Consider the following 68512-nt stretch of genomic DNA (forward strand, 5'->3'; position numbering starts at 1 on the left):
TACCGACCGCGCTTGCAGTCCTGGTCTGGGGCTATACAGGGGACAAAAGCTGAGGTACACAGCCTACAGTAGCATTTTCCTCCAACAAAGTACAGATCTGGGAGATGAATGAAACCTGTCTTAGGAGTAAAAAAGAGTTATAAAAAGACTAAAGAACAAGTTTCTAACATAGGTAAAATGCACCATTTATAGTAAATTCACACATAACAGAATCGTAGACTGATGAAGAAAGAACAAAACATAAAAAGTGTTGGGAAACATAAATATGACCTTAAGTGGATCCTAGAGGAGGAGGAAGAAATCACCACCACCAGACTCATCCCAGAGAAGGGCTCTCTCGCTGTTGCCTCACCATACCTGCTCCCCCCAGGCTGAAGCCATTGACCCAGAGGAGCAGCAGAAGGGTGAGTGGGACACCAGCGGCAAGGGGTAGAGCCTAGACAGCACACGAGTAAGAGTTTTGACTATTATTATTACTGAGGCTTTCCATAAATAATAATATCCCTAAATTTTTCCTCCCTGCTTACTGTTTTGAAAAACAAACAAAAAAAAATAATCTGCAGAATTATTTTTTTTATTAGACTGCTAAGACTTCAGTTACACTAACACTAACCCCTTGGCATCCCCTGCCTTCCCCCCATAAGAAGATATTGAACGTCACAAGGCTTGTACAAACATGGATGTGTTTAGGCAAAGAGTGGCAAGGGTTGCTAGACTCTGGCTATGAACTGGAGTCAGAGGTTGGTTTAAAGTTGGGTTCATAGTGCGGGTTTGAAGGGCTCTTCCAGAAAGCATAGAACTTGGGCTCCAGAAGGTCTGTCAGGTGGGGCTGAGCTACACCAATGTCATTCACTGCAATCCCTTCACATCTGTAGCTGTATTTTTGCAGGCATCCCTAACTCTAGCAAAAGCATCAATCCTTGTTCGGTGACCCTGTGCAAAGGCAGAGCTCAGCGACCCATGCAGGCACCAGCTGACAGTGTAACCTGCCACCACCTTTTTTAACCTATCAGTTGCCTTGGTGCATCCCAAATCCAAACTGTGGCCAGGCTGCAAGTGAGGATGATGGCTTGGGCTTGCACGCACGTGTGAACAGGAGTAGGCTGGAGGTGAGCCTACCTGATATTGCCAGCACTCCAGCAGCTTCACATCTCCTCTGTGGCTGTTGCCTAAGTCTGAGAGCTTGAAGCTTGCTTGGCAAAGGGTCATGCTGGGCCAACAGGCAGGGAAAAGGAAAGAGGCTGCCCATGGAGAGCCCAAATCAGTTCACTCTCCCCAGGACAGTCTCACCTTTCCCTTGCTTCCTGCTTTCTGGTGTCTCTGGACTTGTCTTGGTCTCAGGGAATGCATTACTTTGAATGTTTTTTCTTCCAGTTTGGATACTGGACCATGACAATGGTTCTTAGGAACCAGAAATAGTTAATTAAGCAGCGAACCTCTGAATGGAGTGTTCAGGCAACAGGATCAGTTTAACTCTTTTGCCTTGGACTCTGTCCCAGGACTGTTGCCTCCACACAGTCCAGAAGGACACAGTCAAAGTTCAAGTAAACAAAACATTATTGGTCTGCTTGGGCAACTGGGAGGAAGAGGAAAGATAAACTGCCTGGATAACCGTAAAAAGATTGATTGTTGCACGGCAAGGATAGAGACATGAAAAGAAGTTTATCCAAGTTTTGCACTGAAAAAAGAAAAGACATCAAGAGCAAAGCCTTTCCCACTTATGTTTTCATGAAAATTATTCATAGACACTGAGTTAAAAAAATTATTGAATGAGTAGGAAGGAAAAGCTTTTTATCATTTTTCCACTCTTTTAAAAGGAATCAAAACCAGATGTAAAGACTCTGCTTACTTGGAAAAAAATAATTAATCACCTTATATTCTTTTCTGTTCATACACAAATAATTTAAGACTAAGGCTAAAAACTATTTTAACCTATCAATACATTGGGGAAAAATAGATCTTAAGGGACTTTCCATCTTCTTTCATCTTTGGAAGTTTTAGTAAATGGTATTTTTTACTGCAGAAAAGACAATACTGCTGTCATTTAAGATGTCAGCTTCGTTACGTCTCTCCACTTAGGTCCACAGCCTGACATAACTATATTCCTCATCACCACAGAAGACCTTTTTGATGGTTAATCAACAAGATTACTGCAAGGATTCCAGCATATGCTGTTCCCTTAGCACGACTTTATGATGCCTTACTTCTAAGGTCGCTGAATTTCTTTTCATTAACATGAAGTTGCATAACACAGCTAATCCTGACACACCTTCAAAAGAAACACCCCAACAGCCTCTCACGGCCCCCCAGTTTGCTCTGAGAACTTGGCAATCTTCCAAGATACCTGTGAAAGCAGCCATACTAACAGAAGAAAAAGAATTATGGAAACACAATAGGCAGCCCTAAAACATCACCTTTATGGTCCAATCCTCCACAGCGAGGCATTTGTTTAAAACCCCTCAGCTGTAGCTAGTTAAACCCTTGGCCACCGAGGGAGTCAGTAAGTGCTTTACACCAACAAGCCAACACTGGCAAACATTGCAAAAACACACATGAATACAAAATCTCCTCTTCTGTGGTGGGTGTTCAGCATTTGTTCCTCCTCTGAACCTGGAGTGCTTAAAAATTAAACTCCACTAAGAATGAATGAATCATCCAAAAATCCCCTTGAGTGCAGACCAAGCCCCTCCACCTCCCAGAGCTGTTATTTCAGCAAGGTCAGTGGGAGTCAGCCTGAACTTACGGTCAAGCAGCATTTGGCCGAACTGTTTTTTTAAACACACTGAGATTTCTTCTGCCTCTGCCTAACTTTCAGTTAAAGGCATAGTAAAACTGGGGGAGTGGGACTGAGCAGGGTATTTATACCAATCCTCCAGCTGCCCCTGCCTGTGGCATGTTCTGCATCACCCACGCTGGGGAGGGAAAAAGCTTTGAAGGAAGAAAACACAGCAGCAGCACTTACAAAAGCCAGGTAACCCCATAAGGTACATATTTTTGTAACGTTATCTTGACAAAGGGAAAAATTAATAGCTCATCTCAACCTTTTTGAAAACCTTTTGTTCCTCACTGGTGGTGTCTGGCAGCAGAGCAGCTCTGTGTTTGGGCTGAGACCTGCGTCTCGGCTGGACTTTGGCACAGCTACAAAATCCAGACATGGGTTTTGCTCCACAGAAGTAGGCATTAAGGACTCAGGAGAGAAGGTGGAAGAGAGGTCTTCATTCTTAGGTAAAAATCTGAACATTAGTTTTCAGAAAGAAAAGGCGTTTTCAGTGTTCAGCTCTCATGGATGAGCAGATAAGCCTGAGAACTGATTATTTTTTTTAATGAGAGTTTTTCTTTTTCCAGTTGTTAACATATATCTACACATAAGCACCGAGATAAACAATAAGGAAGACATCTAGGTCCTTTCAGCAGCATGAAACTATAATCCAACTGGTTTTCAGCGTTAAGCAACATTAAGATTTACCTAGCTCAGTAAATCTGTTTACTTTGCTCAAGTGTTTCTACTAAATACCATGCCTCCATGGCTGTTCCTCTGAGCACAGCCACCTCAGCACTAGGTTGCAAGAGCCTCAGGGTATAGGTGGAACAAGTGGGTGAAGGTGGCCTTGTTTTACCAGCACGAGGCCTCCCATGAATGCAGCTTCACTGGTACAGAACAACTTTAAACTGAGGCAGTGGTACCCGTTTTAGAGGGATCAGCCTGGTCAATGCAACAAAGCACCACCAAAATGCTCTGGAGCACAGATGCCCTCTGACACCTGAGGATGCTTTGGCAGCTGGAACGTGGTGGTTAGCAGGGTACAGGAGCTGCAGCGTGTGAGGACTGGGGCAGGAAGACTGTCACGACCCAAAGATAACTCTGGAAATTCTCCTTTTGAAAATGGGCACCAGCAATGGGTTACAGGACACTCAGACGGTGGCATAAGACAAGTAACTCTTATTGAGAAGAATTTCTCAGAGTTTTCAAATCCATGTGCTTTGTCTTTGATGCCCAGTGCCTGGAGCAAACCTTACTTTTATTTTACCAATTAAAACTTGTTAGACTTGCACTTCCTTATTCTTTTCTACTGCCAGCAATTTAAGGGGACCTGATGGGTCCCATACACTATTTCAATTTTACTACAATACTTCTAATCTCTGAACTGCTTGGTGACATGGTGACTGACAATATCATTAGAAACTGGAGAAACTTTTGGATGCAAGCTTCAATATTTGAATTACTACAGTTAAAAAAATAAAAAGTAATATGCTTGCAAACTTTTCACTTGTCTTTTAGAGTGGAAATCAAATCAAGTTCTGACCTTGTGAAGTCATTGAATGTACCCTATGAAGTTTCTATTACTAGGGCAAAGATACGAAATGCCTGCACTCTGACTTGGCCACTAAGACTCAAACTGTTTCATGAAATGGAGAAATGAGGAGGAGGATGATAACCAGGGTACACAGCGTATCTTTTGCTAATGCCTTAGCCACTTAAAAAAAAGCCACTAAAACTTGTTTTTATGCTACCTTCTATTTATATGGTTTATAGTGCAACACATTGATCAAGATGATGCCTGTTTTGTTCTACTCATAGGAGACAAAATTTGTCAGATGCTGAGCAGCTACTCGAATGGATTTGTGGTCTACACAGAGCTGATTTATGCAACAAGATGCTAAAAAAATGTGTATGCCTAAGCAAACATGTTTCTGGAGAAAGGCCATCCTTATTTCAGAGCATTTTGGCAGCACTTTGTTGCATAGACTGGATTGATCCCTCTAAAATGAACAGTGTTGCCTCAGTTTATTTAAAGTTTTAAATTAAAAAAGAATTTTTATGATATAACAATCTACTTTCTGTGGAAATCCTGTTTTCTTCATGATATTCCTGGTCACTGATCTCCAAAGGTAACAAAGGTAACGTCACAGCCAGGGTACAATCTATGAACACTAGAACTTGTAACATTCATATGATGCTTTAAAAACATAGAACTTCTTTTTCATTGTGTTAATAAAGAAAAGTATTAAAGTGAATTTAGCCTTCTTCTAACAGCATTGTATGAATGGACACAGAATGAGATTATTAAGGGAAGGTTTACCCAAAAGGCAGGATGACTAGAGTGCAGAGTCTGCCAGCAGAAATAGCATACTGAGTGGCATAGCTACTCCCCTTGCTTGCTTTTAACTAACACTCCATAGCATGGCACACAGTCACAGTTCATCACAACATTCACACGTGGTGTTTCATTTTGTGATTAGTTTCAAGACAAAGTTTGTAGCCTTAATTCATTCCATACTTCAGATTTTTTAATTGTTCTCGTAGTTTACATAGTGAACAAAAAAATTTAACGCTGACATGTACAAATCTGTATTTATAAGGGAATTTAGACTCATCTGCTTGCCTGCAAGCCCTGTTACTGATACCCTTTTTGGCAGTGTTATTGGAACTACTGAGAACTCCAAACAACGTCAGAATCTGCTTGCACTAGAGATTTTACATGAGACTGAAGCCCCTGCACTAATAGGTTTAAAATATGTGGATTTTTTAAAGTACAAAAAGAATGTAGTTTGGTGACTTGTTAATAATGTTAAGCCTTTTTTTTTTTTTTTTTTTTTTTGAGTTCATATTAGCAGTTGGGAGCAAGAAGGCCAGCTATTTTTAAGCGATTCATAATGAGCTTGTGCCAACTTCAAGAACAAACCGATCGGTTCCCACGTGGAAGTGCACGACAAGTCTGGAGCTGCATGCTCGTGCTTCATGCAAACCAGTAGCAAGGCGCAGTGGAAACCAGTAAGGTTACGCCTACGGGAATGATGCAGACTCATCCAAGCTTGCTCTAAACTAGGCTAGAGTTCACCCAGGCTGTAAAACTTTGTCCCAAGAACCAGGGTAAATGTTCCAAGTTCATCTGTTCCAGTAGAAAAAACAACGCTGGATTCATAGCAGAGAGAAGAGAGTGAAACTCTCTGCAGCTTAGCAGTTAGGGCACAGAGCTCGGAAGGAAAATCCCGGGCGACAGTCCTTGCTTCACAAGCTATTTCTCTTTTCTTCAGTGACTGTTCCTACTCTCTCTCACCTGCTGACGCTTACTTGCAGACACCAACTTACTGTATGAGAAAGCGTAATTTGTTAAGAGTCTGATCCTGTTGATAGGTGTTATATGTGATCTAAGACACCAGCCTGGATCAAGAAGCTCAGGGGAACTTGAGGCAGGAAGGTCTTGTTTGGTCAGACTTGCACATCTACTAGACGTTGAGCGTCTCAGGCATGTGATCATATACCCTTCAGCAAAGATGCAATAAATTATCTTGCATGCAACCAAGACTAAGAGCCGCCCGCCACCAGGAGCTGCCTGGGAGTAGCTAGATAGGTTTAAATATACACACCCTACCTTGTATTCTAGCAACTTGTTTACCCCATATCCTCAGGCCTGAAGATCTCACCATGATAATGAAGCATATAATGACCTTTTTTACTCAAATGTCTTTGTTACTTGATAGGGTCAAAAAGTAGTTCTACAGAATCATAACAATAACAAGGTCTTCTTATTCTAATCCCTGAAGCCGTGACTGCTCAAATACCAACTTTCCTTTATTATTCATAAATTGCTTGTCCTCCTCTGACGGATGCAGAGAACATTACCGACTGACTACTACTCTGGAAATGGATCTGAATAAATATAAGTTGGGAAACTATTCTGTTTACAAATGAAAGGACATGCTTGTTTCCAGTTACCAGCCCACCAACCTGCAGACCTCTAAGCAGCAGGCTAAGCTCTGCTTTCATGTCCACCCTCAACACCTATGTAGACAACGTATTTCTTATGCTCTTAAGGATATATCTGCAAGTCATGTTAAGACCAGACAAGTGACACTAAAAGCATCAACTGGCCTCAGAAATCTGTGATAACTGAATGTGACAGAAGAATGACCTTTCCTTATTTTCAGTAAGTCATTTAGGAAAGCACTCCCCTTGCTTGGCTTACCTGTTTTTCTCTAACCACCCCTTCCTAGACCTTGAAGCAGTTTCCAGGGTCATTTTCCCACAGCTACCAGGTGAAAACCTTTTAATTTCAAACAATACAAGGCCACATTCATCCAGGACCTAAGCTGGTGGCACTCCACAGATAACAGTGGAGTGCTCTCACCCTGCAAGAGGATCCGTTGGTCAGTTTTAACCATAGACCAGGGCCTAAGGAAAAAAGCAAGGTGCTGTGGTAACTGTGCCACTGGGTCCAGTTCTTGGGCTCTGAGTGTCCAAGTGAGTTCTATCCAAAGATACCAAAAAACCTTCGCTAAGGTTTTCCTCTGTCTTGCCTGATAGTGCTACTTTCCCCTCACTGAACAGAACTGACAGCTCTTGGCAGTCTGCTCTCTGCCTAAGTGCAGCAAAGTGAAAGACACAGGGACAGAAATTATACTACACAGGGTAAAGGTAAAAATCTATTCCTTATACACGAGACTGCAGCACAGTCCAGTCTGTTCTACCAGCTATCCACATAGACCAGTAATTGCATTGTACATTCCCAGTTTTAGAAAGCTGGCAGAGAAAATGTCGAGGATTGTTTTATGCTCACTCTTCTCACTCTTACATGTAAGGAGATTAAGAACAAGTCTAACTAGTTTACACAAAAAGGAGAAAATCCAGCATTAACCATCTACCGAGATCCAATGTTCCAACATTTCTCATTAATTCATGTGCTTGTCTGCCCACCTATTTATAAACGAGGTCATTCAAAACTCAAAATGTTTCAACACATAATTAATTGATCATGACAAGGAATGTAATATAGTATGCAAAGAAAGTAAAACACAAATATATGATCCATTAGTTACTAGCTTCACCTCAGATCTGGTCAGGCACCAGAGCTCAGCATACAAGAGGATAAGCTTCCTGCCGCTCCTTGTTCCTTACATGCTGTTTCTGAAATCCTTTTCTACATTCAGGAGAAAATGCCGTAATACTGTTATGTTCTACGTGTTTTGTATGGCACTCTGAGCTTCAGTTAATAACCATCATTGTCAGTTTTGCAGAAAATACAGTAACAATTTTGCTCAAAATGGCAAAGAATTTATAAGCATTCATCTACCCTCGGTAGTCAAACATTCAGAAAATAAAAACAATAGCACCTTCCCATTTTTTTTGCCTCTGAAGAAAACTTATGATCAGCTTCCATTTCCCTAGCTTTTACCCCCTTGCCTGTTCCTCTCCAGCATTCTGCAAAATCCTGGCTGCAGCACAGCACTTGGAACAAGAGACAGGCATTGGACCAGTGTGCCAAAGCAAGTGAGCAAGAGAAATGGACAGCGCACAATTTTCTCCTCATCGTAGCCCAGGGATCAAGTGAACAAGTTGTGCTGGCTTTACTCCAGAGACACCACGAGGAAGCCAAGGCTGTCTCCATTTGAGGGAACTCTCTGCCACTATTGCATCCTTGTGAACAACAGAGGATAAGGAAATGAAGGCCAAAAATGTAGTGCTCAAATAATTTAAGGCAGTATAAGCACTGTGAGGTTGTACAAGTAGACATGACATCTGATTTAAAGCATTAACCACCAAAAGCAGCCTCTCCAAATAAAAATTAGTATTAAAGTTAATTGTCAGACAGTTAGGGCAAATGCCTTCAGATCAGATCTGGCCACAAAAGATTTTGTTCTAAGAAGAAAGCAAACTATTCTTTTCTTTTTTGCTGTCAGACTGTAAAAACATTGACTATCCTTAATTCACTTGACTCCTTTTTCAATAGCATACTCACTCGCTCCACACCCATATACCTTTTCTCTTCCTCTTATATTCATAATCAAAAGCTAGTCACACAAAAACTCGTCACACAAAAACTCCTGTGTGACCCCCTATGGAAAACAGCTCTAACCTTAGGGTATTAAAAAGGAAAATCATAAGCCTGATAACATTTTTAGTTTACAGTTTTATCAGTTTACATTCAAAAATCTGAAACAGCCACATCCATCTCTGAGGAGCAACTGACATCAGCACTGGTGAAGGGAATATCAACAGACCAGCCACAGGGAACGAGCAGTGTACATCTATCTACATCGGCATTTTAAGTTGCATGAGTTTTTGAAGCACGGCCTACTCATCCCCGCTCAGCGTGCTTTTGGCTCACACTGTGGAAGTTCCCTGCATGGGTCAGCTCAACTGCTTTTAGGTGGGACTGAGCTTGCACAGGTACTCCACGAGACTGCATAAACACCCAGTATGTGGGACCCAAACACACCTATACCATACTAAAACTCCCCAAATATACACATTGTAGAAAAAAGGCCTTTCGCAGCAAGTGTTTTCTCTTCATGACCCACTCTGATTGCACTGCCCTGTCCACTGCTAGGGTCATAATTATCAGTCTGACATTCTCGGGGTGAGGGGGGGTGGGCGTAGCAGGGGGAAGAAAGGTTAAACATTCTGAAGTTGCTGGGCTTTTCCCTTCACCTAGATATGTGAACACAGATGTTACTTTAAAAAGTAACAGAAAATTCCACACTTCAGACTTGATTTGTGAGTTTAAATACCAACTCAGAGTTAATATATACCTTTTAAAGGTTATCTGTAAAAAAAGAAAGTCAGCAAAACCTGAGTTTTTAAACTCTACTTCACCACATTCAGAGGAAAAGCTAGGGCTTTTCCTAGACACAATCGCAAATACCTCCATTTATACTGCAGGATAAAATTTCCAAGGTAAAGAAATTGATGGGATCTACTGTAAGTGTACATGTACCTTCTGTAAACCAAGTCTGACAGAACACATGAGTACAAGTGTAACAGAAACTAAACACTTTCACAGTTCAAACTATATGAGATGACCTTATTTGCTGTAACAGTAAAGGAATTCCCACAATTAACAAATTCTTAAAGAATTCCTGTATTGACATATTCCTACACATGCACAAGACAATCTCCTGAAGTCAGAGCACTCCTCCCCCCAGCCCCACTCCCCACCAAGTATTATTTTTTTTCCTTTTTTAAAGCTTATGTTTACTGTACACTATCTTTCAATTTGATTTGACGTGATACAGGACATGAACTACATACATCCTCCCTATTGCTGCCAAGAGGCACCCTTTAGAACAGTGTTTCAAGTCCTGATGAATGTCAGGGAGGCACAGACTCAGGGTCAAATCACTGCTAAAGTCACTAGTTGATGTTGAGATCACACTAATGAAAACATTTTTCTATGCTAACTGCTCCATTATACACTTTCTCCCTTGTTACATGCAACTTCCCTGCATAAAGGATTTTCAGCATGCACCAAAGAGGTACTTTGATAAGCATCCCAATATGCAATAGGATCCCTTCCAGAAAGTTTGAAATGAATGTGTTTGAGCCAGCAAGAATAAGCAATTAAACTTTTATTCATGATCATTTACATATGGCTAAAAATGTTCACCACAAAATGCAAACTTTCAGTTATCTTGTATTTAGCAGTGAAAATAGTCATCTCTTCATAGTAAAGCACCAAGGAGCACATCATAGAACAGTCAGAAACAGATTCCATGTTTTCCCCCCCCACAATGTACATGACAAAGGTGAAGATTTCGTAAAAGTCTAAAAGTTCCAGAAAAAATTTAGTCACCTGAGTGCTTGGCAGGAACAGTATTATTTCATAGCAGTTACTTTTTTCTGCCTTTTTTTTTTTGCAAAAAACAGCTACTCTTCACAAAACTGAGACAGACATAATTGAGCCAAACATTGGGTTTCATGTATCACCTGAAATTTTCAATGTGAGCCAAGAGAATGGTTTGCTAGTAGCAGCATCTACAACAACTATAAGAGAAGATGTCAAGAGGAAAGGGGGAAAAGAAAAAAGTCAGCTCATTATAGCCTGATTGGTAGGGACCAATCACTTATGGGCACCAGTACCTACTACTCCAACTCTGCTTTTTTTTTTTTAATTACATTTAATTAGCATTTCATTCAAACATAAAAATTATGTTTTCTTAAATGTAGTAAGTTAATTGAAGTTGTGTACATGGACAAATACATGTACACAGTTTTGGTAGTCATTTAAAGCTGTAAAATTTATAAGTAATGGGGTCCATAGGACTCTCTTTACAGGTTAAAGGGAAACACAATCAGAGTGTTACATACAAACCAATATTCTAACACAGAAACCCATACAGTAATCAAATAATTCAGTGGAGAATAAAATTGTTATACAAAAAGAAATGCTGCCTCTTTATCCCTTCAGAACAGCAAATAAGAAGGCAACATTAAGAAAAGTGCACAGCAGAAAAGAATTGTTCAGTTTTCTGAAAAAGTTGAATTTCTCTTCAGACATCAGGCTTTTGTCTGGGAACATACTGGGTTAGGATTGCTTATATTCTCTCCCAGATCAGTCTCTTCTTGCATTAGTTCTCTGTAAGGCGCTTACTCTGACATGTAGGAACGATACATCAGGGCCACAATAATTGCTGCTATTGCCGGGATCACCCAGTTGGACCATGAACTAGAAGGAAGTTTTTGAAACAGAAGTTTAGGAAACAACAACCAACAAGTTTAAAAAGTCATTATTTAAAGAAGTCCTTTCTCCCCACTCCAACAAATATTTCAAAGTTAGGGCAACAGAACACCTGGGCTGGCCAGTAATACCCTAGTCAAGTAAAAAAGCTTGTACCATTATAGTTTATACTAGACCTTACCAGAAGTTTGCTTACTAGAGAAGAGTAAGACTGCAGACAGGTTTAGAGTCATGGCGTGCTGCCAAAAACATCATTGATTCAAAAGCCATTTAAATGGCAGCATCAAATGATACTTTCAGGCACCTACGCTCCCCACCCAGAGAGGCATGGATGGAACAACCCCCCTGAGCTTACAGCAACAGACAGTTGTCAGCAGCATGTACCTATAAAAGGTTTGATTCAGTGGTATTCCAAAGTGGTCTCCCAGTTCTGACAGATTTTCCTCCTTACAGACAAACAATCCTCTTACTTCCCTTAGATGCAACAGTTACAACAAATTTTAAAGTGTTGTGTCCATGTCAGTAAAAAAAAGTTAGCAATGGCATCATATACCTTCTATTCATCTGGTAGCCTCCAGAAATAAAGGCTTGTGCAACAGAAACCATTTGGTAGATACTGATACACATCAATGAGGAGAAAAAATTAGCTTGTAAGCTAACATGCTCATAGAGATGCCAACATGGCCTTTACGTAGAACAGAATTTTCCTGCACCATCTTCTGACAGCAGGTAGAAGCTGTTCAGCTTTCTAAGCTTCAGAAACATAAACATAAGGAACTTCAAGTTTGACTTCAGGTGTCATACTATACCTGGAATTGGACTGAGTAGTGGTAATAAGAGTTTCCTGGAAAGCAAAGCACAAAAAGATACTTACATTAGGCAGACACCCCTTCTCCATCTTAACTAGCTCCTCAATTTCTCAAAACTCATTAAGTGGGACTAATGTAAAAACAACCCAGTACATTGCATTTGGAAAGCATTTTCTCAGAATTCCTGTAACTGCTGCTAGCTTCTAATACAGTAGCCTGTTTCTGTAGTCAACACCACATCAGAACTTAAAAAAAATATGATCACAAGGAATTTTGCTGCAAGTTTTTCATTAAGTTATTTCTTATATCAAACCTACATACAGAAAGCTACTAATTAATAACCCTTGTGGATATAAAATTCAGTATTTTAGCATGGTATTTCAAACCGCCCATGAATCAGTTACAGTTGTTTCTAATACTGATATGGACTTCTTGTTCAGTTTGCGTAGAAAAAGAAGCACTACAAGATCAAATCACAGCTGGGTACACATGCACAATTTACATGAAGACTTAATTAGTTTGAATACTACTAATTGCACATGTCCCTAAGTGCACTTAAAAGATCTAAGCATTAAAACTCTACTTAAGTTTAGTGATACAAGGTCCATCGTTCATAAATGAATTGCTTCAGTATCAGAATATTTGCAATTCATTTACAAAATGAAAGATTCCTAACATCCTCTCATAGGTTCAAACAGACTACAAGCACCCAAATCATCATAGATTTACCTGTGACAAATACCATGTTCACAAGAATAAGACTCGGTGATTACATCTACATGAGTTTTGTTAACATACCTATGAAAAACTAGTCCCAAACCTGACAGCACAGCACAGCTTGCACCCACATTATCAAGGCTAACACCTTCTACAACAGGCTCCCCACATCCAGCACCAGGGGATGGTTCCCCACATACCAAGACAGTAAGAGCAATACAGCCCAGGGCATCAAACCTGTTTTTAAACACTGTGCCACTGGACATGTACACTGAGGGTACTTTAAATACAGTGGAAGGACAAGAAGGACATTTGAAAGCACAAGGCCTCCCGACAGCTCCTCGAGAGCCAGGGCACAGGGCCTAACCTGTCATGTTACCCACCCAGACTGCAAAGTAAAGTGAAACTGTCTTATCAGCTGCACCCACATGTCCTGCTGGAGGAAAGTGCTCCAGCTTCCTTCTGGAATCACGGAACACATGCACGTCAGTGTAGATAATTATGACCAGCACTAAAACAAGGGAATAAACCAGATAGGAGTGTAGTAAAAAGTCATTTGGATACATCTTAACTCCCAATGGACCACGCTTTGGCCAAACTCGTATTAGAGTAAGTACTTCAGTTTAGTAAGTCCCTGTAAGCTTAATCGAGGGATTGTATACCGCAGCTTACACTGGGCTGTGTTCCTCGGTTGCATTTATGGCTGCTGCTCTTCCAACTTAAGCGTAAACTGTCCTGAATTTCAAAAGAAATCTGAACAGCAGATGTTATTCTTGGTGGGAAGAAGTTCTAAACTGGAGTAATGACTCTTAATGGTATACTAGTTCCAGTCCTTAATTAGTAATAAAATTCAGAATTGCTATATTGAACATTTCAGCATATATATTTAATTTTCTTTTCTTTAACCTATTCATATTATAAGATCTTACAAAAGTGATTGTTTAAGATAATCTCTTATAAGATCCTACTCCACTTCATTTAAAAATAATCTTCAACTATTTCCTAAGCACACTGCTGTACTGTTAAGCCAGCCCCAAACAAGCATCCTCTAGACACACAGCAGCAGCAGCTGTACATAGTAATCTCTGAAGCACTTGCTCCTTTTAAGGGGCATCTGAATTTTTTGAGTTTGATAGTCCAGTGCCAACACAACTTCATTCTACTAAAGACAGGAGAAAAAAAAACCTATAAAGTATGTGCAATCCTGCATTGACAGGACACTCAGCAAAATCTACCGAAACAGGAAGCAAACAGCATTTTCACCTTGAAAGGGTTCACAATTGCAAATCAACAGATATATAATACAGCAATCAAATGCCTCTACATTCTCTATCTGCTACTGTTACCAATATATTGTTCAGCACCACATTTTTTCCCTACAAACACTTATTTAATCCACTCTGTTAATAAATGGGTATTTTTTTCTTAAACTAAATATTAGAAAACCATTGACTGATTCTAGAGTCATGTTTCTGCTATAGTGTAATGCCTCACACTTAGTAAACTCTTGGTTCAAACCCACACAAATTAAAAAAACAAACAGCTAACAGGAAGAGTAATTCCAAGTCAGATCAACAGATTTAGGAGATTTATGACCTGAAACACCACTTAAATCAAGCTGAATTATTTTTGCCTCTGGGGATATACCATTTACAGGTGGACACTACCCCTCCTAATGCCCAGAAGAAACCACTGCATTTCAAGAAACGCACTTACTGTTGGTTTCTGAAGCTTCCCTCTATCATCCTGCAGGAAAACAAGAAAACAACATTCAGACGGAGTCCCAAGTCATTAAAAAAAACTACATACCACTAAATTCAGTTTGCAATTTATTCTGTTAATGTGTACCTATTTTTACCTCAGAAACAGACTCGCAAAAAGTAGATGTCAGTGTATGATTTTGAGCTACACAAGATCACTTCCTTAGATAATAACTTCCCAGTATACAATAAAGGGAAACCTGAGTCTCCAACATATTTCATTGTTTCTCATGTCCATGGTTTTGTATTTACTGATGTACTATATTTTCTAAGATTATTCACTGTCTCTGAACAGTACATAACCTTAGCTTATATACTGATTGCAGTTGTATCAGTTTACTTCTACCTAGTCTACTCATTTTAATCAGGCAAAGTCACCTAAATAGTTTTGGTCCAACATCCAGTGAAAATGTCCCAAATTCAAAACCTCATGTTTTACTTGAATAGTCACATTCATTACAAAAAAGCTCAACAGTATATTTTCTTGACAGTACTGTATTTGTACATTGAACTATCAAGCTGTTTGTTTCATATCCAATGAAAACACACTTGTCCAACAAGGAAGAAGACATAGCCATGTTAAGAATAACTTCACTGGCATCAGCTGCCATTTGAAATAGAAGACAAGCCTGCAAGGTTAAAAATGTGCATGAGAGATTAATTATTTAGTATTAGAAGCTACACTATTAATATTTATCATGAGAGGACCTAAGACAAACAAGGTCAGGAATCCTACTCTGAAACATACTACTCAAGACAGTGATGTTTATCCCAAATGTAAGACAAAACAGAAGAGGAAAAGAGAAGAGGCAGGGACAGGCAGTGAAGTAGAGCAGATTGGCGCGCTAGCAGCCTAAATCTAACAAGTGGTTTTCAAACATTAAGATGCAGGAGAGCTTAAATAGGGTTTATCTGAAGGAAGTCAAGGCATCAGCTCTGTAGCTAGAAATAAATCCTTTAAAACTTGAGGCAACAGGAAGGCGTTTGTTAAAAGTACAGAAAATGGTAAGGACAGTGAAGAAATGACAGATGATCCAGTGGGAAGAGATCATAAAGAACCCTGACAACTATGAGTAGGGAACACTGATACAGCTCAAAACAGGGAGAGCCAGACAAGGGGGGAAGACAGTATCAAACCAGAAGTAAACTGCTGTTTTCTAAACATACATATGAAGAGCCAGGATTATACTTTTAGATCCAGATGGAAGCCTGGCATATGTATTTACAATGATGAAAGCAGCTGTTAGCAATCACTTTGCATATTGACAAAGAAAAGGTCTAGACATTCTGACATAGGACCTTCAGGGGTTATAAAGTCTCATAGAGCTCACAGGGTACACTAGAAGTGGCATGATTCTGTATTCATCTTATTCAAGAACTATGCTGTAAAGTATTTCAAAGCAGCAAACTTTCAGATGTGACCATCCTGACACTACACTCATCAAATCTCTTCACATTGCAGGGTGTACAATCTATCTGCAGCCTAGGTCTACCCATACACAGCTGAAGGGCTAGCATCTAACCAGTCTAGCAGCCCTCCATTATTCTGAAGTGAATTACAGAGAAGTAACTAGATGCAAAGACACTACAGCAGGGGTCCTCAAACTACGGCCCGCGGGCTGGAGATGGCCCCCCAGGGTCCCCAATCCGGCCCCGGTACTTACAGAACCCCCCTATCCCTCCCCCTCCGCTGCCGGTTAGGGAGGGAAACCAAGCAGCCGTAGATGACTGACTGCCACTTCATCTGCACGCCGGCCGCCTGCTTAAAAAGTTTGAGGACCCCTGCTCTACAGTAACAGCAAGTACTGGTACTCTCATACTCACCGGATGAAGTTCCCCAACAATAAAGGTTTCTGACAGTTTTCTTGCATCTGTAGAATGGCCAACATCTTCAAAGTTCTCAGTAGCATCTCCCCCAGCTTGCTCCCTAAGGACCTCTTCACCACCTGGGTGCTGTAATTTTTAATGAGTTTGAATTTGTTACTAAAAGCCACTCCACACTCTAAAAACGTAAATTCTTCATTTCTACATTTCTAAAAATAAAGTTTCCTTGCAAAAACAGCTGCTAGACTTCTAAAAGCAAACATGACCCTCTGTTCAACTAGAGAGCTTTATGTATGTACTCTCTGAAGCCAAAACCAAGGAAACTAAGTTTGTACTCCTAGAGACTAAAGCATTTAGAACATTATGGGAATCAGTCACTCTTCTTAGCCCCACTGTTACCTAAAGACGCATTCCATGTTCTCATTTCTGCAAGAAATTTACATTTTTACCCAAATGCTTTCTATAACAAAAGGATAAAGGCAAAAAAGTTTAAGTTGCAGCAAGAATATTCCAGGTAGATCTAACTAAAGGTATTCATAAGAGCAACCAAGCACTGAAACAAGTTGGCAAGGGAGCATGCAGAATCTCCAGCCTTTGAGGTTGCCTGCACAAGGCACTAAGGAACCTGAACTTAATTCCAATTTGAGCTGGGGGGTCACACCAGATAAACAGTTACGCAGTGTCTTACTAGATAATCATACAATAATTTCTTTTGGAAGGGACCCTTAAAGATTAAGCACAACTGAAAGCTCATACAAGTCACTAGAAAAGCAATTTGGTTTTAGCAGACTAAGGAAACCCAGAACTACATTGCTGATAAAAACCTCAAGATGTAAACAAGCTGTCTCCCAGTATATCCTAATGCCTCAACCCATCACCACTCCCTTAACAGAAATCCCTGTTCTCCATTGACTTTTATTCCTCCCCAGGATGCCCTTTTGGGACTGTATGCAGTTCCACATCTTCATCTACCAAATAACTCTGTACATACTGCAAGATATATCACATGTTCTAGTTCAGAATTCTTCCAGCTTCAACTTACTCATTCATACAACAGGTAAGTAACATGCCATAAAAATTCACCACTCAACTTTTAAGTAGGAAACTACTACATAAACACCAGGAATGATTAGGTAAGCAAGTTGAAAACATTTTAGTACTACTGCCTTGGATTAAGATGACCATGAAGTAAGTTCTAACACTTTACCAGTGACAGAAGAAATAAGTCTTTGGAGCCTCAATTCTGTTCTTAATGTTTCTGACTACAGCATCTAAAGTTACAAAAATAGGAAAAAATTCTACTGTTTAGGGTCAACTTGCCTGGAACATAGCGGAACGGAAAGGCTATGCTTAGGCAGTATATTAAAGAAATGGCACAAGCATTTATGTTAGTTTAGGGAATTCAGGTTTGCATTTACTTCAAATCCACCATACTAATCTCCCATCAATCCTTCTCTTCCAAAAAAATAAGACTTGTTCATATGGATCAGAAAGACACTATTACTACCAGTTTCCAGCAGTACCAGAACTCCAAAACTGGAATCTTTGCATTAAAGGCAGTTATTTTAATAAATTAAGAAAGTTGCTTTAAAAAAAAAAGTGTTCTTTTTTGTTTCTTAAAGAGCCAAGATATCACAGCTACAAGGGTAAGGGATCTCTACAATGACTAAGCAAAAGCAAGATTAAGCAATTGATAAAAAAGACTAGGCACAGCAGCTGAGCCAAAAAAGGTTAAAAGGGTACATGCAGAGTGAAGATTACGCAAGCAGATGTGCAAATATGGCATGCTCACAGAAATCCTGCCCTTGAATGCATTCTGATAAGTATTCAACTGGACAAAAGTTGAAGGCTCACACAAGTTCAGTGCCTTGAAATATACAGCACATCTAAGAAGCTGAACTTGGGTCTAACAGGGTCTCCCAGATATGCCACAACTAAGTCCTCGAATTCCTTCAGCAGCATGGGGTTTTGGGAGGTTGTGTTTGTTTTTTAGTATCATGCTAAAGAATTGTGCTGCCCAAAATAGACTATATATACCCTCTTCTGCAGAAAGAGCTGCAAAACATGCTTAACAAAGACTACATCAACAAGTAGCAAAAGGCACCACAGTTAAACTACCCACAAAGCACTAGTAGCATGAGCAGCATAAAGGCACACACTCATGCATTGCAATGAAACCAAACCCTACTCCTACAAGTAGTTAAAACACCAGCTGCTCCAGCAAGTTGTCAAGATCATGTAGTCTGCACTAGTTCCTCCAAAAACTTCACCAACCATCTAAATGGATATCTACTAGTATAACTACATCTACATTAAAACTACTTCACAGAGTACTTAAACTACTCTCAGGTTGCTGGTTACAGAACATACACTAATTTGTTCCCAAATCCCTCCCTTGTGCCACTACAAAGCAACCCTGTAGCTACACGGTCAGCTTTTTTTCTCTGTAGAATTAGGTTTTGAGCTAATTAGTAACTTATCCCTCTGTCTACAAACCCATAATATTAGTGTCAACAAAGTGACTATGACCAACCCCCTCAGGAGCTATCACACGTGACAGGAAAGGGAAAAGCCACCCAGACCTCTGCCACCACAACTGGAAAACCGGTAGTATTTTTTCCTCATGACAGCAAGACTAAGGTTGAGAGAATCACACGGAGTTCCCAATTTAAGCCATCTAGCAGATGATGTTGCTACTAACCTACTAGACAAAGTACTTGAAAACTAAACACTTTCCTTTTACATGGCACCTCTGCTTAAAGATGCAAAGTTACATTATAGTTGTTTGCAGAGGGCTTGTAATACAAGCAATTATTGAAAAGACTTCACCTCCCCTAACGAAAGGGAGCAACTGTAATATCTCACAAAGGGCAATAAATTACTTTCCTATCAAAAGCTGAGCATTTTCCATGGTTCGATGAGTTTCTCAAAGGTTGTTTACACAGGGCCTTTGTTCACACTTCTGCCTAGTAAAACTTGCTACCAGATTTTCTACTTCAATGAAAAGCCTCTGGATACACCCTGGAACTGGAAAGCTCCCAAGGCCTACAGAGACAGTGACTGCTAAACTGAAATCCTGCTGATACAAGTAACTGAAGTGTTTTTGCAGGTAAAATTGTGGTCCAAGGGAAATGAAAAAGCTTTTACTGATAAACTAAGCTGGTCTAGCTTATCCCTAGGACATTCCCAATATAGAAGCATTGATATTTAAGTTACATACCTAGCAGAAGTCTGCACAGAGCCAGCACTAGTACATAGCATAGACTAATTCTTAACAGTGGCACATCGGAAAGTTTCAGATAAAGCAAATAAACAGTTAAACTCATTGCTCTCATCACACACTTCTGACCCAGATTATTTCATCCTCAACACCTACCACCTCTTCTCCCCCTTGCTAGCGTCATGCAATTTTCTCAGTGTTCCCTAGTTTAAGACACTACTGAAGTATAACTACCCTAATTCACAATTTCTGCCCCCTCCCACTTCTGGGAAAGTCAAATCTAAGGTCCAGTTTAACTTTGGGGTGATCAGCAAAGGCCTCCACCAGTGGCAGCCTTATAAATTCAAGTTTTGCTTTCTGTACTACAGGGAACAAGAACCAGAAAGGGGCAGCGAAGGAGCCAGAAACACCCAGAGAACCTCAGCTTCATTGTGATAGACTAATACTTGTTTAAGGGTACTTTCATGTAGTCTGAAAAGAGCCCTCCAAATTACTTCCACCACCAGTTCAAGTTAGAGGACAGAACTTCTGCATTCACATAAAACCTGAGGAGCTTAGGAGAGTAGACCTCTTTATAAGAGTGTATTTTTGAAAGCCATCATCAGGGGTTTTTTAGACAAAGGGCAAAAGAAATTTCCACTACCTGGGTGCTACTCACACTCAAACAGTTACAGCTTGCAGTGTCTTGCATAGGACAGTGCTAAGAAGTGTTACCCTTCAAAGCATTTTCAAAGCCTCCTGCAAGGTTCATCAGAGCTTAAGGAAGTAATAACACTGGTTTTAATCCTTAGATCGCAAAATTCTGCAATACAAATTCACATGGTAAGTTGACAGACTTCAAAATGTGCCAGTACCTGCACCTTTTCGTGTTAGCTATTTATTACTTTAAATAGAGAAAGTGCTATGATACTCCTCCACAATACTATCACACCGAACGAATGTAACTTATTGCCACATAGTGGAGAGAACTTTTTTCATTCTGACAAAAGTAAAACAGTATTTGTTTTTCTCCACTTTATTTGATCAGCATTACAAAACAAATTTTGTGGGAGTTGTCCATTTTGTTTAGAAAATAAGTTCATACTCTATTAAAAAACTCCTATGTTCACTGGCCATGAATGTTTTCACTAAATTTTGAGACCAGCAACAGTTGATGTAACCTAAACAAAAGCCTCTATTAGATTAATATTAAATACATACCATAGTTAGCTCCCAGGACAAGATATTTCTCTCAGGCGGAGATGTTTCTATTCTTCTATTCTTGCTTCTCTGCCTAGCTTAAGGGATCAACCAAGCTCCTACAAAAGCCATAGAGAGGACTCCCACTGCAATGGGAAGTAGATCGAGACACTGATCATTTAATTCTTGTTTTTATAGGCTCAGCTACTCTTGTTTAGCTCATTAGAATGATGTCAAAGCCTGACTAGTCAGATTGAACTATGAAGAAATATCATCAAGCATTACCAACATACTTAATCCATTAATTGACATTTAATATTATTTATACATGTAATTATCTGCAATGCAGATACAGCCATAAGATACTGCTGTGATTACATGTGCATTTCTAGTAGCTATTTTCCCTTAAATTATGTAGGACCTGAAACTATGAAAAGGTTTCCCATATTTTCTGTATGGGTCCAACAGCCTTTGGATGAAAATGGTAACATACAAGTTTCTGGTCTCAAGAATAGTCTGTCTTGCCAAGAGCTTTCATATACCACACTGCAGAAGCTGATATCTCTTGATTCTTTCTCCTAGAGGATATACTTTGATACTCCAAGAAAATTCAGAAATACATAGTCAAGTTATAAAGTTTCCCTAAGATCTGCATTTAAAAATAAAAGTGCAGTGGCTGGAATCTTCACCTTCAGTAACCCCTAGGACAAGGTGCCAAAAGTACACAATCCTTTCCTTCTCCAGCACTTCACCTGTATTTCAAATTCTCTTAAGTCTTGCCCTTAGAAAACCAAGCTAAAGTGGTCACACTGTGCAATGCCTACACTCCTGCTTAGCCTCACCACTCCCAACACATACACACCCTCACCCCCCTGTCCACTTACTAGCTAACTTCAATGAAGTGTTCAGAGAGGATTATGGTTCCCAAAACCAAACAAGTTTCACTAAAATCTACAAGCTTTATGAAGAGACAACAGCTAGACAGAGGAAATACACCCTTTAAGCACTATAATGGAGTGAAAAGCAGCAGCATACTTTCACTTATTAGGTATGAGAGCATCCAGAGTGTCTTTAACACTGAAGCACTGGACAGTTTACAACTTCATAATCATTAAGAAACTATTTCCACAGGTTAAGGCAGTGGCTGGAAAGATTGCTTGTTGAATTAAGAAATGAAACTGCTGAAGCCAGCCTCTGTTCCCAGTTCTTCGCTCCCTAGTAAACTGATACTTTTACCTATTTACACTTGGAAAGAGCAGGAGTGAGATGATGCTTTAGCAGTGCATCCTCTTTAGTATTACTGGACTTACTTTAGTAGCCTACATTTAATTCTTGAAATATTTTAAGCTTTTCTACTCCTGCAAGAAGTAAAATCTAGTTTTAGCAACAATGCCATTGAAACAGCTAACTTAATATCCACTTCACTGAGAAGTGCTTACTGAAGGAATCAGCAAGAGGCTAGCTCCAATTCCTCCTGTCAGGTGTAAATGTCTCAGGGTGTCTGACAGCATCGAAAGAATTAGCATATCACTTGATAAAGTAACTGGGTATCAAAAGCACTCAAGAAGAAAAAAAAAAGCAAGGTAAGAAAGTGTGCTGTGAAATATTCTTCAATCCAAAGGTTCCATCCCGAAAGTCACCAACACAGTACACATGATGAGATATCCAAGAGTTTTCCTTAGGAGCTTCATTTAGATACTTTGTTGAAAACATGTTGTGCAATCTCATTAATTTGAATAATCTCAGAATATGACCCAGAAATTTCAGCTCCCAAACCAGCCGTATTCTATTGAAAATTGTTTAGCATGAGGCTACAGTTTGACCCATATGTACCACAGTGTGCAAGACATCACACAGTTGTCCAAGAAACAACTATTTAACTCCTTACAGACAAACTGAATTCTTTTGATATGCTGCTGAATTGGCAACGTTACCCTGAAGCCTGAAATGAAGATGTTCTTGAAGAAATCTGCACAACATCGTGCCTCTTAATACTTACCTATTTAATCACAAGTACTGAAGGAAGAGGCTGTCAGCTTGTCTGTGTAACTAATTACATCCACAAGCTCATTAGACCCTGGGTTTTGGTGGTTTTTGTTTTTGTTTTTTTTTGTCAAGTGTGTTTTTCTTCTTGTGTTGTGTTAGGTTTGGGGTTTTTTTGGCCCCCATCCTGGAAGTGCTTCTACAATTCTGTATCAATCAAAACTGATCAAGTTTCCAAGAACAGCTACTTCAATTTCTCGGGCTGCATGAGAGAGTGCATTCTCCTCCAGGGCTTCTGTAATGAAATTGCAGTTACGGAAATATTTGTTTGGTTATGTGGTCAGGGTAAGGTCAGATAAGCCAGACCAGGGATAGGGCTGGATGAAAAAGAATTAAGGAAGAGTCAGTAGATCAGTTTTACAATGAAAAGCCAATTTGTGCTGGCACACAGCTTAAGAATGAAATATTACCTGTGTCAATGCTGCCTTTGAAATATTGCATGCCAACTTCTTATTTGCAAAACGCACAATTTGTACTTTGAATTTCAAGTGTTTATTGCTACAAAAGTCAAGATGGGGCCACAGAACTACTGAGGCTTGAATTGTGTCACATCTCTACCAATCTGTGCTATATTCTTAAAGAAATTAATGTAAGTCTACCATAACTCTTTTTAATTGGATACTAGATCTTTGCAGATTGGGAAGAACGGCCGCAAGGGAGAAAATTCAAAATATGGCTAATGAATTCTAGCTACGTTTAATACTAACAAAATCTGCCTAGTAGTTGCAACAGAAGAAGGTTTTAGTTCAGTAATGAAAACGCTTATTAGCCACGAGTATCACCGATTACATCAACTGCTAACCATCAGCCTGCGATCAAAACCATCGATCGTTAACCGGGGGGCGGGGGGAGCCAAAGCACAACAGCACAGGCAGGGTGCTCTGCCGGGCCGCTGCTCCCCCCTGCGCCCGGGCAGCGCCGTACGAGCGAAGCCCTGCGGGAGCCTCGGTCCCTGCAGCGGCAGCGAGGGCAGGGGCAGGCGGGGCGCGGCTGCAGCAGCAGGTCACACGCCACCGGGGGGTGGCACACCCGGCCGCCTCCTGCCCCAGCGGCGGCCGCTGCCCCGCCGGGCCCGCCCCGCCGGCGCCGCAGCCGAGGCCCGGGGCCGCCACACGTCCGTGCCTGCAGAGCGCTACCGCGGGCCGGCCGAAGGCGGCACCCACAGCGCCCGCCCCCGCCCGGGGGAGGCCGACGAAAGCCCGCAAGGGGCTGCCCCCGGCCGCGGCGCGGGGAGCCCCCGGGGCCAGCCGGCGAGCCCGCACCACACCGCCGGGCTCGGGGCGCGCCGGTACCCGCAGCGCCCCGGCGGCGCGGCGCGGGGCTTCCCCGCCCTCCCCGGGCACCCACCTCATCTAGAAACTTGGTGACATCGTAGATACGATGGTGCAGGATGATCCAGGTGCTCTGGCTGTTGTTGTGCTTCTGCACCTCCTCCAGCCGGTAGTAGCGGCCGCGCCACGGCTCGCCCCCGGCCTCGCTGGAGCCCACCATGTCCCCCAGGCACGACACAGCACCGCCACCACCCGCAGCCGCGCCGGCTCCGCAACAGGCTGCAGCCCCGCTCCCACCGGCGCACGCCTACGGGAGCCGAGCCGCAAGCCTATCACCGCCGCTACCGCCCCGCCTCCCCGCCCTCCCCCGGCTCCTCATTGGCGGAGCGGAATGCTTTTCAAAGAAGGCGGCGGGCTGGCGGCCGGGAGAGAGGCACTCGCGGGGTAGGTCGGCGGCCGCGTGCTCCGCCTCCTCCCCCCGTCGCGGGGTGGGAGGCGCCTTCCACGTGACCCAGCGCCGGTCATGGGCCACAGCGGCAATGGGGGCAGTGGTGCCCGGGCAGCGACCCCACCGTGTTGCTTTCGCGGCCGCCGCTGGGATCCGGCCCCGCGGTTCCCCCCAGCCCCACCGGCAGTGGGCGAAGCGCGTTGCCGCGGGGGGCGGTGTGTGCTGTTGCCTTCGGCGGCAGTGAGCGGCGGGCCGCCTGGCAGCCAGCTGGCCGTTTAGTCGCGGCGTTGCTTACACCAAAACAGGCTGGCGCCCCGCTCTGGCAACGTGCTGCTCGTTTACCGGCGATCGCGTCGTTGCAGTCGGCGCATTTTAATGTTAGGAGCAAGCAGCTGTTTACAATGGAAACAAAACGCGGGTGTTGTCAGGAGCTGAGCGGTGCCGTGACCGCCTGCTTTGTTGTGAAGACCGTCGGTCCGGTCACGTCTCACGTCGCGTCCCGCCTCAGGCAAAGGGACGAGCTCCGCAGCACACGCAGGGCCTTACGGCTACCTGCGTCTCCCGCTCTCCTGGGCGGCCCGCAGCGACCCAGCCCTACCAAGCTGCGGCTGGGGCACGCTGCCCGGCGGGTACCTTCCGCCGCCTTTGCTTCCCCGCGATCGCTGCCGGTTCTCCCCGCAGAGGCAGTGGCAGGTGCGGGCGCCCACCTCCCGTGCCGGCAGGGAGCACGTCGCTCTCTCCTGCCCGGTTTTGCAGCAGGCCAGGGGCCGGCCGGGGCAGTCACACCCGCACCCTCAGTGACCCCGAACTGCCGCCGGCAGGGCCCCAGGCGCTGGAGCGGCCGCTGGCGGGCGGATGGTCCCGGAGCCGCCTCCCGCGCAGCCCGCGCGCAGCGGTTGCTCGCGCCGAAGGCGGGAGGCGCGCGGCGGTTGCTCGCGCGGAAGGCTGGGGACGCGCGACTGCCTTCGTAGCCCCTGAGGGAGCCGGGCGGCAGCGGCCTGCGGCGCGTCGGTGCCCGAGGTGCTTCCTTACAGTAGCTCCTCAAAACCTCCCGGCTGTCGCAGGAGCCCCTCGCACTGCCTTGGGAGAGCTCTCCCGCGGGCGTTGAGCCGAGGCTTCCCTGCGACGCCTCACCTGCCTTGCTACCTGGTGAACTGAGGGCACAGGGAGCAGGGCTTTCCCTTTCTCTTGGTGATGCCCTTTCACCTACTCACCACCCTATTTTCCCTCAGTTTTGTTTAAGCTAAAACCAGGTTCCTTCTCTCTGGCCTCAGATGTGTTTGATGGCTTTGTTTGCTACTTGAATCAGTATGGGTGTCCGTGGCACACCTGTACCCTGCTTGGGTGCCTCAGCAGCAACAGCCCTGTGAACGTGCTCCAGCGTGATTACAGGCTGGGGCTTTTTTTGTGGGCTTTGTTTACAGCATGACTTCAGCGGCATACTACAATTTACCCGGCATGATCTGTTGAGGAACCTTTCCTCAAAGCTGGTGCTTAGGTAGTTGTTCCGTACCCCGTGCATGTGCTATTGCTTATTTGTGTGCAGCACGGCTTCATACTTCCTTGCTGAATGCCACCAAAATCTTGAGATACCGTCTCTAGTTCATTACAGTCAGCCAAATGGGAGGAGTAGCTACTGTCCCTCACAGCTTGGTGTCATTCTCAGCTTTAATAAGGAGGCTCTTCATTCCATCTTCCAGGTCATTACTGAAAATAAGAAATACCTCTGCCAAGCTCTGTGACTTACTTGTCTGTTTTGACAGAAAACCTGTGATAGCCATTCTCTGACTGATGTCCTGTTCAGCTCAGCAGGAACTCTGTAGTGGTTTCAAGTTCACGTCTTGTGATTATTGGCATCTAAAGATGTAATTTCTCCCACACATGTTAAGTTCTCCTAGTTGTACAGAAGGCGGTTTGGTTTCTTTCCTATGATTTATAACTGCTAGTTCTATCTTAACTGGTACTTAATCTCCTTATCCTCTCCCCTGAAGGGAGAAGCCATTTTCAAGCACTCTATCCCATTAGCTTTTAAGATGACTGGGAAGATTTAACTTACACTGAATGCAGAGTGGTTCCCACGGGGGAGTTGGCCTCAAATAGCAAGCCAATTGCTGGAGCGTTGCCGCATGGGTTTTACAACATCTTCACCACAAAAATCCCCAGTTGGCCATTGAGGATTCTTTTCAACATTATGAAAGCTGAGGACGCAGACTTTTTTCTTTTCTGTGTTTGCAAACGGACAAGACTTTTTTCTCATTTGTTTAAAATGGTCTTTTCCCTTAAGCTGTAGCTTTTGGAATTCTCTGATGAAGTGGTAGTCTTGGCTGGCATTTTAAAAAAAATGTACTTTTCATGACTGCTAGATAAAACTTGAAATGTATTTTCCTTTAAGCGTAAGAAACCAGGAAACGTTATTTTCTTTTAAATCACAGTTATAAAACACTGACCTTGTGATTTTTCTAGAATATGACTGAGGTTAATCTTTTTAATGTGTTACACTGTAAGCAAGGGAAAGCAAAATCAGAACAGCAAAATATCCTTCACATTGTTCCTCAAAAAATGTTTCCAGTTCATTGTCTTTTTAATCATGATTTTCAAAATTGCTCTTCAGGTGAATACCTGGTGACTTCATAAAGTTTGGAAACAAAGTATTTATTGCTGTCTTCACTGTACTGGTAAGACCATTTCCCAGAAGGGTTTTAGGGTTTGGAGCAGGGAGAACTATTAAAACAGCTTTTTTCTGGTGTGCAGTGTTTGTTCCTGGATTTTCACAATAAGCAGACTTTCCACCTGCCTGTTTTTCTTTGAAAGACTTCAAAGAAGGTGCTATAGTTAAAAGGTGTATTTTCCTTAAATAATTAAATGTTAGGTGTTCTTCTCATAAATATTCTAGTCCCTTTATGCTGAGCCTGGCAGTACATAGGAGCATACAACAGGCATCTAACGGGGCAGGTAACAGCCATAACTTCATATTACTTCCACTCATATTAAATTTGTTAGTACTGCACCAAAGGATCACGTTCTCAGTCTGAAATTCTGGTTCTCTTGGTTCGTCTTTTTGGTGCTTTTTAGGAAGTTCCAGAAATGACAGAGTTGCAGCACGTCTGGTTAGTGGTATGGCAATGAACATATACTGCGTTTTCTAACTTCACTTGAAATATCAGGTTATGTGCATTTCAAGATAACAGCTGTGGTATGAGCTCAAAACTGCCTTATACTCTTGAACACAAAATGTAAATAATAATTTCTATTATAAAGGAAAGCTTAGAATGTGAGAGTCAGCTTTGGTAGAACCATTGTATGTCTAATCACATTCCACTCCAAATACCAGCTACGTTTTCATCTCATGATATGTAGGAGTGTACTTACTAAAAATTCCCACCAAGACAAAATGCTCTCATTTGAGAGCAAGAATGGGAGAGAAAATTGTCTGTGTTCTTTATTAATCATATAGCTGAATGAGATTCTGGATTAGTACAGATTTCAGTCCACTGTAAGACTCAGTTCTTCATAGGTTAGAATACAGTGTTCACCTGTGGCTTGAGAAGAGAGATGGATTTAAGCAGGGAGCACCCAAGTTCCCTGTATCACTAGGAAGGGAGCCTGCTGTGGGGAAAAAGGAAAAGATTTCCAGTGTGCCTCCATGTTTCTGTGGTTTTCATTCTCTCTCACAAGCCAGCCACAGTTTTTTGTATGACTCTAGTGAGATCTCTGTTGAGCTCCTGGGCATTAAACTTTCTTGCCACACAGGAGGTGACTAACATCACAGTCTTGGATCCTAGATAGATTCCAGCCCCACCGTAGCCTGAGAAGAAGATGGAAAGAATGCTTTTGTCCCTGTCTTTACTCTGAATATTTTGACTCTTGTAAATAGTATTTTTTTCAAGTTTAATGCATTATCTATAGCAAAAGTATATTGAGCTGTCTGTTTCAGTTGACCAAGTTATGGTATATTGCCTACCTAATCTTAATCAGAAGGTAGTTGATTATTCATTTACTTGATACCATATACTTACAAAGTTCTGTAAACAAATATCTGCCTTATGAAAATGAAATATTTTTTTCATTTTAAGACCCAGGTGCCACTTTGGAGCAATCAACAATATATCATGAATGACACCAGGCACCAGTCTTTGTTCTTTGTCAGTCTGCCAGATCTACAAAATCTCTGTGCCTCTACAGTAACACTGAGTTCTCATATACCAGAAGCTGAGACAAGGAGTACACAGATAAAGATTTGCAGGTAAAGAATTTTGAGGGTTATTATTTTCAGAAGCTTTTGGTGGTTGTTATTGAAATATTTTATTAGCAGTAATAGAATTAAGCTTAATAAAATCAGCAAAATTCTGATCAGCAGCAAACAGTACAAAATTGTTCAAAATTGAAGGGTTATTTTGAGGGGGACTTGCTGGCTGCTGGGGAGAACCCCCACATTTCTATTATGTTTTAAATGTCATCAGCTGAAACTAACAAGGCTGCCTACTCCAAATCAATAAAAAGTTAAAATTAATTTGTGTTCACTTGCAAAGTTGAAATGCTTTCTGTGGGTTGAGACTGAGTGAAAAGAATATTCGGAAAGCGTATGTACACTCCTTAGTGCTCACCAAGTATTATGTCATTCCCTTTAATAGGAAAGGGGAGAAATGAGGAATTCTGCCAAAAGGAAAACTTTTGGAGAGTTCTGTCTGTGTGCCAAAGGCCTTTGTCTTTGTCTTAGACCACTGTGGGTGGGTTGAGAGCAAGTAACTTAAACTTGTCCAATATATTATACTGAACCACTGGGAACAAAGTGAAAGTGGAATGTATTATGTTTGCAGAAGCTGAGGAAAATAAATTTCAGCTGAGAGAATGAAGTACAAAAATAATTTATTTTTTTTTATAGACGGTTATTATTCCTGCATCAAGACATCCTTTCTGCACCTGTTATTGGGACACTAAATCAAATTTCAGTTGTAATGGCGGTCAGTATCGCTGTGTAAATAAGTATATGTAGTTACATACTGTTGCAGATGAGCATAGTGCACCTCACTCAAAAGACAGAAGTAGCAATATATTTTATTGAGGTAAAATATTACTTTGAGAGTGTTCAGTAAGTTTAATGGAATTTAACAAAGTTTTAACAGTGGTTTGAAAAGGTTTAATAAGTTTGATGGCAAGGTTCACCTATAAGGCATGGAAGAAGCATACAAGGGAAAATTAAATAAGAGTAACTCATATAGAGAGCAGAGGTGTAAAGAGTAAAGAGGATCCTTCTGCTGAGTCATGAGGTTCAGAATGGACGCCCTTTCTTTCTAAACTCCTTGTTGGAGCCTAGATGTGACTGGATCCAGTCTTAGTCTTGGACTTGGTCAATGGTTCATGTCTAATGGAATTATCCATATAAAGTTTGTAATATTTGTGTAGCTACATAGATTGGTAATGCTTCATAGTGTTAATTCAGCTGATTTCAGTCACCAAGGTTCTGTTATGGGTAAGGGACCTCTCCGCCTTGAGTAAGGAAGGCTCACTTAATCTCAGGTAAGGAATTTCTAACCTTGAGAAGTGTCCCTGCTCAAGGGGAGAGTCACCTGGTGTGCCGGCCAGCTGCCATTCAGGGAGAGCCCAAATTAAGCCCATCCCAAGTTTAATATTTACAGGGTGAAGTAGTTGGCTGCTACTCAGTAGTATAGACAAGACAGGTGTCTTCAGTTTAGCTCTGATGTCTTGTTCTGTACTTTGGTTATCTTGTAATTTTGGGTTCAAAACAACCTTTCAAAATATATTTCAGGACACCTTCACTCCCTTGCACATGAGCCAGGGGCTTTCCAGCTCACAAGTTCACCCCAAGGACATAAGGCCTGTTGCTTCTTGCTCAGCCTGAGCTAAAGTATGGCTAGGAGTCAAGTGTATCTGTCCCACATACATGCATGCTTCTTTGAGGATCAAGGATAGGTAAAATATCTCATTTAAAGCAAACTTCTATTTTTGTGCATTAGTAATATCAATTACAGCTTATGTCTTCTAATGTTTTGATGAAATGGCCTTTTCAGATAGTGAACCTTTGCGGAACAGAATGGACTCAATTGGTAAGATGCCATCCAATTTACAATGAGAGCAGCCAGGGCATAGTTCTCCAGTTTCGTTTTGGGCGATCTTTTGCTTGCTTGTTAATGTATCTTTCGCTGGAAGTAAGATTACACTATGACAAATCCCTGAACTAATTTTAGTTATCGTTCTTTAAAATACAGGATATGTTGTTTGCTTTATCTATTCCTTAGCATGTTTTTCTTAGGCAAAGTCACTGATGGACCAGAATTTAATTTATCATTTGATAAAACACCCTTTAATTTCAGACACTTGAATTTTTATTTATTTTTTTTATTTTTAGATACCATTTTACAAATCAGGAATATGTCAAGCCTACATAGAGAAACAAGGAGCTACTGTAAGTGCTGAAGGATGTCACAGTTCTTAAGATTGTTATGCTTGTCTGCAGTTCCTGTTGCCAGAGATGAGTATTTTTCATAAGGCATACAATTTGCACTACAGAAGCCAAGTTCCAGGGTAAAAAAGTCTGTCCCATAGACAAAATGTCTCTTACAAATCTGGGTATAGTAAGTATACTTTCTCAGAGTCAAAAGTTTTAAGAAGTTCCTGAGCAATTTCACTAGTTTGCTTTGCTGCAGTGAGATCCTGGTGCTGCTCGGGGCACTGGGGTTTGACCTCAAGGCAATGACAGACTCAGCCTTTGGGCCAAAGACCTGCAGCTCTCTGCTGGTGTCACCCCCTCTGTGCGTGCACTGTAGATTCCACCAGTGGGGATGTTTAGACAGCTGAAATGTCTCCCCAGTCAAGTTCTAGGTTTATCCAGCCTGTACAGGACAATCTCAGAGAAACAAAACAAAAAGAAGAAATGGAACCCACAAACATAACAACCGATACATTTTTAGACCATTATGCCATGTGCTTTATTATCTTCTAGTATGAAAAGTCTGTGGGTTTTATGAATATATATGTGGACACACTGAAATTGCTGAGTCAAAAGGCTGTAATCCAAGCCAGTAGCTCTCGTGACTCATTTGCACAGCCTGTTGGGTGAATTTTTCTTTGTTCCAAGAAGTGTAAATGCGTGTCTGGATTAGTAAGACAAATACTGTTCAAATATGCTTACCTTACAAAACTGCTTTATGGTGATGTGTGTAACTGACCTGTCATGGTTAGATTTTCTAACATCAGCAGATGAGCAGTACAAAGTGTACTTAATCACCATGAGCTGAAGGCAGATCCTTGCAGGATCTCAATAGAAACATCCTCCTGGAGGTATATTAGTTAAGTCTTTTTAACCCACTGTAATTAGTTTCTGTTTCTTGACTAATGCTAACTGTCAACAGAAGGCTATGCAGGACAGGCAAGTAGTACTGCTGGGTGAATAAAGCTACTTTTATCTATTATTTTCTGATTGTAGGGAAATGTCTCTGGTCTTGAGCTTGACAGTAGAGTTAATACATGTAAATTTTGGATGTTGAGCCTATTGTCTGGAAAGAGATGCATATCGAGTGAAGTACTCGATACAGTTCAATTAATCTTTTCCCCAAGTCTATTATTAGCCCTGTGAAAACATTACATGACTTGTAGGGCAGCTTACTTTGATGATGCATGACATCTAAATGTCCACATCAAATATTACACTGACTTCCTCTTGTAACTCAGTAGATGAAAAGTAGAGATGTATAACAAGTACTAGGATTTGGCTCCAAGATCTTTGATTACCTTTGATTAAAATTTGACTGAAGCCTTTAAAAAATCTGTTAAATTATTAATAATGTATTTTTTTCCCCTCACTGATGTTATTAGCTGGAAGCACCACAAACAGTTAGTCCAGCCATTCTCCAGACCTGTCTCTCCTACACACTTACAGCTAGACTTGCACCCAGATGGAACAAGGCTGGTCATCTCTTGGTGCAAGGTATTTGACTCACCAGGTTCAGGGAATCGAGCATTTAGATTCCAGCTCTTTATCGTTGCATTTATTTTCCATTATTTAATTCCCATCGTTATTTCAGTTGTTATATTAAATTATTTCATTCATTTATCCTATGATATTTTTTCTTTGATTGAGTTTTTATTGTTCCATTATCTAAGTTCAATGATTCAAGTTAACAATCTGAATGGACATACCATTCACTTTTTCATCTTCCTCCTCAGCTTTGTCATAGATCAAATAATTATTTCAGCTGAATGCAGCATACCAGATTAAGAATTTCCAAACCAAGTATTGTTGGACAGTAAATGTCTTCTAAAAATTGGCCCTGTTTTTCAGATTCATGCTTTCATCAGTGGCATTTCTGCACATATTTTGCATGCTTTTCTAATACAGAAGTGGTTTTTCTGTCACACCATCTCCATCTACCAAGCTCCGTCTTTTTAGATGGTAGTTCCTTTGCCTGTCGTCTCTCTACCAACTCCTGTGTGGGATAAATGTGAATTACCAAAGTATGGAAAACCAGATATGTTTCAGATACCGTGGTGTGCTCTTAAGTAGAGAAATTGTATAGGTCATACCAAATATACATTGAGAAAAGTGTATATGTTATTGTCTTACTTTCAGCCACAATATCAGTATCTTGTTTTCAGCATCTTCAAAACATATAGCTCTCTGAATAAAATCACCTTGTTCAGGAGTAGCAGGAAGCAGAGGGCTAGATGGTAGCTGATATAAAACTGATTTCAGTGAAAGACATTGACAAACAGCAATGTGGCGCTGGTACATGCAGCTTGTCTAATCACATATGTTGCTAAAGCTGTGCAAAACAGATGATATATGGTAAAATATGTAGTAATACTCTACAGATTTGCTTCTGAACCTAAGAATTTTATTAACTGTTAGTCAATTAAAAATAGTTCTATGTATAAATCCCTTACTGGGAGGAAAAGTTGATGTATAAATTGCTGTCCACTTCAATGCTTTCATAGATCTTTTGGTTTTGATGCAAGATGTTAATGAATCAATGAAAAGTTCATTGATAGAGGGGTTTGTCTCTCCTTAAAAGGAACAAACCTTTCAGCATTCATGACACATAAATGAAACTGTGTGATTTCTTCCTTTTGTTTGCATTATGACATTAGACACATGGTTTAGAAAATAATGTCTATCTATTTTATTTATTAAGGAAAAGATTTTTTGTCTCATTCAGGAAGGCAAAATGCTGTTGGTAAGTACAATGTTCTGTTAATGACAAACTTGTTAGAGTTTTCTTATGTGCTTTCATACTGCCCTGATCTTGCTATTACCAACAGTCTCTTCAGTTTTCGTTGTGAAATAACCTCTGCCAAAATACACTTGATGGCAGATGGTGCTCTGTATGCAATAGTTGCCAGTTCAACTGCACCTTTGATAAATTACCCACAAAAAAGGTAATTTTTCTGCTGTTAATCTACAGCCATAGATTGAAATTTGCATTTAAAAGTTACGATTATTACAATTAAATGCACTTGCCTCAAATTACGAGTCTTGCAACTGATACGAAAGTTCCATAATAATAGATAGGAAAATGAGCTAAAGCAGCTGTCCTGTATGTACTGTGTTTGCTGTTCACATAAGTTGTCACAAAGCTTGCTGCTTAACTATTGCAAAAGTCACAAAATAATATTTTTATTCCAGTATGAAAGTTAAAGTTTACATTTGGAGATACTGGAGCCTAAATGTGTAACAGGGTCGTATGTTGGGGAACATAATGCACCCAGTTCCTGTGCTACAGCTTGCTTAGAGCTGGGTGAATGTTCTGGAGATGTGCCAATAGATGCTTGCCTTGCTCATACAGTCTTTCCTATTGACCACTTTGGGGTGCATAATACTGGGCTAGATGACTCAGTACAGCCAATGGTTATAAGAACTACGTCTGCTTTGAAAATAGGTGTTTGTGTATCAGGTATATCAGTATCAAGCATCCAGTTGCATGGGCAGCCATGAGTTCCTAGGGAGGTGTACTGTACGGATAGTAATTCATAACTTTTTCACAGTTGATTTTAATTTCCATGCTGAGAATGTCTCACAGCATTTTGACTAACAATTACTTTAAATAAGCATTTGGTTTAGCTTTCTATCTAACAGATAAACTGTAGTTCAAAATAGGGCTTGGTGCTTTGTTTTTATTTTAGTTATAGACCTCAGTGTATCAGAGAGACAGCTTTGCATCAGTGTGGAGCCTTGCTCAATTCGGTTGCCACCCCCTCAGGTATAAAACGGTTGTATTTTCTATGACTGTGTTTGTCTCATTAATCTTCATCTTCTTTTCTTTTAGGTGGCTTGTAATTAACAAGATGGGAATAGAAGTGCTTATTTCTAATTGCATTAAGACAGTAATCATATTCATTGCTATCTGCATCTGTTGCATGTGCACAACATCCATATTACATCTATATTGATGCATACTAGCAAGCATTGTAAAGTTGAGATCCTAGACTATTTAAGAGACCTTTCCAAAAATGCTGACAGAATGCAGTAAAGTGTCTTTATGACTCTAGGTTTCCTTCTAGCAGTGTTTTCTAGAAGGCATTCACTGTGTCACTGTAACACATTGACAGTTTTAAGTAGCATCTTAAAAGTGAAGCTATAGGTAAGTTGTCAATGCTATGTTTAAAGTCCCTGTATATAATTATTCTGGAATCTGCTTCTATTTTCAATGCAGCTTCCAAAATACTAGAGCAGCCTGTACTATGCTACTTGTAAGCATAATTAATAAATTGTTTAAGAAATCATGACTGAGGTTAAAAAACTACCATTCTTTGTGACAGCCGTGACACCTTTGTTGAATGTGTCCATACATACAGGGGCATATTTGTCAGGCTTGCTGGTTTCTTCTAAAGTAAGTGTTTCTGTTCCAAACTCTTCTTTCTTAGAATAGAATAGGATTTCTTCTGTGACCTCGTTGGACAGCATAACATTAAAGCTATCTATAGGAATCCAGTTCCAAAGTGACACAAAGCAATGATGGAAGTGATCATGATGTGGCTTCATTGTCAGTTTGATCATAGTAATACATTTCTAAAACAGAAATAGCTAAATTTTCTTGTCAGTGAATAAACACAAACCCTGGTAGACCATAGAGAAACAAAATGTTTCTCTCATCTCAGTGTTTGATTGGCCCCTACTGTCAAATATTTTCACATTGTGAAAATGTGTGATGTTTTTTGACTTCTTACAGGGTGAAACTATATGTCCCATTAATTCTGTTGCTTGGATCTTTGCACTTGATTAGGCAAGGTGGCATATACCGTTAGTAGACTATCAAACATGGGTTTCTGATTTAACTTCTAAAAATGTGCATGGAAGTGAGACAGTTCTTAGTTTGAAAAATATCTTCTGTATTCTTACTTACTAAAACACTGCAAATAAAGTTTAAATCTCACTGATTTAAATAATTTAAACCTTGTACATGCATAACTTCTGGAAGCATAGGCTCTAACATAAGATAGTGTGCAATTTTATAATGGAACTATCTTCTGAAATAATCAGTCTGTGAGAACTGATGAAAGGATATAATTTATAAGCTTCATTGTATTGTGATACATAATTATTTTTGAAAATTTTAATTTTGTGCTGCTGTAGAAATATTTGCAATTTTTTTTTTCTGTTTTAAGCTGGAAGATTTTGATATTTCAACAAACACCTTAAAGCTATTTGACAGCAATGAAAATATAGTTATTCACCAACATTCCATATTAAGTAACTGGTGCTATGTTTTGCCAAGGTAGGAGTCTGTTTACATTTCAACAGAAACAAATATTTCCTCAAATGTTTGCCCTACAAATGGTGAATTTCCCACTAGTGATAAGGATGCTTCTGTTTTATAGTCTTGTTTTACATCTAGGAATCTTTCTTTTTTACTTTTATGGTCTTGATGTTATAGAATATGAGAAAAATTAATCACCGAGTCATAAATTACACATTTAAATTTTTCAGTTGGAGTAATCTTTCTGCTACTTCTGTGATATCCAAAAGCATTAATTTTTCTCAAATACAATTTTAGCAGGAAGTGTCTATTTAAAGAAAAAAACAATTTCAACCTCTGTCACAAAATATCTTTATTTTCACCTATGCTTTTCATAAAAAAAAATGAGAAGCAATGGTATATTTGCTTTTGTTCTACGTTCACTAGTAAGTGAATATTACAAGATGAGAAATTGGATTTGTAGGTGCCAAGCTCTTTTCCACACTTCAGGAAAGTTCTGGCATAAACTTATAAGCTAAAGGTGTTAGTCCTCAAAACATAAAAATAATCCATAAATACTTCCAATGACAAAAATAAGTTTTACATTTTTTCCCCAAAAGTCCATTATGTTTTCAGCTGAGCTTTATGACACCCTTTCCAAGCACCCTTTTTTTACCTATGCACAGCATGAAAATGGGTCAGATCATAAACATCAGCCACATAATTCCTCCAGAATCTCCTTTCCATTCATATAAAGAATTTCAGATGCATTGGAAGAATCTGGTAAGAAACAATATACACTGCTTTCATTTTTCCCTCCCTTTCTTGTACCTATTGAGTTTGTGTTTATAATACACTTCTGCGGTTTGGGTTTTTTTTTTCAAGTATGGATATATTCTTCCAGAGGATATTGAAAAGACCAAAATATACTTCAGTGTTTACTTCAGACCAATAGGGGAAAGGTTCTTTACGTATCCTTTCAGAATATTTTTGTTACATTTCCTCTACTACACTTCTAGCAAAGATCTAAATTTTCATTTTTGAATGTGCCACGTTTTCTTCTTCCATAATTTCACAGAAGTCAGTGGAGAATCGTTTCACTAGATAAATTGGAACAAAATATTGAGTCAAATCTCTTTGTCCTAGTATTGAATAATAGTAAGTTGAATAGAACAGTTTGCTTCACAGCTACGGTAAACATTATAATGCTGCTTTAAATGGAGATGTAAAAGGAAGAGTTAAATTCCTGTTAAAACACAGCCAACAAAGATTTGTGTTAAAGAGAATTTTCCTGCAAGGAAAGACTAGGCTAATGATTACTGACGTTGAGTAATCTTTACTGTGGTAGGTTAGTATGATGTAATCATGTTGAAGTCCTGTAAATTTATAAACTTCAGTTCCTTAAGAAAGTAAGTGCTTTTGTTCAACTTTTTCAAAAAGCTTTAGGCATGTCCATGTTTTTTTTCTCAACAAAGATGATTCATGATTATGGAAATGTAAAGAAACTTGTTATATATCCCTGAATACTTACTCAGGTACCCTTTAAGTTGTATTCGAAGTCAGCCAGTGCAGTATTTCCCTAGAACGGATTCAGAAAGTGTGTTGAACTCTTTTCTTTCTGACATCAAGTGTAATCTTTCACATCTATGTGGATTTCCAGTAAAGATGACAAGTAAAGCACTTTATGCTACAGAGGGACTCTCCAGGGCTCTGGTGCGTGTAAGATTGTTTTATAAACATATTAACGACAGGTATTTTGTTCATGGTACGAATTTATCGTATTCACAAATAAAAGCATAAAATTATGCTTTTCACAATAAACAACAATCAATGATGTAACTTTTAATTAAATGTGTAACTAAATATTATATTGCTATTTGCCATTGTTATATTTTTGTTCACATCACAAATACATAAACAAATTGGACTTAGTGTTAATTAGTTGCTATCAATATTTGCAGTTCTATAGACCTTATTTTACAGTTGGATATCCAGAACTTTCTCACACCTCTTCCATAACAATAATAACAAAAATACCTATTATTATTATTCTTAATTTTGTTTTTGAAAAGATAAACCAAGGAAAATATAAAGTTCTATGAACTTACACATTTAAAAACACTCAAGCTGTAAGATTTACTCCATGGCTGATGATTGAAAGGAGGCAAGCAATTAAAACTCCTGTAATTTGAGGTTGTGACAAAGACTGACTCAAATTTCTTTAGTAGTAGTGTGTGAAATAAGAAATGAAGTAATTAATTCTGAACAAAGAATAGTGACAGAAGTTGCAGAGACTCTAAAATACTATAATCCTCTTTCAGAAAGCAGTTGCTGTTTATGTCTCTTCAGTGATCAAAGCTAAAATGGCTCCTCTTCGTCATCTGCAGTTTTCCTAGACATCCAAACTGTCTTTTGCTCAGAATACAGATGCCCTTAGAAGTCTTAAGAGACCAGGAGCCCTGTCAATCAAACTCTCTGCAGACCCCCTCAAAAGGGGTAGGCATTACCCAGTTGGAAACACTAAAGCAAGATAATGACTGTAATTTAAGTCTTTCCTTCTGAGAAATATGATATTCCAGCATAGTTTATAGACATAGACCTGAGGGGAGAAGAAAACAAATCTTCATTTATAGTGACAACAAACTATTGTTTAGGAATATAGTTCATTCTAGTTTACAATAGGAAAATGTATGGTTATATATTGTGATTTATATTAGGTTGATATCATATAATGATGCATTAGGTGGCACTATCAGACTTTTAAATCCAGTTCATTCAATTTAGCAGCTCTTGTATTGCAGGAAATGAAATCGAAGCATATGAAATTGGCGGGTGAGATGGTTTGTGTGGTATCCCTAACGCAGTCTCCTCTAAGGAAAGAGACTTTGCCTGGAATTTCTTCACCTTGCAGTATGGAAAACAGCCACTGGATGGAGCGTTTGATCAAAGAGCCAGAAAGCCAGACTTCTTCGAGTAGCAGTAAGGGTACAGGAAAGATTAGCATTGAAGCAACAGAGAATTCAATGAGGAATCGGCAAATACCTGGAGTACCAGAGTTACCAGCTATGAAATCTTTAGGAATGCCTGTAAATTCAGCCTTTGAACTTCCCCCCAGAAATGTCAGCAGAGTTATACCAATTTTCAAAGGAAAGTTGATGCAAATGAATGGAAAGACTGCAAACCGAACAGATGGGAAGAAAAGAGGAAGTGCTGAAAGACATTCACCAGTAAAAATCATGAGTGTTTCATCTTCTATGCTGACTGTGCACAAGTCCAGCATAACTCAGGTTTGCAAACCTGTTCAAAATATGCCAGTCAAAAATTCTAATCATAGCAATGTACTTCAAGCTATGAACACGAAAAGATACACAAAACCTCTATTTCAATGGAAAACGAAGTCTGGTGGACAAATGACTAATTCTGATTTTTCTAATAACCCAGCTTCAGGTGAGAATTCAAGTGAAGGCAATTACAAAATGGCAAATTCTCCTTCCTTTCTTAAGAATGTTGGGTTAGTGCTTCAGAAATCAAACATTTGTCTGAGTCTGGATACATCTACATCTCCTATTTCCAGTGCAAGAAGGGGAAAGAAGTTTGCAAGTCAAGATACCATGCAAGTTCTTGAAGAACAACAGCAGTCAAAGAAAGTACATTTGCAGATTTGTAAATTAGACAATGCAATGACAAATTCCAGTTTATCTCGGCAACAAACAAAGAGATCAAATGGAGGAACAGGGTTAAATATTCATGAATCTGTCTTAAATGATACAGCGCATATCGCCAAAAATGAAGAAAATAAAGCAGCATGCTATTCTAAGGACTATGTCACTAAGACAGCCAGTCATCTTTGCAAATCTAACTTTGAACAGGTATGGTAGATAACAGGGCTCATTCTTACTGGTTCTCACAAATTCACTATATTCTAAAACAATGTTAAGCAATAAAGAGCATGACTTTCATCATGTTCTACCATCATTCTCAGTATAGTTTTCTAAAATCTCTACCATATAAGTTGCTGTTTTCAGCCACTGCTGCCTTTTTTCTGAAAGGGAAGATGATTTACTATGTTGTCTGAGATACATACTATTTTTTTATTTGGGACTTTTAGAGTGGGATAATTAATTTTCCTTTCTTTAAGACAGTTTATCAAGATTTTTGTGAGATTAACATGTCTTCATATGAGACCATATTAATGAACAGCTCCTGGAAGGAATCCCAAACCTCATCAATTGTGTAGTGCTGACTGCCGTGTGTGTAGGGCATTGTACTGTTAGACAAACATGGAAGTTTTGCAAATACAAGTTTAATTACAGTTTCACTAAAAGCACAAGTTTCAACATGAAAAATTCCTACTGGGCATAAGGAAAAAAAATCTTCAGAGAGAGAGTGGTTAAGTACTGGCAGAAGTTGCACAGACAGGTTGTTATCCTTTCAGATTCTCAGAACTTGACTGGATGGGGCCTAAAGCAATGTGATCTAACTTTGAAGTTAGTTCTGTTATGAGTAGATGACCAGTAGAGGTACTTTACAACCAAATTTTTCTATGATTCTGCCTGTATTTCCATAAAATAAATGGCAGAGCTGATTTCAGTGCAATCTTTGTGAGGATGACATCCCTCAGATTTGGCACATGGATGAAATGTGCTTATCATGTTTTTCACCTATAGCATGTAATATGGTAGGTTATTTCAACTTTGTGTTAATGAGGGCACCTTTTGAAAAAGTAGGTCATTTTAACAAGTAGAAAAATACTGGGTGGGGTTTTTTTTGCTAATGAAGGTATAAACTTCTATACTTTTAAGATGATTACAGGGAACGAATATCTGACATGCGAAACACTGACCTCAAAACTAACTTCCTCTATCAAGGAGAACAACATGGAAGCATCTGTAAAGAAAGGTTGTGCAAGAAGAAGACAGGTAACAAGCCCCCCCCCCCCACACACACACACATATACACCCCTTAATCCAGTTTATACGGACCTGCATTAAGAGACAAAAAGGAAATTTCAATTTTTTTCATTTTATCATGTTCCAGTTAAGACAGGGAAACCAAGAAATCTTACTGAGCCTGCTCTGAATAAAATTAACCTTAACTAGGATAAAATTAACCTTAACCATTGGTTATGTTACTGTTACTTCAAGCATGCATTTAAAATGTTTGTCTCCTACAAAAAATGCTACTAAAATGAAAACCTTTATTGATGTTACTTAATGTAAATATGTTTCTGAAGCAGATTTTCTGATTCTACAGAAAACTTTTACCCTGCCCAATATAGCTATGGCATTCTCAATGGTAAATTCTCTGTAAAAAAAATCTCTGTAATTGTCTCATCTCAAGTGCTTGAATTCAGCAACATTCTGTAGAAATGCATACCAAAAGGTTAGTTGTAATTCATTCTCAGTTTCTTTATATTCTCTTAATTATTTAATGTATTTAAGTTATTATTATATTACTAGATGGGGTCAGCAGCAACAATTAGATAAGTTCCTAATATAATTTTTTAAAAAATACTTCTTCCTCTGGATGCTTCTGTAATGATAGTACTGTGTACTTTTAAATTCCTCTTCAAAATATTTTTTTATGATTCTTAAATACTGCTTTTACCTACTACTGGATTACACTTCTGTTTCTAAACATCAGTTCTTTAAAACTCAGCTGTATCTTCTACCTTCTTCTCTTGCAACCAGATTCTCTATGTTTTTACTACACAGAAATTAGACCCATTAGCAGGAACAGGTCCCAGGTCTCCCGTGCTCAGTACAATTGTATTTTCTTATGTAGATATATATGTATTATTTCTATTAATAGCCAGCTGAAAATACTGTCCAATAACTCTTCAGAATAAGCCAGGAGGAAAAGTTGCATGCACTTAACTTCCTTTTCACCCAGGTTCCTGTCACAGTCCACTCAGTGGACTCATGATGGTTCGTTTACTATGATTTCAAAGTGCAAAAAAAAATATCAAGGTGACCATGCCAAGGGGTTATGCTTTGATCAAACAGTGCAACTTTATTGTTTGCCTGTAAAGCAGCGTGCAATAGATAAAATGACAGGAAGGGAAGAAAAGGTAAAGTAAAAAAAAAAAAAAAAAGAGGATTATAGCTACCACCACGGGTCCGAGGCATCCCTATGGTCCAGGCAGTGTCCTGACAGTCCTTCCGATTGTCGTGATCCTTGGTGTGGAATATCTTCAAGGTTCAGTTGCTAAGGAGACATCTTTTATGCCAAGCAACGCACCTTGCTCCTCCTCTGGCCCACGGATTGTTGCGTTACCACACATATCTGAAGAGGAATGCCTGAGGTGTGGTTTGCCTTAGAGGCAGGTAGCTTCAGACCAGGAGGTGTCTTTTTGTATTATAGTGATATTATAATGAAGAAAGTTCACCTGAAGTTCAAGATTTTTGGTTTGTTGCTACGACAGTGGTTGTGATCCATCTTCTGGACAGTGGTTATGTGGCCTTTTCGTAGTTGTTCCTTTCAGTCCCAGGTTGCAGCATAGTACTCCTTGTACCATGTGGTTCTCCTTCCCAGGGTCTTTGCGTCTTGGTGTCCATGAGGATCACATTCCATCTCCAAGTCTCTGTTGGCAATGTTGAGACAATATCATTCTCTTTGGACTGACTCTTACAGTTCCCTTGCCTTTTATATTTAATTTCAAGCGTGTCCGTTTGAAGTCTTGTTACCCATGCTTGATCTGAAGTGGCTTTGCCTAGTCACATGTTGCAATATATAAACTTACCTTGTCAACATACTTACTAACTGTTGATTAAGAGTATGTATCCGTAATTCAGATTCCTCCATTTAATTTGCATTTCTTAACAAATTTTCTGTCATCTTTTTGTTTTGTTGTGCTTTTAAAGCCAAATACAAGACAATTCTGTAACTTTTAATGGTAGTTAAAAGAACAGAGTCTGTGCTATCCATGCAGTTCAGAAAGGCCCTGTAGAGCAGCCTCAGGGGCCTGCTGCAGGAACACACTCATACCTTGGAGCTCAGGCTGCAGCAGGGAAGAGTGAAGCTGGTGTGGGAAACACCAGCCCAGCTGCTCTGTGCTGGCCCCATCCAACTGCAGCTGGAAAAGGCCCTTCCACACTGTCTTACTAGCATTACTGGCCTAATATCGCAATGCTACAGCAGGAGAGTCAGGAGTCAGTTTCACAAAGAAAATAAAACCTGCAAAGAAAAATAACTGTGGTTATAAGAGTAACAACCCCAGGGGTCCAAGTACTGAAGGGAGACTTCCACCATAATATGAATTACGTGCTGAAGTCCTTTGCCTGCCACTGGGAATAATTCAGCCACACTAGGGCTTGTGAGCATGGATCTAGCTCTACAGCTTGGGCTGACTGGGCAAGCAGAAAGCTTGTACCCGGTCTGGCAGCAGTGCTGGGATGGGGAAGGTACACTGTCCTATCCTAGTCATGACTCAGAAGTGCCCCGTGTCATTTCGTTCTCTCCAGGCAGGCTGTGAGTAACACAGGTACCAGCCTGAGCCCTGCAAGCTACTTTGGGGAAGTGGCAGGAGTCAGCAAGTTCTCGCTGCCTGCCGGCCACACTGCCAGTGCTGGAGCTGAGTGAGGGAGATGCACAGCTCTAGGGAAGCTTCAGCTGGAGTCTCAGGAATAGGAGAAGGACTTGTCTATTAACTGGGGTAGGGATGGTCTCTCCAATGTTCATTAGTCTGATTCCTCCTCTCTCCAGATTAAAATACAGTAGTGCTGACTGGGGACACTGTTAAACACTTCCCTGAAGAGTAAGCCTTTGTCATTATCTCAAGTTTGGACACCAAAAATTATCAGTTGATTTTGAAAATCTTGGCTGCTGGCATGTAAAAGGATACTTTCAAAATAGCTCTGGTTTTAGTTATTTACCCACTGTACATGTAAACATACTTTAAATTATATTTAGGTTGGAAAATAGAAACTTTTATTAATTCTCATATCATTCAACTAAGCATTTAACTCAGGAACAACTTTTTAGTTGAGCTGTTAGCTTAGTATTTCTGCTTTGTTTCCTTTACGGTTTTTTGCCTTCTTTTTGTTTGCTTTTTTTTGGTGTTTTTTTTTGTTTGGTTTGGTTTGGTTTTTTGTTAACAGAAAGAAGAAGGTTATTCCAAGTTAAAGAAAGCCAAAAGAAGTAAGCCTTCTATTTAGGATGTTCTGGAGTACTGAAAGAAAACTCTAGGTATGCACATTACAAATTTTAAATATTATTCTTTATCAAAATAATATCACTCGTTCTACACTTTTGGATCATGACAATGATATCAGCTGTCTCCAAAGGAATCACTTTACTGAACAAATGGCTTCTACAGCAAAATAATGAGATAACAGAAGCTAATATTCATGGTTTTATTGGACACTAGCAAATAAAGCTTTGCTTTGTGTGTGTGTTTAGCAAGCAACGTTAAATACAAAGGTATCTTGTACTTAGTAAAACAGAATTTGTCTTAAATTTGTATTTTGATTGTCTCTTTTTCTTTCAGACTATTATAAATCTGGGTTTTTTGCTGCTGAGTTTGAATCTGAGCTGAAGTTAAAACCATAAAACATTAGAGTGAAGCTCTATGTATTATTTAATATCATGACATGAAATTGGGTGGCTAAATGCTTTTGTGGTGCTAAGATTAATTCAAAGACAAAATGGTCTGCCACACAAAATGAATAAATTTAGTTTTGTGACCAGATATTGCAACCCACATCATGTGTGGTTGTCGGTAATAGTCTTGCAGGATAGAACAAACTTTTCCTTTGAATATTCCTTTGAATATTAAGGATACGTATAGTATATGAAACCTTCCAGTTTTATTGTCCTAATACCTGTCACAAGTAATCAGTTGTAAAATATGCAGGAAAGAGTAATCTATACAGTTAACTTTTCCAGAGATAAATAGAAGGATATTTATGAAAAAGAAAATATTGATGCAAGCAATATGGTCACACAGACAAAATGGCACAAAAATGTGTGTTATACAAAACAAATAGAAAAACATAGCAATAGAGAAGCAAAATATACACTGTGCATCTTTTAAGCTGGCCTTTGGCTTCAACATAAATAATAGCAAGTAGCCAAATGTGCATTTTATCTCAGAGATGCGCTTTATGTCCTTCCTTTCTTTGCATGGATAAATTTCCTCCAGTGAACATATATTTCACTTGTTTGCTTTCCCTGAAAAAAAGTCTGTTGTATGGATGGAAGCTTTCTATATAGGGCCTTCATACTTCAGTGTTCAGCATATCCTGTTCCTGGGTCAAGCATTTCATTCCTCCTGCTTCAAGCCAGGCCGTTCAGGCATGGTCATTCTTCAGAGGTGATCTTTTTTAGTGATTCAGCATAGATATGTGTAGGTCCAAAGTCTGTGACTTTCACTAGGACCAATGGACAGAAATGGTGTCTCCGAGGATGGTCAGAACTTTACTTTTTTTACTTAAATTAAAAAAAAAAAAATCTATTTTTTTCTTATTTATTAGTTAAATGCCAAAGTATCCAGTTGCTCATGGTAGGCAGTGCTTAAACCCTGGGGAGGGAATAGTGTCTTCCACAAAGTGTTTAAAATATTATTTCGAAGAAACCCATTGGTATGGGTTCTTCATTGGTGTTGATTATTTAAAAAGAAAACGAGAGCTAAAATAATTTCTCCTATTGGATCTGTGCCTACAGTTTTGATTCTGGAAAGCTTTGCTCTTAGTTTCTTTATTACATATTGCTACAGATGCATTTAGAGTGCATGTTTTCATTTGAACACTTGAGAATTACTTGTAAGTTTTCAAATTTACTGTGTAGCAAGATTTATGAGTGAGAAGGTCTTACAATGGAATTCAATGATGTAGTCTACAGGAAGGACTTGGATCCATAATTCATGACAATAAAAACTTTTTTACAATTATCTTGCAAAAAGAGTCAGGTTTTATGACTGATGTGCCAAGTTGCACAGCCTCGTAACTTGTCCAGGAAATCACAGCATAATCCTAATTTTCTTCTGTGTTTTGCTGGTGAAAATAGTGGGTATATTAATAAAGCAACATGAGAGAAGTATTTGACATTTTAGAGAAGTTGAACATTTGATTCTACTACTAAATCATTCTCATTCAATCTGTTTTTACCGATATGTAGACAATCCCTCACTCTCTGGGGAAGGACTTAAGCTTTACTTTGGCATACAAAGAGTAGCTAGATATTAAGCGTGAGTTTAAGATACTCCCCTCCTGCCCCCATATTTAGGGGTCTGGACTACGCTGGATACATTGTTCTTTTTCAAGGCCAGGCAGATTGGGCCAGGGGAGCCTCCAAGGCTGCTGAGGTGCCCAGCCCACGGGGTATGGGCCGAATACCTGTTGCTGGGTGAGCTCTGTAGAACCTGTTGGGTATGTCTACTAGATTTCCATTGAATTTAATAGGAGGTTTGACATCTAACATACATAGACAACTAAATGTAGGTTGCGTACATCTGAAGTTCAAAACCACCTCAAGAGTCAGACCTCAATAGTTGTTCAGTTTACATGAAAGTTTGGATGATTACAGAGTTTTCAGAAGAGATTTATAGATTCTTTTTAAGCTATTTTACATTTGTTTTCAAATTGAAAAGAAAATATCTCCATGCTTAGTCCTTTATTAATGAAAATCATCCTACCGTTTTTAAGGTTAAAAACTACCATGGAAGGGAAGTTTGGCTTCTAAGACCAACCAGAAAAGCAGAGCTTCTGAAGGAGAGTCCATATTGGTACAGAAAGATGTTTTGAAAGAAGGATTTGCATCATTACAAATGCTGGTGCTAGAAAAGATGTATAAAAAATAGCACCACTAAAGTTCTGAAGCCTTTTCCACTCATCTGTAAAACTCTTCCTTTTGCTCTGCTCCTGTGTTGTCATATGATACTGACCTTTGGTTTTAGTTGCTGAATTTCATTTAGCAAATGAGAAGCTACAAATTAATCACATATAGTAATAATAGTGTTATTTTACATGAAAGTAAATGCTGCCATTACTGTAAGGATATTGAATGAAGACAAGATGAAGGCAGGGGTTACACAAAAATGGAATGCAGTGAAAATTCTCAGCAGTTTTGTATGTAAGAGCTAGAGATCTATTGGACTATTTGTCCTAAAGGTGGATTATGCCAAGTCAACATTTATTAATTTCTTTTCTCATTAGAAGGAGATAGTACAGAAATTTCAACAAAGCCATCTTTCAAATGCTTTCTTGATGTGAAATATTAGACTAAAATAATAACTTTTAAGATATCCTGTAAATATAATAGCTTGAGCTGGTTTTATGAAGAAACAGTTTTAACCTAAATTTGAAAATATTTGCATGGAAATTGTATGTAGTGAAAATATTTGGATTTTCATTGAAAAAAGATTCTGAAAATGTTTAGTCTTTCAATGAAAATGCAATTTCTTTTATGATGGGAGAAAATTAATTCCCTAATCAAATCTAGTAGCAGAAATACCCTTTGGACTTTGTACATTAGTAGGTTGTTGGCACCTAAATACTTGAGACATACTCAAAAACTAGGTGCTATCATAATAATATTGCTATTATTCTATCCATCTTTCATTGCTGCAGGATTTTTCCAGGTTAGTGGTAATCTAATTTACTGCATGGTTAACCATTTAAATATGCGAAATAATAGTTTCTGAAGATTCTCGCTCTTACTTTCTTGTAGAGTTAAGAACATGGTTTGGCTACCTGATCTCAGTTAAGAAGGTGTGAATAGACTTCTGCAATCAAAGTTCCTTCTTCCAGCACCACAACTGATTGTAATATTTTGAGGGCTTTAAATTTAAAACCCTAAGCCTAAGAGGAAGGATAAGCTGTGCATAGTACCATAGATTTATCAAAGAGAGAATTATTTCTTGTTCTGTATAAAAATGCAAATATTTAACTTGAATGTCCTAAATCTAAACTTTGCAAACAGGATGCAAATACAAATCTGGAAATACAGTACATTTTTTTTGCTTATTAACTGTATGATTTTAAGTTGTCTTTGGGTTTCTTCTGTGATCTAAACTTTTTCTGTTTTCCTCCATTCAGGTTCCCCAGAGGGCATTAACATACTTGAGGATCTCTGAGCTTTCTGAATTTATCTCTATTGCATTTATCTTCATTTATTTCCATTTTATGTCTATTTCACATCATTGGTACCTGTTTCTGGATGAAGAACTGAGGGTTAACTGCCTACAGTTAAGTGAATCAATGTATCAACAACTTCTCCAGATGGTTCAGGTTTATAAACCTCCAATGAATTTGAAAACTTAGCTAATGGGTTAGTTTTTGAATCACATCAAATCTGTCCTAGTGCTTTCTTACACACTTAATCATTCTTTCAAGTTATTTTGAAGTTTCAAGTCTGTCTTTTTATTATATAATAACATTTAATTCTTTGCTACAATGTCTGGGCCTCTTTGTTTCATCAGTAAAACATTCCTAGATAACTATACCTTGTCATGTCAAATGGTTAGAAAATGAATTTCGGAAATAAAACTGCTCTGTCAAAGATTTTCTTGTCTAATTGATAATGCCATTCTTCAGCAGTTCATGCAGAATGTGTATAGTTGTCCTTTGAGTAATTTTATCAGCATAAATGTAACTTCAATGACTACTTGAAAGTGTAGTTGCAAAAATATACCTATATATGATTATGGCCCCACAATCACTGTTTTTAAGGGAATATTATTGTCTTACCTGGAAAACAAGAATCAAATGTTACTCTAGCTCATAAACTCAAACAGTATAGAACTGTAGTTTAACACTTGCTTTGGATATACATTTGCAAAATTTTTTCCTAAAGAAATTGGTATAATGGGTTTTTATGTGCTTTATGAAAACCTTTTTAGGTTTGTACTACCATAGCTGTATTTTTATTTACCTCATTTCTCAGAGCAGGATTTTGCCCTACTATGATGACAACTTTTGTTTTGTTTTGTTTTTGTCTTGAATGGTAACTGCTAACATAGTTCTAATTTGGTGGTGACAGTGTTTAAAAGGAAGTGGGCACTTCAACAACATGTAATTTTTCCCATACATAACACAAAAAATACAAAACAAGACAAATATTACAGAAATTAGAGCAATATGCTCAGCAAGAAATAAATTATATTTACATTCTGTCTGGAAATTGGTATACAAGGCTACTTGTCAAATGCTGTGGATTAGTTATTCTTTCATAGCTCTGACTATATATAATTGATCTTTTACTTGTTTTACAGTATGAAAATGCCTGTAGAGCAGTTGCATTTCTACTATGCTATATAAATTAGGGCTTCATCTGATCTGTTTCCAATTGTTGCTTTTTAAATGCTGCCAATTGCCAACGTTTTCCTTCTATTATAAAAGAAGTAATTTTTCATTATTCTTGCACTTTCAAATGTTTACATCATTTTGTGTTATCTATTATAATACTCAAAACAGAGAAAAAAATAATTATTGCATAATTTTTTTCCATTTAAAATAAAATGTTGAATTATTCATTCATGCTAAATTGCCAAATACTTCCTAGGCTATGCTGTACAGGAGGACCCTGATATTCTACCCCACCCACCCACTCCTTGTAAATATATAGGAAGGTGTTGACAGTGAGTGGAAACACACTGGTTGCAGGAGTGGTGATGGAAATGCCACTAATGGGGAGGAAGGATCAGTGCTGTGGTTGCCTTCAGAGGATCTGGCGATGCTGAAGGGACCTTCGTTGCTGCCTTACCCTTCGCTGTTTATATGGAGAGGTTGTAAGAGCCTGTCTCAGTTTCTCCTTTTAATCAGTTCTTTACTGACTGGGCAGAATAACCTCACTTCTGGCAGGCACATGAAGCTGTCAAAGCACAGGAGCCCTTGATGTCTAGGATTGCCTGGAGCCTCCATGTGTGATGTCTGCAGGCTTGATTTCTCAAGATTAAAGGAACAGACCCCTCAACCTGCCTCAAAATATAAAAATGTACATCAGGAACCAGTAGAAATGTAAAAGATTAATACAATTCCCAAGTGTGAGAAACTGGTAAGAGGTCAGCTGGAAGAAGGTATCACCTGCCCTTTGATGCCTATTGGCTTTTATACTGTTTATACCTTTTTCACCAGTTTTAAATCATCTGATTGGATCTCTAAGACGATCCAGATTTACACTTGTGAAAGCTTTCTTTGGCCATTGTATTAGCAGATTCAGAAAGTATTTGTTGAGTCGAGTTATTCATAATGAGTTCACATTTTTTAGTAAATATGCACTTCCAGAAAGTGATCTTTTCTCACATATTTTCATAAATTGACAGCGTTCTTGTCCTCCATTGTCTTCACAGATGTAAACTGGAGGGACTTTTTACATACTTTAAATTGGCATATGCTCAAGTTCTCTGTCAAATCTGAACTTAGAAGTTAAAAACTATTTTATAGGTGCTTACAACTGCAGGGAAGCTTGCTGTTTAGTTCCTTTGGTGTAAATAGTCAGATTAAGACTTCTGAAAGTACTATGTCACTACATCACAAAGTAATTTAGTAAATACAGCGATGTAAAGACTTTGGGCCACATGCTTATTTGCATCAACGTGTTCACCCTAGTTTCATGGAGAACAGTGTGTTGAAGAATTGTGGCATCTCTACTAGTTCAGGAAAACAATTTTGTCCCAGCTCTGGAGATGAGTGTTCTGTTTCTTCACAAAACTGTGTAGTTTTGCTGGCCCACAGTCAGCAAGGATGAGCAAGTATGTTTTCCCTGGGTTCTGTGCAGAACTTCATGCAACCTCTGAAGAGCTTAATCGCCCCAGAGTAGCATTAGAATCTGGGGCAAAGCAGTCTAACATTGCTGGAAAAGATGTGAAAATTGTTCCCAAAGAGTTTACAGTTCCACCAGGAACACACGTATCTTCTTGCAATGATTCTTTTATTGTTCAAAACAGTGACAACAAATTTCTTATTAAACCCAATACATAAAAAGGATTTAAGCTTGCTCCAGCAAAAGAAGTTCAAAAGTATTGAAAGATAATACCTCTGATCTTCCTGCGGGATGAAACTCCTTGTCTGGGATCAAATAATCACTTTTGGGAACAGACACAGTTTTGTTCCAGTGTGAGACCAGCCCAATATGTGTGTAAATACAGGCACACACACATATGTATGTGCGTTAGAGCACGTGTACATGTATACACATACACACACACACACGCACAGAGCTATCTTTCATTACAAATGTTTCATGCAGAGTATGTGTAATCTGAAAAATCTTCTAGTACAGGCAGTCCAGATCGGGCAGCAGTGTTTGGTAGTTCTTGTGCCAGGTACCAGGGGGTGATGTGCGAGAGAGAATTTTCATTTTGTCATTCCAGTTCCCTTGTCCACAACACAAAACTCCATTTACATCAACAGGCACAGGCTCCAAAGCTTAGCTGGTTTGGACTGTGCTGTCTATCGGTATAAGAGCTTAATTAAATACTATTAAACCATCAACTACCATTTAAATAAATCAACAGTTAGCCAAGTGTGCGGGTAGTTGCAGCTTGCACTGTGGCTATGGTATGAAATCTGTGGTGATGCCAACTTAGTAGTGAAAGTAAAACTTTCACTCTTTTCTACATGCCAGGACCTACTGGTTCCAACGCATCGGGGCTGCACGCTGTAGGCCTGCCTGGTAGCTGGCAGGGCCACCTGAGTAGATGATCCAAAGGTGAACCTTAACATAAATAAACATAAGGCATCTGGTTATGTGCTTTTTGGCTTCCGCAGTCCAGTAAAATGCTTTTCCCTTACTTATGCAAAATGTTGCAGCTCAGATTTTATGAAGAATAAATATTCATCTTACTAAGCAGCTGGCCACCTGTCTCAGTTCCACCAGTGACCAGTACCAGCAGCTAAGGCTGCTCAGTGCCGCAGTGCTTTCCAGAATAAAAATAAGAAGGGTTATTCCACTGGGAGACGCTAGCAAAAGATACCTATGCCTACATGTCCAAAATAAATGCAGATACCTATTTAACTTTTTATGCTAATTTTTTTATTATATTAAGAAGTAGAAATATTTTTATTGCAACTGGAGCTGCATGGCTCTGGGATATTTCAAAGCAGTTGAGGTAAATGAAGCAAAATTAAACTGCTGAGGAAGGAAGAAAGGGCGATAAGTCATAATTCAAAATGATAATGTGTAGTTTTCAGTCTTCAAAAGAAAAAATTGTCAGAAAGTTAACTTCATGTCTTCTTCTAGCATTCATATAATGGAAAATAATATGGAAAGAAAGAAAACGGACCCTCTGTAAAGCAGAACGCTATCTGTTTCACAGAGGGTCTGTTTTCCTTCTTTCCATATTATGGAAATGCTCCTTACTGTGCAACTTTTAACGTCTGTGACCAGCATTGTGAATAACCGAAGTCTGCATAAATTCAAACATTTGTTAGCCAGGATATTTCTGTAGTGCTCTTTCTAATGAAAGAGAGACTTAAGTAAGACTGTTCCATGAGGTTTTGTTTTCTGGGAGATCAGATGCTTTGAAGGCTGACGAAAGCATTTCATTTTGTATCGGATCTGACAGCTCCTTTAGGAATGCCCTTACTAAAATGCCACCCAGACCAAGTGAGCACTTTGTTCCATTCACCACACTTGGGTTATTATTCTTCAGTCTTAAAGTATTAATTGGACATTCTGCCTCTGCTGTTGTGGTGGTTTGGGTTTTTTTTTTTGATTTAGAAAGAATAACAATAAAATCCAAATTCTACACATCAGTGAGAATAAACGCATTCCAGTAATGGAAAACGCATAGCTCCCAATACCTGGGCACCCAGCCAGCCCAGCTTGGTATTAAGCATACATCTTCATTAATTCTCATTTAGAGGTGAATCAATTGACATTAGCTGTGTAAGCTCAAGTCGTGTGAACTGCCATTCAGATGTAGAGGTAACACCAGTTTCAGGATTTCGTCTGTACTGGGAACTACTGGATGTGCATATATCCACTAGCTATCAGTGTGCATGCGTCTGCTGAGATCTGAGGCCCCAGCTGAACTGGGCTCCCTCCCGTCCTGTGCTCCCTTGGCAGAGCCAAAGCTGCCGGCCCCTGGCTCAGGATGCCGGTTTTACCTACTTTCTCAGGCTTTCTCCGGGATGGAGGGAGCGACTGGTCGGGAGCGGGCAAGAAGTCGTGTTAAATCACAGACACACCTTTAGAAAGCTGGTTTACACGTTTGGCATACAACCACAGAGATTAATTACTTTTAAATGAGTCCAAATTAAAAGGCTAGAAACTACTTACTTTCTGAATTGTTAGTTGGTGATAATAAGCCAGTGGGAATTTATGATAACAGTAAATAACTGGGAGTTTCAATACTCTGAGGGCTGTATACCTTTGCATCTTTATGGAAGAAAGTTCTCATCTGCTTGAATCTTTTCAAATATTGCTAGAAAGTTTAAAATGTGCTGTAGAAGAAAGGGTTTTTTTCTGCTTCACAGCTTAAAATATTTATATTGTTCTCCAAAATTCAGTTAAAAAACCCACTCTATTCTTATGCTATCCTATGGGGGTTTTAGCCCAAGATGGAGATCTGAAGCACTGTTATTGGCAGCTGGAAAGGAGAACACAGAGTGGAAGATCTCACAGGAAGTCTCTGTAAATTAAGTAGAAAAATGAAGATACACAGAAGGAAAGCTTGTTGGTGAACTAAGCCCATTCCCCTACACGCCGAGGTCATACCCATCTAGCTGGAATCTCATCTGAACCTACTGAGTTGTGCATCAGTAATGAGCTAACATTGAAAGTATGCATCATTAATTTTTATGACAGCTACTGTTAGAAGAAAACTATCACACTTTGTGAAGAGTGTAATAGACCTGTCAGGGCTATGTTTTAACACCACAACATTTTTATTTTCATGTCTCCGAAGAGTCAGTACCTGTTTAAGTTACAGCAACACTCATTTATTGCGCAGTTTCAGACAGTACCCAGGGGAAATTTGATGCAAAGTTTAGCTCCTTCAAATCAACTGTACATGCCTACTACTGCATAATCAGGGTGATTATTTTCAGAATAGTTCAGAATAATAACACAGCAGCCTTTTAACATGTTCATTGCAAAAAAAGGATTAGCACAGAATGCACCATTTTTTATATTTTTGTGAACATAGGATAAAATATTTATGCAGCAACTCACTATTTCATTAAGATATATTGTCTTTTATTATCACTTTTTGATATAACAGTCACGTAAGCTCAGAAAGTCTGTGAAAATTTGGAAGTCCCACAGCATCACTGGATATGACACTTCTGATGAGCTCAAACAGACAAAAGAGACACATAGTCAGAGGCACAGGCTATGGATAGGAACAGAGAGCTGGTAAGCATCAAAATTTATAACTGATTCTGGGTCACCTGATTCCCACTGAGTTCTTTGCACATTTAATCATGCCTCCCTTTATGATTATGGTGGCACTTACGTTGCAGCTAATTAATCAATCCTACTGAATTCTGTGTTATTTTTGTCACTCCCCTCTCCCACAAGTATATACCTGCTCAGGCCAAAGGAGCAGCTCTCTGCCTGCATCTGAATGAGGGTCTCCCCACCTCTGCCTCATGAACTACAATGTACTTAGAACTTCAGTGTGAATAATGCACTTTTGGGAATGCTCTACAGAAACTAATTAATGGGGCTGGCTTTCATTCCTAGTGAGTCATATTGGGCCAGCAACAATTTTCATACGGTTTAGGTTGTTCACTCTTGCTTAATAGGATAAATGTGATTAAATTAATTCAGAATGTCAGAGCCAGGTGTCTTTTTAAAAGGGAATCTAATGAGAATTGAAATAAGCTTTATTTTTCCCATGTTGGTCAGTCTTTTGAGATTGAGGTATTTCATTCATAGCCATGCACTTTAGATTTCTTTTACCTTTCCCTTCTAACTTTTATTCTTAGGGGGAAAAATATTTTGACTTAAAATAAAACTGCGAGCATAGGTATTCTGCTGATATGCTTGCTCATGTCTTTATCCTTGTCCTTTCTGCATCAGTTTCTATTGTTTCCTGGTTGTGTTTGCAATGTGTTGTCTCACACAGCTACACACTCCCATTCATGATGATGTTTTCTGCTCTTTGCTGCTTACTGCTTTTCCGCCTGTTCTGTTCCTGAGTAGGTCACGCACAGCCACGGACCCTTGGGGTGTCCGTGCCTCAGGGTGTCTCTGTCCCTGGCAGCGTCTCCCTGGCCAGGAGTGCCAGCACCAGCTTCGCCTGTGGGCAGGCATCCTCATGGTGGCAGGGCTCCCAGCAGGACGATATGGCTGCAACCTTGGTTGGACAGCAGGACCATCTCTCCTGTCCCTCTGCCTCCCCCCTACACTCAAACATAGCTCCCCATTCCTGTACCAGTGGCTGCACTGAACATGGATCTTCCCCATCAGCAGCAGCAGGAAAAGTTGGTGCAGGGCAATATGACTTGTGTGTGCCCCGTGCTCCTGTGCCTGCAGCCGCAGAAGGCACCTGTCACACTCCCATCCTCAGACTCAGCCTCGATGTTGTTTTTGAGCAAGCCAGTGCTTCCCACAGCCACTCTATACAGCATCGGAAAAGATCTCAACAGGGATGGTCCTTGTTTGAATGCAAACTATTTGCTCTAAGGAGCTGATTTGGCTTGGTACCCAGGCCCTGCCCAGCCAGCTGCCTCCCCTAATGCCTCCATTTCCCCATCCCAGGCTTGCAGTGTTTATCCAGGTTGGTTGATAGTGCTACATGAGTTGCATGACACCAATTCCCCCCTGGGCCAGGCACCAGCTAATTCTGTCTGTGAGTACATGCCAGAAATCTGTTTCCAAACAGCCTGGTGTGCCCCAGAAAGTCAGACAGCACCAGGCTCTCCCACAAGGCTCACTCTCTCCCACAGTCTTACCCCAGTCTGATGTTTTCGTAGTTTCCCAGCCAGAACTCTCTGTCATTAATCAGTGTTTTCTTAGCCCTGCCTTGGTTTCCACACTTGTATCGGCCCAAGCAAAGATCCAGGGAGGACCAAGAAGTTTGCCAGTTGTCTACTCTTCCAAGATTTGTTATGAAGAGACCTTTGAGAGTGGGACCTTGAGACTTGTCCTTTACAGCAATGGCTTTTCTGGGGTAAGAGGCTGAGGGAATTTGCTGCTGATTTCAGAGAGATGATGCTCTTCCCCTGACTGCACCACCACCTTTCTGCTGGCTCCTACATACATTTACGCCCAATGATCAGTGATTGCTGCCAAGAAGTATATTCTTCCAGTTGTGTAGATATCTGGAAAATGATCCTGTAGCATCCCAGGATGGGGCGACAGATATACCAGCAAAATGACACCATAGCTGCCAGAGCTAGTGTTGACACAAAAGCCATCTAAGAAGAAAGTTCATGGTGGCTGTGCCTACCGCACAGCTTGGTTCCCATTAGGCACCACTGGAACTACCCAGTGAGGAGATGTATAGAAAACATGACAGCTAAGAAAACACAGAGGAGGTGGATCTGTGACTGACACTAGCCGGTAGCCTGGCACAGCTCTACAAGCAGCTCGTTTCTGTGTTTTCAAGCTTTTAGTCCATTATTCCTTGCCTTCTTGTAGGGGCCATCCTTCAGACTTACCCTTAGTGGCAGCCCTGATCACAAAATGTCCTGCAGTGGGTTTCGTTGGGCTCAGTACGGTTTCGTTGGCTTTTTTAGAAAAGCAGATAGTCTTGTTTGTGCTTCTTCTGCCGTGGCAAGTCGTCTCACAGCCTTCGTGGCGGGCCTGGCTCCATGGTAGCTTCCAGGATATCCCACACTGGACTGAGATTTCACAGGGCACTGAGGCCATGAGAGTACACTTCTTTGTAGCCCTGTTGCTTAGGTCTGAGCAAAACATGGGAATGAGGAAAGCCAAAGTGTTTTTATTTGCGGCAATACCAATGGACTTTGACCTTTCCAATGGAATAAAATCTATGTCTGCGCAGGTGCTCAAGGAAAACCTAAGGGTGCACATGCTTCTTGCCCCATTCAACACCCGCTTCTGGCTGCTGGTGGCTAATGCAGGGAGCTCAGGACTGGGCTTCCCCACCTCCTTCCTTTTGTGTTAATGGTGGTGGTAAATAGTAATATAAGCCAAGCAGAGCCACCTATGGGTGGGCAAGTAATTAGGGCCCTGGATGCGTATCATGTAAACGAACTGGGGGAGAGCTGCGAGGGCTTGGAGGTAGACCCCATGCTCAGGGTCTGCCGGGGTGCCCTAAAGGGCTGTGGTATGGTTACAGGAGCGCTTCAGCCTCAGCTACCCCCTATAAAAGGGATAGAGGTGGCCTTAGAGGTGAATCCTGTAGTTCTTGACTCTGATAATTAAGTCGTGGGAGTTTTCCATATGTAAGATTTGGCCCAAAATTATTCTTGGTACTTGGGGAGTGCATTTTTTTTGCTTAGAGTTTGTGATTAAATGGGGAAGTAAGTTCCCATGCCCCTTCATCTCCCATTTATCAGCGTGGCTGCATTGAGACTAAAATAAATGACCTTAGAAAGGAGAACTTTATGTTACAAAAATATTCTTACAGTATGTATGGGAAGCATGTGAATATTCCTGAAATATGATCAAAACAAAGCCCAGATGACTCGAAGAGACTGAAGTAACATTATCTTTCCTTTATTCAACCCAAGCAGAATTTAAATCTGCTGCAGGCAGTCTCTAGAAATACTGCTTAATATAATGCCAGAGTATCCTGCAGAAAAGGTGCAGCACATTAACGTACACAGATTGTCTTTGATTTCCCTTAGCTGTGTGAAAAGGCATAATCGGATAACTGCACTAATGGTAATTGTGTAATTGATTCATTCACAACAATTAGTTAAGTATGCAGTGTTGTCTTTCAATGGTGGAGAACAACAACAAGCTAGACCATTGTCTCAATTATTAAAATAAATCTTGGCTAGTTTGTCTTGTAGGGGTCTTTGAAACTCAAAAAGATGACAGTAACCTAGAGCAGTACTTTGCAGGTTGTTTGAGGCTTTTTTAAAGTATTTTTACTTTTCCTGCCCTTGCCCCTGGGCTCCCTGCTTCATTTTACATCTTTGTGGGCTTTGAGGTTTGTGGATTTACAAGGCATTATTGTCTCAGGTTTTCAGTATGACCTTATGGTGCCATCCTTCTGAACTCAGCCTGTAAACAGACAGCAGGTGGACCCACCTGAGCACAGTGACATTGACATAGGGAGTGACATTAACAGCTCTTGAATCTGAGGGGACTCTGTAGAAAAAATATTTCAGTCTAAGCAGTAAAGCATGCGTTAGCATTGAGAGCAAAACTTCCATAGATTTCAGTGGATGCAGACGCAGATTTTTTTTCTTCTCTCTGCTGTGTTTTCTGCATTTTTGAGTAATTCCTGTTTCTTCTGGGCATCTGAGGGCTCAGTTCCTCTGTCCATCATGATTTCAGGGTGGTAGAGTTGTCAGAGAAGAAACAGCTTTGGAATGAAAATACAGGTATTGAATGCCATGGTTGGTTCTTTAAGGTTTTCCCCCTATGAGTTTTGTTAGAGACAGGTGAAGCTTTGAGTTTTATTTCATCCTCTTCAGTCAGCCAGACCGTCAGCTGGTATTTCTTTTGAGTTTCCAGTGCTGTTCTGGCCTACTCCCTAGACAGTGGATTTCTCTAATTTCATAAACAGACACTCGAGGTAGATAAGAATGTAGATGTTTGATATACAAAGCAGGAGAATACATACATAGGGTTTTTTATTTTGCCAATTCTCAATAATACCTGCCTAGAGAAATATGAAAATAAAACCATATGCTCATCTAGTGCTCAATGCCTTTTAGAATGCTATATAAAACACTAATTCACTAATGTGGGGGTTTTATTTCAATTCATTTAAATAAATATATGAGGAGTTTATAATTAAAAATGCTAACAACCATTCTTGCAGAGCATTTTTCTTGAGTGGATGTAGCTTGCCAATGCCTGGCCCTGACTTACCCAAAGCTGTCTTACTTCATGGAGACACTGTACGAATAGATGGCTGAAAGCCAGCATCAGACAGATTTAATTGAGAAACAAGTGAGAGTGATTAGCCATTGGAACAAACCACAAAGAGAATTGGAGGGCTTTCCATGTCTGGATGTCTTCAAATCAACAATCAAATCTCACATGGAAGAAATGAGTAATCAAACAAACATTGTTGAGGCCTCAACAAAGGATAACTGTATAAAGGAAATGATCTACAGAATATTACAATGTTTAATGATTCCTTCTGGGCTTAAGTCTGAGTTCAGGGCAAATTAAAATACTGATAACGTGAGTGTGACTTTCTGAACCCTCATTCTCTTGCACACCTTTTTCTCCAAGTCTGCCAAACTCCAAATGTCCAACTATTGAGTGAGTATGGAAATAATTTTGAAAAAACATGGTTTTAAATAGTTGCCAAGAAAATCATGGGCCCACATGTTATGGTAGACATCTGTTGGTGAAACTTCTCACAGCAGAGAGAAGCTGTTTTTACCCCAAGGAGCCTGACTGAGACAGTCTGCCACCACTGGCAGGCACTCTTTGTCCCAGAAAATTCCTCAGCGACCCCAAGTGTCAGACTGAGATAATTCTTTGAGCTGGTAAATTATTCTAGATGGACGTCAAATGTAAATGCTGCCAGGATTTGATTGTCTTCATGTTTGACAAGTCCAAGGACAGAAAAACAGATTGAGCAAACTGATTTGTAAGTCATCACCAGTTCTCCCAAAAAACATTTTCCATCTAACATTGACTCGTGATAAAACGTTTCATCATTTGATAAAACTGAGCTGTCTGGGGTTAAGGTACAAGAGTGGGCTATTACATGGGAAACAAATCATTACAAGCACTTACTGCATTAGATGTTTGTGGTGATAGAGTCTCCACTGCAAGGCCAGCAGACACCAGTTGGGACTGCTTGGGGTGCGCTGCAGCGAGCACTGGGAGCACGTGTAACCCACTGCAATCACCCCTCTATGACAATAACTTCAACAGTAAGCATAGAGTTCGTAGTCAGTATTTAAAATACCCACATGAACAGTGGCACATCTTCTGTTAGTACCTAACAAATGAATAATAACTAGAGGAGGGAGAATTCAGTAGCTTTCTCTTTGCAGTAAATTGTTGTTTGTGAGATATTAAAAGAGCTGCAGCTCTTTTGACCCATTTTCATAATGTTTCTTTTGCAAAATAAGCAGATAAGTGTTTTAATTTCAGGCTAACCAGTGGGGTTTTTTTGAAATTAGAGAGAAAAATTGTTTCCTTTGCTGAGTAGATTCCTATGATCTAAAGCTGCAGTGAGATATTTGCCCTGTTATCAGTATGCAGCTGCTTGCTTTAAATCGCTAACTTCTGAAGCACTTTTCCAAACATGCCTGAAATAGAATATTTCATGCGGGAATAAATGAGTTTGTGAAAGCCTTTTAATTATTTTACTTCAGTGAAAAGATTAAAATCTAAGTCTCTCTCGCTCCACATCCATGTTGTAACTTAAAAGAATATAAAAAAGATTAATCATTTTCACACCTAATACAGAACAAAGTCTGTTTTTCCTTTCCCCCGCACAATCTGAAAGCCATCAAATTCCCCCACCCACCCACTGTGCATATGACTTGAACATTGTCAAGTACAAATTAAGCATCTGATCCAGCAATTGCTTCTGACCGTAGTCTTACAGAGCTGTGCCGGCTGCGGCAAGGAATCATAGTCTTGTTTCAAAGCCTGCAGAATGCTTCCCTGGTACGCTGGGGATCAAGCATCTCAGAGAAATAAAAAGACTCTGAATCTGCAAATATGGCCCATATCTAATTGTAACTGTGAAAAAAAAAAATGTTACTACCTCAGTTTTAGAAGAATCTAACATCATTTAAAAATAAAATGACCAGATGAGTTTTTGGAGGGGAGAGTGTGCTTGTCTTGAGGGGTTCTAGGGCATCGGGTTGGTGAGAAACTAGACCTCGGGATTTGAGTCTTCTTGAGTTCATACAGTCTTGCAGTGCCATTTGTGCCCAGTGAATGCACTAAGGCTCCTGCCCCGCTCCAGGGATGCCAGTCAATGGGAATAAATCAAGGAATGAGGACTGACATGTAGCCTACTGGCCCCTGGGCTACAGCGGGTGAATACCACACCACACACTGCAGAGCCATGAAAACCTTGATTGCAGTTCGGTTCACTGCAATTTGCACTTTGTATTTGTACCATGCATTTTAAATCAGGTGTGCATTAATGCATCAATTATTAAGAATGAGCAGCACAGTACCAAGCTTTTTGTAAAGACTTACTCAAGGCTAGCTGATTTTTAATGTGTGTGATTAGTTGCAACCAAAATTACAGTAATCAAAATAAAATTATAGACAAAACAGAATAGGAGACTTTTACATAAGAATGGGGCAAACGATACAACAAATGCCAAATTGATTTCTAATGCTGGTTCAAATAAAATGTTTAGAAGAATTACTTATGCTTTGATCACAGTGCTGAAAAATGTGAAATTTTGTTTATTAAAAAATACTTCAAAGCTATTAAACTCTCTGTTAATGGAGGGCATGCCCACAGCTGTAAGTGCTATAAAGAGTGATGCTAAAACTGAGTTTGTTTTATGCAGCATACTGAGCATCATTCACAGCAACAGAAGAATCTCAAATGTTACGGGGAGTTCTGTATCTCAAAGTCCCCTTTTGCTCAAAGTTTCCAAATGGTGAGTCTGTTCTCTGAAAATCATCATTTGAGTTGGGGCTTCTACAATGCTCGTTATGCAAAAGGGTTCTGGAAACTGCAGGTTATATGCTTTGAGGCAGCTCACAAATTAGGGCTGCTCCTAGGTATGAATATTTTGGCATCTGCAGGACCATTCCTTTTGCTGAGCAGCCACAGCATGACAGATCCCAGATGCTAAGCCTAGTAGGTAACCTGGCAAAAAAAACCAAACCAAAAATACTTGTTCAGTGCCATTTTTGTGTTCCTGTGGATATTTCTCAAAGCAGATACTTTTTCTTTTTTTTTTCTTTTTTTTTTTTTCAAAAGATTAACTGTGATTAATTGCTATTTCTCATTCTTTAAAAACTTGCTAAAAAAATTCCCAAGCAGCTGGCTGTGGAGACTTTGAACAAGAAACATTTCAGTACCCTTGAATCCAGTCCTAAGAAGCACTGCACTTCTCTAGAGCAATTTATCCCCAGAATCTTCTGCAATGTCTGGTCAGTCGTTGCCTGTTTTCCCTGGCTCTGCTCCATGCCTTCGAGTAATTTCTTTCACAAGTTCTTTCAGTGGCTTCATGATGAACAGATCTGCTAAGTTTCAGATTTTTCCTGTGCTTCTCAGGTATTCTGGGTTTCTTAACGAATTGGTCTGGACCCTCTGGCTGTGATTTGACTGATAGAAGAAAGGGTTTCTGTTCTCTGGACTCCATATCTGATGTTTGTTCACCTGATTCTCCTTTCATGCTTGCTGCATATATGTTTCAACACACTTCATCACCTGCTTTCCTCTGAAACACTGCCAAATGCCACCTCACCATTACAGCCTGCAACGGAAAGTACATGAACTTGCACCAAACTCGCTTTTGACCCCCGGGAGGCTGACTTTGGTGCCTGAGCTAACCTGTCTACCTTACCTCCAGTCTCGGCAGCTGCAGTGGAGTCATTGCTGTAACTCCTCTTTTCACTTCTGAGAGGACTGAAGGAGAGAAGCAAAGAGATCTCCACAGAAATCCCACCACCTGAAAAAAATCAGGAGGTCTGAAATACCTGGAAAACCTAATAGTAACAAAGCTCTGCTTTGTAGAGGTATCACTCAAGGATAAATGCATCAATGTTTGTGGGGTTCTTAGCCCCTGTGTCCTAGGGGCTGTAACAGTGATAGAGACAATTCAAGTATGGGAAAACACTGAAACATGGAGGAAAAAAGATATCCAAATCAATAGATTACCTTAATGTAATTTGGAGGTAAGATATTATTGCAACTTCTAGAAGCTGACTGTCAACTTGTTTGTCAAGATAGCCAAGCCTCTAACACAACTAACTCCTTGTACAGCTCTAGACTCAGTTGTGGTGGTAAAGGGGATGTAGATGATACAGAAATGACCCTGTGCTTAGTAAGAACTGAGCATGTAAAAACTCCCCTAGGCCATAGGAATGAGGTTTTGAATGACGGAGGCTTGATTAAAGGCTGAAATGTGTATTTTTTGTAGGCTACTTTTTTTATTTTTAAAGAAGGACAAACCCTCAAGAAGTTTGCTGTTAGATGTCACCTGCTTATTTCTCATTATTAAAAATAAATTTACTTCTCTGCCCTGAGGTAACAAGTAACAAATATGAGGTAGTGCATAACAAATGCATATGTCAGAGCACAACTTGGCTGTGTAATTTCACTTGCAATGCTAGACGAGATGTTAGTCTGTCACTAGAACGATGCCAGATTGCAGCCAGTGAGGATCTGACTGCTAATTTTCCTCTCCCAATGGTCTGCATTGTTTTGAAAATAAGTTTTCTTTAATGAAAATTCCATTGTTATTCTCTTTCACTACAGTTAGCTGAGAGGATTCCATTTACTTTATTAAAAAATCATTTTTTAAATAAACTTATTCTGACGTTTTCTTGTTCTGATAATGAGAAAACCTCTGAATAATGTGCGAGGAATAAAAATGTGCTGCCTTTTTATTTCCATAAGGAATATATTGTACAAGATACCAGCTACACCAGAACTGTTTTTGTGAGAGCATTTGTGGCTTTCCTGATAGCAGGGCTGTTAGACAACTATTTTGTCTGACTCACAGTGGCTCTCTGACATGTCCCATTTGATAACTGATGAGACTGCACAGCCAGCTTAAAATGTTCAATGCCAGATCCTCAGACTGTGTAAAAAGCCCCGGCTCCATTAACTTCACTGGGGATGTGTCTATTTACACCAGCTGGCATAGTGTGAAATGCAGCCATTGTCCATGGAGGGAAGAGGATATGAAATGCTGGAGAGGCAGCCACTGAAAAATAGATTATATTTGACAACAAAAGAGGAGCAGAATGAAATCTCCATTCCTTTTTTCAATACTGCTATTAGATGCTCTTCCACTAACTAGTGCCACAAATCTTTTTCCTCCTACAAGCAGCAGGCTTGTGTTAGCACAGACCACAATTTATAATGGGCTAACAATTTCTGAGGAGCCTTCTAAGGAAAGCCTGAAGGTAACTCTGAGATATTTGCAGGTTGCAACAAAATTAGACCAAAGATCCTCAAGTATTTATCCCAGATGTTAAAAAGTCAAAATGATGTCATCAATGGTAACAAAACAGCTCATAGTCAAGTCCCTGGGAAGCCTGCACACCTACTGAAGGGAGTTTGATAGGCTTCTTTGCTGTGGCAACAGCATATTCTGGTCCAAGACAATAAAGCCCTGGGGCACACCATAGATACAGCAATTCATGCCAGTGATTTCCAGCTGCTTACTGGGTGGATGATAATATCCCTAATTCTCAGCAACATGCCTTTTCTCTCTCTCTAAGCTCACCAATTCGGAGAAGCCAGTTTTGTTTTCTTTTTCGCAGATGCCATGCTGTTTCGTCTGCCATGCAGCAAAGAATACATTGTTGATTAGAAAATAAAAGTTTTTATTGCCTCCTCTCTGCAAATGCGATAAGGTATGACAAGGTATATGTTACCTTTATCCTTTCTGGCATTCTAATGAACTGACTGTGGTTTTTGGCAGTCTAAGCTGCCCCCTCACTGCAGTGGAAAAGGAAGGTAAGGCAGGAGAATCCATGGCTGCAATCAGCTGGGTGCCATTGCAGCTTCAAGCAGAGAAGGAATCCCAACCTGCCTGAGCTTGTTCCTCCCTCCTAGAGACCCACGGAATGCATTCAGCTCTCTTCTTCACCTGATATGGGTCAGATTTATGAAGAATTACTATTTTTTGCAGGATTGCAAGGGGTTAGTTTTAGGGTCTCCAGGGCTGTTTTAACAAACACTAAAATGATTGAAAACTGTGCTAATTAGGAGATCTGAATAGCCTTTGACAATCTTCAGAGCTGTTGTAGGTCATGTATGGGGGAATACGGTTTCATACAATTATAAATTAATGAGGAGGATGTTATTAGTGACAATGAACTCTTTGTGGTTTATGGTTTACTGGAGAATATTTTTTAAAAGAAGACTTTTTGCTCTAAGGGCAATTTATGTTGGAACAAGAGTGTCTATAAACTGCAGGTGTCTCATTAAATTCTGCTGGTGATTAGAAGAAGCAGCCATGTGCAGAGATGTTCATCAGGAGCTCCATGATTTGTGTTGTCATGCTCGGTTTTTCCCTAATAGCTACAGACTACTTAGTATTGATGCTCAGCTGCTGTGAGCAGAACTCTGCAAAAATAGTCGGTTTCCATTCAGAAGTAAATGGCATCGAGCCAGCTATTGATTTGGAGGCTGACACATACCCCTTTATAATGACCGTGAGAACGTTTGCTACTTACCTGTTACCTTTCTTCAAAAGTGCATTAAAAATAATTTTCCACTTGATAAACAGAAGCACACAGCTTGATATTTTTACCAGTCATTTTCGTAGCGAGATCTGCAAAAGGCTGCTTTATACAATTGCACTGGAGAGAGAGAGAGAGGTTGGGAAAGTTTGTCAGTATTCCCAGTTCTGGTTAAATGGTTTGGCCTGAAGGCAAGATGGATACATGCCCATTTCTTTCCGGCATCGACATGTGTTTGAAAACAGCAACTTGGCATAATTCTTGAAAAAAACCCCAACATTAAAGACAAAACAACAACCCTTTTGTATCTGCCACATATACTACTTCTTTGGGGAGAAAAGGCAGTAACATTCAAGCTTCTAACAACAGTGATACATTATTTAGAATCTTGCTATGTCTTATTCATCTGAACACCTAAAAGACATTTATTTTTGTATTTCTGCAGAATTTATTTTGTAATTCTCTGCTAGTTACATGACAGCTTCTTTTTTAAATCTTTTTACCTCCGGTGCTTGGCTGGTCTTTTTTTGTCCTTATCCTTGCCGTTGTGCCTCAGAGAAAGGAGAAACAGTAGGGTTTTCTCAGCACTGAGGTTTTGTTTAGGAGGAATAATCTAAGTCATCCCAAAGGGCATCAAACTATTGGGCTTGATTCCAATTTTTTCTCATGTTGAGGTCTCACAGCAGACATAGATTATACTGACGTCCACTCTTGCCCCTGAAGGTCTCTTACAGAGCAGGCCAGAGGGGTCACAGTGTGAATGCAGGCTCAGGCATAGTTTATTACTCTGGTCCTGTCCAGCACCTGGCGTGGTGGGGCCCTTATCTACCCAGCCTAATAGAGACAACAAAGAGTTTAAAGGAGAGTCATATTATCCTAGAAGTTCAAATGGAGATTAAGTTTTGGGATTCAAGAATTTTGCTGAGAATTCATCCTGTTGGCAATGCAACTTTGTAGTTCCTTGGCATTCATGAAACTCTTCTTCTCCCCATTCCTCAGCTTCCTCAGAGCCTGTGTTGGCTTTGGCTCGGCCAGAGTGTGAAACCTGTGCTTCAACTTAGAGCAGAAGATGCCTACAAACAACTGGTTGGGGCACTTGTTAGATAGAGACCAAAAATGTGCTTTTGGGCTTTTGGCTCTTTCACATAAAGAATAGCCGCAGTTATAAAAAACACTTGGGTATTTTGAGTAATAATAGTTAAGAAAGACCAGTGTGTTTCTCTGATTTTTAAACCGTGCTTGGCATTTTTGAAAGGCTGCATGCTGGCACTGAGACATGGAGGTCACTTAGTCCAACCTCCTGCTCAAAGAAGGCTCAATTAGACCAGATTTCTCAGGGTCTTGTCCTGTCAAGCTTGAATATCTCCAAGGACAGAGACTCCATAACCTCACTGGGACCCTGTTGCACTGCTCTTCACAGTATACAACTTTTTCTTAATACTGAGTTGGAATTTCCCATGCTCCAGCTTGCACCTGTTCCCTCTTGTCCTGCCACCTTGCACCTCCAAGAAGAGTCTGGTGCCAGCTTCTTTACATGCTCCTGTTGGCTGTACACAGCAGCCACTTCTAAAGGCTAAACAAGTCCAGTTCTCTCAGCATTTTCTCATAAAAATCTTCCCTAGTCCTATGCAAAAGAGAGGTGATTTTTTTTGGTATGGCTTTCTTCTTCTGATGAAAAGACACCATTATCTTCTGATTTTAACAGTCCTTCACAGTACCAGAAGTGGCCACAGAGATACATACAAGCACCCTTTAAAAGCCCATACCTATTGATCTGGCATTGCTCCAGCTCTGCCCTGCACTCCAGCATCATTGCATCTTGAGAGCACGCACTCTGAGCAGCTAGTTTAAATATTTATAGCCAGGTAGTTGCATACCGCAGCTACCAGACTTTTATTCAAATGCCCTACCAGGTGTGTGTGACTGCACTGAAATCCTGGTTGCTTCCAGAGATGGCATCCGACCTGTCTGACAGCTCTGTGAACTCCTGGACTACAAATTAGACACAGCCTTGCTGTGCTTTGCTGTCTGTAATAAGAAAGGATGGAGCAAATTCTTTCTCTTCATGCTTTCCAGAAAAAATGCCTTATTTTGTAGTGATTATTCAGACAATTCTTATCTGTTTCCCACATGGAAAAGCAGACAGAATTAAATTCACCCCTACAATCTTTTTGCAGGGGGCTACGTTATGAGAGGAGGTTTTTCTCAGCAAAGTTTATGTGAGGTTGTCAAAATCCTGGAGCTGTGGGAACAGGGTGAAATCAATAGACGAAGAACTTCTATGGTGCCGCGTTTGTTCTGTGTTCCTTCACTGCCCTTCTTGACATGAATGCGGCATTCCTCTGAGGCACCAGTCTTGGCATGGGAAAGGCTCTTTCAGCCTGTGCCAGAGGAGCAGGATGGCGAGAGGTGGGGTGAGCTCCCTAAGCAGCACCCCGCTGTTGTGCTGGGACTGGGAAGGGCCCCAGTTACGAGAAAGACTTTCCTGGAGGAGACACCTCAGCACTGGGAAGGGTGCTAGAGGCTCAGCCTCCAGCACCCCATGAAGATCCATTAAAGAAGCAGCTTTTATTTCCCAGTGAGCTCGCACTCAAGGACTGGGAGAGTGAACGCGTGTAACTTGTTGCCTAATGATCAGTGCTATCGGAGGAGCAGGGCTGAGCTACAGCCTTCAACCAGCAGATCAGCTTGACCTATCTAC

At 40.1% G+C, this 68512-nt stretch overlaps 2 protein-coding genes across 2 annotated transcripts; one reads left to right on the forward strand and one right to left on the reverse strand.

The window, feature by feature from the left end:
• Positions 1–10330: 10330 nt before the first annotated feature.
• LOC119144218 (cytochrome b5) lies at positions 10331–24596 on the reverse strand. The gene is made up of 5 exons (XM_037379232.1): positions 24356–24596; positions 16567–16695; positions 14699–14728; positions 12266–12300; positions 10331–11444 (listed from the first exon to the last, which is right to left on the reverse strand). Exons 1-5 carry the CDS (start codon positions 24497–24499, stop codon positions 11366–11368), a joined length of 417 nt encoding a protein of 138 aa, XP_037235129.1. The 5' UTR covers positions 24500–24596; the 3' UTR covers positions 10331–11365.
• Positions 24597–28814: 4218 nt separating this feature from the next.
• On the forward strand, positions 28815–48127 carry C3H18orf63 (chromosome 3 C18orf63 homolog). The gene is made up of 14 exons (XM_037379231.1): positions 28815–28970; positions 29610–29688; positions 31095–31151; positions 32561–32672; positions 33877–33918; positions 34865–34941; positions 36347–36456; positions 37104–37200; positions 37303–37388; positions 37953–38130; positions 39219–40286; positions 41220–41336; positions 44517–44604; positions 48085–48127. Exons 1-13 carry the CDS (start codon positions 28837–28839, stop codon positions 44571–44573), a joined length of 2214 nt encoding a protein of 737 aa, XP_037235128.1. The 5' UTR covers positions 28815–28836; the 3' UTR covers positions 44574–44604; positions 48085–48127.
• Positions 48128–68512: the final 20385 nt, after the last annotated feature.

The sequence above is a fragment of the Falco rusticolus genome, chromosome 3, assembly GCF_015220075.1.
Source record: "Falco rusticolus isolate bFalRus1 chromosome 3, bFalRus1.pri, whole genome shotgun sequence".
Lineage (NCBI taxonomy): Eukaryota > Metazoa > Chordata > Aves > Falconiformes > Falconidae > Falco > Falco rusticolus.

Bases quoted from the DNA above. Each gene is read 5' to 3' on its own strand.
- LOC119144218 (XM_037379232.1), bottom strand. From the start codon at position 24,499: ATGGTGGGCTCCAGCGAGGCCGGGGGCGAGCCGTGGCGCGGCCGCTAC. The intron at 14,729-16,566 runs GTGAGTATGAGA...GTTTTCCTGCAG, and splicing joins TTGTTGGGGAACTTCATCCG to GATGATAGAGGGAAGCTTCA. The intron at 12,301-14,698 runs GTAAGTGCGTTT...TTTGCTTTCCAG, and splicing joins GGAAGCTTCAGAAACCAACA to GAAACTCTTATTACCACTAC.
- C3H18orf63 (XM_037379231.1), top strand. From the start codon at position 28,837: ATGAATGACACCAGGCACCAGTCTTTGTTCTTTGTCAGTCTGCCAGAT. The intron at 33,919-34,864 runs GTAAGTACAATG...TTTTTATTTTAG, and splicing joins AGGAAGGCAAAATGCTGTTG to TTATAGACCTCAGTGTATCA. The intron at 41,337-44,516 runs GTAACAAGCCCC...TTTTGTTAACAG, and splicing joins GTTGTGCAAGAAGAAGACAG to AAAGAAGAAGGTTATTCCAA.